The sequence below is a fragment of the Panonychus citri genome, unplaced genomic scaffold (assembly GCF_014898815.1).
Source record: "Panonychus citri isolate SS breed McGregor unplaced genomic scaffold, ASM1489881v1 Contig00053, whole genome shotgun sequence".
NCBI classification, from domain to species: Eukaryota; Metazoa; Arthropoda; class Arachnida; order Trombidiformes; family Tetranychidae; genus Panonychus; species Panonychus citri.
Window position 1 is genome coordinate 1 of NW_026515458.1, and position 72,089 is coordinate 72,089.

A 72,089-nucleotide genomic window follows, 5' to 3' on the forward strand; every position below is an offset into this window, starting at 1 on the left:
AATCTCATCTATTGGACAACAAATCAACAACCTCGCAAACCATATTAACCACCAACATCATCATCATCATCATCATCAAATCATATTAGTATTTCATCATCAGCTCTATTGGATAACCACATCATCAATTGGACCATTTTTTGCTTCCGGGGTCAATCAATTTAATTGTACAAAATCAAATACATTAATCATCAATATCCAATATCTCATGAAAACAAAATATACAGTTAATCACTTATATATAAAATGTATATAATTGAATTTATAATTACAATCAATTAACAAAAGATGCTTGATTATGTTCAGATATTTGATTATATTACTGATATATAATGATAATAATAAAAATATTTTACTTTGAAAACTAATTAGTTAATTTGTAAGGATCAAGTTAATCTCATGATAATAACAATTGATGAATCCATGAATTAATCAACTTGATTGTGTTACTGTTACTAAATCAGTGAGAAAATGGATTCTAAACAAAATTGATTAAATTAAAAATGAACATTTAATTGTCATGATAATGATAATAATATTGATGATGATGATGATTGAATATAATGATTTGTTGATTTCCTTGGTGACCGTAACTTTGGGATCTAAATTGTTGATGAAACAATAACAATAACAATCATTATTAACTATTGATTTTCATTAATTCATCTTGTTTTATTTTCCACCCTCGATTAAATCACTCGACTCCCCGATAAATATATTCCCACCTAAACTTAATTGTTGGAAACTTGATCATCCATCATTGGAATATAATTGCTGATCAATTTTCAACAGTTACAAATGATCAATTGCTCTGAGAAACAATTTAATATGTTTAAAGGTAAAAAAAGAGTCAACAACAATCAACTGATTGAGAAACAATTTGACTAAAAGATTAACACAATTAACTCATTTAGGATTATGTATTATATGAAATTTAAGTTAATTTGATTTGATTTGATTAGTTTTAATTCATCTCATGAGGGTAAGGGTAATGGGAATCCCTCAAGTTAATTAACTATTATCATCGTTGGTTAATTTTGATATTTATTTTTAATTGTGATCAATTTTTTTTTCATAGTGTTGTAGTTAATTGTCTGAATTTATAATTAACGTTTTGATTGTTGTTTGTTGATGATATTGAAAATAAAAGTAATTGGTTGTTTCCCTTTTTTGATTGTTATTAAGTCTGAGAGGAATAAATTTCCGGTTCTTTGATGAAAATATTGTAATCAACAATTTAATTTAGATTATGATTGTTAACAATTTACCCTTAATCATAATAACACAATTTGTCTCGTATATTTTTTGTTATTAACATAATTAAATCACAAACAAAAGTAATACACTAAAGTTAATCATTAACATCATTTAAACCATTGGATTGAAAAAAAAAACATTTCTGGAAACATGATTAAGCTAATTATTCAATTTATCGTGATTAAAAAGTGAGCATATAATTAAGTTAATTGTTGGTGGTGCAAGTTTAATGATGGTAAAGTTGATTGTGATTAGAATAGTAAAGTTTTAATCATTGTAATTGTTAATATAAGTCTAGTTTTTAATATTTGATTGTCCATTTCAAGTCCAACTTTTTGTTAATTGTCCTCTAATTGTGATAACTAAAGGGTTAACAAATTACTACTTTAACTATTGATTAATTGTGAGTCTATATAAAATGGATTAATCTTCAATAACCTCTTATAGTATCATCATTAATAATATGATTAAATTGCTTCGTTGTCGATACAATCAATGGTCAATTGATTATCGATCAACTAATCAACAATTTCCAATGACTTATCATGGTTAATTGGAGTAACTTTAATCATCCCAATCGGTTAAATGTAAATCTTTGTATATTATTATTTATCTTGTTGATTTGTTTCAATTTATTGTCGCATGTTAATTGTGAGTTAATCTTAATTTTGTCAACATTTTTCTCCATTTACAAATTGTGATTAAATTTCTGATTCCATTAAATTGTCAGGTCAAAATTGTTCACCATTAAGTTTACCCGTTTACGGTGAATGGCCAACGGGCTCTTGTTTGAATGTTGTTGGTCAACGATGTTTAATTGGGTGTCAACGGGGATTTGAATTGATTGGGTCATCGCATCGGACATGTTGCGATAACGGTACTTGGACTGGTGAAGATTCAATGTGCATAAGTAATTAAATTGTTTGATGTTAATTTGTTTCCTCATAGATTGATTATTTATCTGTTGTAAATTACTTTAGATCAACAAATTCAATGTCCACAGTTAATTGTCCCTAATGATGGTCGGCTAATCGGTAATTGTTTACCTTTCGCTGGGGGAACTTGTATAATCCAATGTTACGGCGATTCCTTCAATCGTTTGGTACAATCGGTTTGTCATATTAACGGTTCTTGGTCTGATCCTAATCCTCGGTGTACATTGACCACAACAACGACTTTAGCACCGCGTTGTCCACCCATTAGTGGCCTTTCAAATGGACAAATTGATAGTTCGTGTTCAGCTGGTTTTCCTGGTTCACTTTGTTCATTTTCATGCAATTCTGGGTACAAATTGGTTGGATTATCGACTCTTTCATGTTTACCTGGTGGCCTTTGGTCGGGTGAAATGCCCGTTTGTGCTCAAATAATGTGTCGCCCGTTAACCAGGTCACCAAATACCCTCTTAATGGGCAATTGTTCACCAGGAATTGTTGGTACAACTTGTACTTATCAGTGTTTACGTGGTTATAGCTTAGTCGGTGGTTCGGAGACACTTTTATGTACAGAAACGGGTGAATGGTCTGGCGCACCACCGACCTGTGAATCTGTTTCGTGTCCTTCATTAACTCGACCCTTAAATGGTCAATTGAATGGGTCTTGTAATCCAGGTAAGGCCATGGAATCGTGTAATTTAATCTGTGATACTTGTTATACTCCGACATCTAATCCAAGTTTAACTTGTCGGGAAACTGGCCAATGGTCTGATCCATTGCCAAATTGTATACCCATAACATGTCCACGATTACCTGGTCCAATAGTCGGATCTTATTCTGGACATTGTGATCCAGGTCTTTGTGGTCAAACATGTTTACTCAATTGTGGGCCCAATTATATTAATCCAATTACTGAATTACGTTGCACACCCAATGGGTGGGGAACGGCAAGTTTACCGACCTGTGAACGGAAAACTTGTCCACCAATTCAACCTTGGCCAATGGTTACACCGAAGGTGTTTGTAGTCCAGGTCTAGTGGGTTCTACGTGTACCTATCGGTGTAATTTTGGATTCGCACTTGTGGGTAAACCAAGTTTCGAGTGTCTACCCGAAACTAGTAATTGGGCTATCGGTGAATTGCCCATTTGTACATCGGTAGTTTGTCCACCAATTTATCCACCGTCAGGAGGTAAAACTAACGGTACTTGTTCGGGTGCCACTTTTGGTTCAACTTGTTCAATTTTCTGTTCACCGTCCCTCAATTTAGAGGGTGAACCTTTGTTAACCTGTACCGGTAATGGAACTTGGAATCACCCAGTTCCTCGGTGTGTGGAAGCACCACCGATATCGTGTCCACCCTTAGTCGCCCCTTCTAATGGTCAGTTGTCGGGCACCTGTTCACCTGGATATTCACAACGAACCTGTACAATTCTATGTTCTTCCGGAACTTTACCAAGTGGTCCAAGTGAATTGACATGTTTACCCAATGGAAATTGGGATAATCCGATTCCATCATGTTCTGGTCGTTCATGTCCACCAATTCTCCTCCTGAACATGGTTACACGCGCGGGGATTGTTCACCTGGTGTACCAGGTAAACTTTGCTCATTCGGTTGTGAAAAGGGTTACTCATTGTCCAGTGAATCTCAACTGGTGACCGAATGTTTCCCGATGGTACTTGGTCTAATGAAGTACCAACATGTATCCAGGTCACATGCGATCCTTATTACCACCCTCACCAAATGGTGGACTACAAGGTACATGTAACCCAGGTTATCCAGGGGAAAGATGTTCATTCACCTGCCCGGTGGGCTATCGACTAAGAGGTCTTTCGAGTTCCCTTTGTCAACTCAATGGTACCTGGTCATCGGTTCCACCCGTTTGTACCTTGGCCTCTTGTCCGTCACTAATTTCACCTCTTTGTGGTTACGCTTATGGTACTTGTTCACCAGGTACTTTGGGTGAAACCTGTAACTTTACCTGTAATCAGGGATGTGCCCTGGAGGGTTTTAATGTGTTGACCTGTGGGGAGGGCGGACGATGGTCTCATTTTCAGCCCATTTGTCGAGGTGAGTTGCCAAATTGTCGTTAAATTTAATAGATATTTAAATTGATTCAATTTCTTTTGAAATACAAATTAACTCTTCATCATTAATATTACCTTGACAACCAGAATATTTTTAATTCAGTTTGAGAAATAAACTAAATCTAATCTTTAAAAGTTTCTCCTCATCGATAATAATATAATTAAGAATAACAATTAAGGTTTTCGTTGAGTTTCTCTTTGAAAAAATAAAATCAATTCTTTCCATTGATTTAGTTAAATGTCAACAATTAAAAATTATTATTCTATTAACTATCAACATTTAAATCGAGAATCATTCAAAATGATTTAATGCTGACCATTTAAACTGATTGTGATTAACGATTAATTGTTGTCACTGTTTTTTGCTTCTTCTTTTAATCATTAAAATCAATTCAATGATAATGTGATATTGATTAAATTGTTATCATTTTGAATTTGAATTAACTTTCCTTTGGAATCAATTTAAATTATATCAATTTATTGATTAGTTCAATTGTAAGGGAAAAATCAATTGATTGTTATTTTTTTGTTTCCATTGTTAAGTTTAATTTGAATCTTTGTTTATATTATCATATCCATAGAGAACTGGATAGAACTTTTTAATTCAGTTAATAAGTCACAATTTGCGTGCAATTGTGACAATTTAAATGTATAGATTTGATTCTTACCGACGATAATTTATCTTAATCACAATTAAAAGTATAATTTATAAAACAAAAATCAACAAAGGAAATGATATTACATATAATAAAAATGTACATTGATAATGTGTGATTCATTAATTGTCCTAGTTAATTTAAAATAATCATTAGAGTTTAATTGTCTTTCATTTTTCTCAATTTAAATGACAATTAAAACATGAGACTCAAAGATTTGGACATTTTATATGAATGATTTAATTGTTTGATTTGAACTTTGGTTAATTTTTGTAACCAGAAATCGGCTCTGAACCAACATCTACACCAACAACGGTACCAGGAACTGATCCAGATCCCGACCCCGATCCTGACCCTGACCCTGACCCGGATCCTGATCCATATCCTGACCCTGATTATACTGACCCTTATCCAGATGTAACCACAATTAAACCTACAACCTCACCTAAGCCAACCATCAACCCAACCACTGGTCCATCGACCTTTTGTCAACCCTTACGTCCACCCCGAGGCGGTGTTCTTTACGGTAAATGTGCACCAGGTATTTCGGGTTCAACCTGTACCCTTGTTTGTTCAAGAGGTTACAGGTTAGTGGGTCAACTAGTGGTCACTTGTACAAACTCTGGCCAATGGTCAGGGCGATTAGGAATCTGTCAAAGTGAGTTAATTACAACTGACCCAATGAACGTTGTAAATTAAAAACACATTAAAGTAAATAATACAAGTTGCGAACAATTAATAAATCATAATTAACTCTTATCAAATTGATTTTCTTTCTTCTACTTTGTTAATTAGTCGCAACAACTCAACACTGTGCCTCAGGTCGTTGTTGCCGTCCGCCCACTATTCCGATCAATGGTCGGCTATTCCGTTGTAACAATTCAATCGGAGGTCAATGTCGGATAACTTGTTCCGTCGGGTATAAAGTTAACATAATTCAACCACTTAAATGTCAACTTAATGGTGATTGGAATTACAATCCAGATACAATTAAGTGTATCCAATCAACTAAAACAGTTATGTTTGTCTGGAGATGGTTTGGTTAATTGTTGACCAATTTACACCAAACAATTAATATCATCGTCTCATCAACAGCAATTCAATTCTTACCCAAGAGTGTTAATAATAACAACTTAAATCACAATTAAACAAAATGGAAACACCGTTAAAAAACAATAACCATAATCATTGAACAATTTAATGATAATCAATTTAATTTAATTGTCATGGATCATCAATGATGTGAAACTAAATAGTAATAGTTAACTGGTTTATCTATCAACAATTAAATCAACATTTATATATATTGTTAACTATTAACGTGACATTAATCATCATGATAATAATAATAATAATAATATTGATTAACTTAAATTAATTATAAGATGAAGTTAATTGTTCAACTTTCTCACTCTTTTTTATTTAATTAATTGTACAATGTTTCTTATAAAAGCAAATAAATTAATGGTAATACTTAATTACTAATTGTTGATTGATTGCGTGGTGAAAAATTGAAAGCAAACTTTAATTAAATTGTTACGATTGTTGTTTCCAAAGGTCTAAACTCATTTGGGATCAACTAATCAACTAAATTGTTACCATTTAACAGCAATTCAATTATCACGCAATAGTATCAATTCAATTCTTAATAACATATTAATCTAGTAACAAAGATTAACACATTAAACTGTTCATCTCATTAATTAATTAACTTGTATCATCAGACAATTAAATCAATTTGCTTTCTGTTGTTAATCAGTTGATTGTATGGAAAACATTATCAAAATGGAAATGGACAATTAACTGGATTAAAAAAATGTATAACACTTTCTGAATGATTAGAAAACAGATACAACACCAAATAGAATTGGAGTTAATTTAATTCTATTAGTTAATTGTTGTTCTAGGTTCGGTTAAATTTTCCGCGTAATTAATTTTCCGCCAAAATCCAATCAAAAGGGAAACATTTTTATCAGAAGATGAAAAAGAGATGATAAATTTTCCTCTTTCTTTATCATCATTTTCTCTTTCTTTATTAATATTTGTGAAAAACAATTAATTCTCAATGTTGCCAATTCGTTAATTGTGTTATCATGATAATTAGAAAATTAAATTCAATCTATTAATAATTGGAACCAAATTAATTCTCATTTTCTAACCTTTGGCCTGGTCTTTAAATCTTCATGTGAGTATATTGGAGTATCTGTTGTGTACAATATGATGATTTCTTTTGGGTTGAAGGCCTTTCCTTTTTTCTTAATTGTTGATTATTCTTTTTTTTTGTTAATTGTTGTTGTTTCTTATTCCAATTTAATTTAGTTGTGATTTCAAAGAGAATTCAATTGATATCGGAAATTTGGTTTTTCTATTCTCTTTACCTTCCAAGTAAATATAACTGTAATTTTCCATCATCTGTCATCCACTTTCTATTTTATCGCTTTCTACATGTTCTATTTTTTTCTCTTTCTTTTTTCTCTCTCTTTTTTATTCTATTTTACCTTCTCTCTCTCTCTCTTTCTTCTAGCATCATCATCTCATTATACACTATCATCTTTACTGTCATCATTCGTGTGTTTTACCTCTGTTAACACTATCACCACTTCTTCATCTTATTTGAAAGAGACAGAGAGACAGAGAGAGAAGGAGAGAGAGAGAGAGATTAAATCTCTTGTGACTTTGTATCATTCCAGAATTTCATCCTTGTTTCTTTCATTTAGATATTTCATCTGATTAACTCTGATTAACCTTTTCCATGTAACCCACTGGTTCTGTGTTCTGGATTGATTCAAGTTGATAATCTCTCTTTCTCTCTCTTTCTCTCTCTTGGTTCTTCTTCCAGAGTTTATCTATAGTCAACATTTTCTGTCACCTAAATTTCCCAAGATTTGAATTGATAACAATATCAACATATCGATCATCTTCATAATTAACCTTCATCTCTATTCATTTTGATTTTCAAAAGAATAGAAATTATTAACAATTCAAATTCATCTTATCCAATATTGACCATGGATTCTATTGAAACTCTACTTTTAGCTGAATGGTTTATTTTCATTCCCTTTTCTTCATTTTCTCTCTGTGATACAAATTTATTAATGAAATGATTCCCTTGTGTTCAAATGCGAACGTTCAAAACAAAACAAACCAAGAAAATAAGATAATTCAAACTAAATCGATAAATATATTTTTCTTTTTCTTTCAGAATTCTATCGGATCAATTCACCTTTTTATAAATATATGTGCTCTTCGATATTGGAAAACAATTAACATATCATATGGATCGAAAAAGGGATAACACTTCATCAATAATTACATCTCTCTCTCTCTCTCTCTCTCTCTTTCTCTCTCTCTTACTCAGTGAGAAATAAAGGAGAGAGAAAGAGATCCCATCATTTGGATACCATTTAATTATGAAGATGAATAATTATCTTCTCATTAAGGATCGCCTGACTAATATGGTTCCCTTTTTGTTGATGTTACCATACCATGCATAGGAACTGGAAACAGAAAAAGTGATGATAATAGTGCTGGTGAATTATCAAATTGACTTATATTTCTGTCATATCTATTTGCTGTTTATACTTGAACTCTCTCTTTTCTTTCTCTCTCATTTCCATTGAGGTGAGAATGGGAAAAGTGTATGGGAGAAAGAGAAAAACAATATAACGTTGCTCTATGATGAGAAACTCATTATGAGGTTATATTGGTTTCTATCATTGGTTTTTTTTCTGCAAAAAGGATGGATAGAGAATGAAGAATTGCCACAAAAGAATCATTACCTGAGAGAAGCGTTTGTTGTCATTTGATGGTTACCAGAGGAACCAAATAGAGGAACAATTATTATGGGAAAAGAACATATTACATATACACAACTATCATCATTTCATCATCATTATCATCATTGGAGGGAAGGCAAACATATAACACATACACACAATATACACTCACCAAAATGCAGCGAGAGTAAGGAAAAAATTGAAAATTGTCAGAGAGAAAGAGAGAGAGAGAGAAGGAAGAAAACCAAAGGAGGAGATGATAGAATGGGGGAGATGAAGAATGGGCGAAACCATTAAAAAAGGGAGCAACCAAGTTACCTGGACTGTCAAGCGAAAATAGAGAGACCGAGAGAGTGAGAATAATATTTATATCAACAAACCCTATGGTATTTATATAAATGTATCTGTGTATCTGTTAACTTGGACAGAGAAGAAGAAGAAGAAGAAATTAGGAGCAGAGAGAGAGAGAGATTAAATCTCTTGTGACTTTGTATCATTCCAGAATTTCATCCTTGTTTCTTTCATTTAGATATTTCATCTGATTAACTCTGATTAACCTTTTCCATGTAACCCACTGGTTCTGTGTTCTGGATTGATTCAAGTTGATAATCTCTCTTTCTCTCTCTTTCTCTCTCTTGGTTCTTCTTCCAGAGTTTATCTATAGTCAACATTTTCTGTCACCTAAATTTCCCAAGATTTGAATTGATAACAATATCAACATATCGATCATCTTCATAATTAACCTTCATCTCTATTCATTTTGATTTTCAAAAGAATAGAAATTATTAACAATTCAAATTCATCTTATCCAATATTGACCATGGATTCTATTGAAACTCTACTTTTAGCTGAATGGTTTATTTTCATTCCCTTTTCTTCATTTTCTCTCTGTGATACAAATTTATTAATGAAATGATTCCCTTGTGTTCAAATGCGAACGTTCAAAACAAAACAAACCAAGAAAATAAGATAATTCAAACTAAATCGATAAATATATTTTTCTTTTTCTTTCAGAATTCTATCGGATCAATTCACCTTTTTATAAATATATGTGCTCTTCGATATTGGAAAACAATTAACATATCATATGGATCGAAAAAGGGATAACACTTCATCAATAATTACATCTCTCTCTCTCTCTCTCTCTCTCTCTCTCTCTCTCTCTCTCTCTCTTACTCAGTGAGAAATAAAGGAGAGAGAAAGAGATCCCATCATTTGGATACCATTTAATTATGAAGATGAATAATTATCTTCTCATTAAGGATCGCCTGACTAATATGGTTCCCTTTTTGTTGATGTTACCATACCATGCATAGGAACTGGAAACAGAAAAAGTGATGATAATAGTGCTGGTGAATTATCAAATTGACTTATATTTCTGTCATATCTATTTGCTGTTTATACTTGAACTCTCTTTCTTTCTCTCATTTCCATTGAGGTGAGAATGGGAAAAGTGTATGGGAGAGAAAGAGAAAAAAACAATATAACGTTGCTCTATGATGAGAAACTCATTATGAGGTTATATTGGTTTCTATCATTGGTTTTTTTTCTGCAAAAAGGATGGATAGAGAATGAAGAATTGCCACAAAAGAATCATTACCTGAGAGAAGCGTTTGTTGTCATTTGATGGTTACCAGAGGAACCAAATAGAGGAACAATTATTATGGGAAAAGAACATATTACATATACACAACTATCATCATTTCATCATCATTATCATCATTGAGGAAGGCAAACATATAACACATACACAATATACACTCACCAAAATGCAGCGAGAGTAAGGAAAAATTGAAAATTGTCAGAGAGAGAGAGAGAGAGAGAGAAGGAAGAAACCAAAGGAGGAGATGATAGAATGGGGAGATGAAGAATGGGGAAACCATTAAAAAGGAGCAACCAAGTTACCTGGACTGTCAAGCGAAAATAGAGAGACCGAGAGAGTGAGAATAATATTTATATCAACAAACCCTATGGTATTTATATAAATGTATCTGTGTATCTGTTAACTTGGACAGAGAAGAAGAAGAAGAAGAAATTAGGAGCAAGAGAGAGAGAGAGAGAGAGGAGAGCTCATTTATCTTCCTCTGTAAAGATAAAAAAGAGTTTACTACCTTTCGACATTTACATTTGTCTTCTTAAAGTCAGTGGTTCACTTGATTTAGTCTCATTTAAATTGTCAACCTCATCGACTTTTACCTGTGTCTTCAATTGCTCAATATTTTTCTTCTTCTTCTTATTCCTTGGATTCTTATTTTATTCAATCTCTTCCTCTTCCGTTTATACTTTTCATTACCAAAGTAATACTTACCTTTGTGAAGAATAATTTATTCCCAATCAATCTTTGAGCATCTCAACAACATTCAATTGATATTAACTATTCATCTCTTTCGTCTCTTTCATCTAATCTTTATCTCTTATTCAGAATTTCATCAATACAACAATTAAGTCATTCTCCTAGTGGAAGACTAGTGATTTTGTTGTTTGTGATAAATCACTCAAACAAGAAATCGCTATCTTCCGAAGGTGGATGACAACTAACAACATCTTTCATCATTTACTAACCCAAAATCTCAAATTAATCAAGTTAATTGAATTCTCACAAAATTGGATCCTTTTAATTCATTTATTGAATCTAATTTCCTTTTCTCTTTGATAATCAACTGGTAAAAAGACAGGTAACCAATAACTTTCTTGTTAATCAACTTAATCGTATACTAAGACTTAATTGTTGAACCTCGTTCACCTTTAATCTTTTGCCCTTTAAAAGACTTGAGATGTTCAACTGATGTTCACTAAATTGTCCTGTTCAAATGATGATTAATATGAACGTCACTAAACTAATTTAATATTCTATTAGTTATTAACTATATCAAAAAAAAAGTTTTCTCTTCAATAGGAACAAATTTTCATCTTGGTTTGATGATCGATGAACAAACAGAATCTTTTCCTGGTACATTGAGGCAAATGTTCATGGTTTCAGGGAGGAAAACAATTGAAATGACACAACAATCAAAGAAAATCAAACAAAAAAGACTGAAAAAAGCCCCTCATGCTCATCCAAACAGCTAATTCGTTGGTTTTAATGCACTCATCTTATTCACCCTCGTTCTCTGAAGTAAATAAACAATGTTCTGGTTTAAATGTTTTCCGGAAGTTCTGTTATCAGGGAAGAAAAGAAAAGAAAATAAGGAATAAGTTTTCTAAGAGAAGATGAAAAGATTTCCCGTTCTATCAGGTTAATCTTCCTGTTTCGCTTTTTGTCACCAAAGAGCAAAACGTAAGATGATGGAGAGAGAGATGAAGAGGGAGAAAAGATGACAAAATTTTTGTCACTTGTAATTGATCATCTTTATCATTATCATCATTTTTGTTGACATTTAACTGTTGATCTTAATTTCAATCATGATCCTCATCATGTTTAAATGTTTATCGTGTTTACAATGAAATTTTTTATTCCATATAAACATCATAAATTGTTTCCATCGATTAATATTTATCTTATACTTTTCCATACGATTAACCTTTGCCTGACCCTTGACACTATGGTTTCAGCTGAAATTTTCGGTCTACATCCAGCGATGGCGGAGAAAAAGCCTGATGACTCTGAATCGTCAAGAAACGCCAACAAATCGTCAACTCCTACACCCGAAGATCTTTCATTTAGTCATCCCTTTATGGGTGAAAGTTCAGCGCGAGTTCCCGTTATACTTTACCCGCTCGCTCGGCGAGTTGGTTTTAGTACAATCATGTTAAGTGCTCTACTTTATGGCATCACCATCGTTCCCGCTTTACTTGCCGTCTCTGGTTACGATCCATTTGGAGGTAAGTCGATTGCTTTTAATTCTGTCATTTTCCAATCTATTGATTCGATGAATTATTCAAATTGTTACAATTTATCTTCGCATTTTCAGGCTCTGGTCTTATTCCTTTGGCTCTTCCTGTTTTGATTGGTGCTTTTGCTGGAAGACGAAGACGAAGATCACTTGAAAATCATATTCCATTGGAAAGACTTGACATTGATTTGGATAAAATTAGATTGTTAATCGCTTCATTGGAATCACCATTCGGTGTGACAATTAACAATCGTAACAATCTTTGTTCTAGATTTCGTCTTTGTCGACGAATCGAATCTTTCAGACAAAGTTTGGTTAAATTCTTACGATTGTTATTTAAAAGTCAAATGAAACATTTACCATCAATTAATAGTAATCACATGCAAGCCTTACCCAAATTTCCTAATTCTTAATGGTAATTATGTATTTCCTTGATTATTATTTATATTTAATTTATTCAATATATGAAATTGAGTCAGAAATATCAAAAATTTTCTGTTTTATCTAATAAAATTTTCTTCTAATTATTAAAAATATATGATCATTGATGGGTTTTTTTGCTTATATACAAAATATTACAAATGGATGAAGTTCAACAATCAAAAAGGTTGATCAAATTATTGCAGATTTGTCCAAATAAGGAAAAGCTTTAAAATGTCCAACTTTTTTCTTCTGAGAATCGTAATTAAAGGACATGAAACATTGTTCACAAAATAACCATGGATTGTCAGGTAATCTCTTATTATCAAATACAAGCCATTTGGGGACATTGATTCCACACATATAACACATTATAGCAGTTTTGTTGACCGTTTTAAATAATCTTGGATAATCGTCGATAAATGGACTATCAGTTTGAGGTGAAAATAAACGCATCTCTGAGAAGACTATCATATGTTCACAATTCCCTTGATGGACATAAACATAGGGTTGACCAAGTCGAATGGTAAGATCGATGAAACAAGTAGCCTCCATTTTAGCCGATCGAAGTTCACCAATTCTTCTATCTGAACTTTTCGCCCAATCTACAATCACTCTGACCACATTCGAAAAGAAAAGAACAGAATAAGAATGTGGTTCGTTAAAATTTTGAGTTTTTACAAAATATTCTGGCTCAGTTTAACTTACTGACTATAATCTATATTGGATGTTTTTCTAAAATCGTTGTAAAAACAATCATCTATGAAGAAAAAGCCAGAAGTGTAAATTTCGCCGCCACTTGGCTTGGATTTTTTCGGATCATCGCTACAATCTTCAACTGGATTAGCATCAACTGGACAAATGATCTCATCTCTGAGAGCTGATAAAAATTGACCACCAAGACATAGAAATTCTTGTTCGGCAATCGGATTAACATGTTTCCGATGTTCACCAACATGCAAGGAGAACTTCATTGGCTTAAATATTTGAACATTAAGAATAACCTCAAGATCTGTGATTTTTTGCTCATCAGGTGAACGTTTTTTCATCTCTAAACAGAAAAGAATAAAACAAAAACAAAATGATGATTAGATTTTAAGGTTAGTTACTTAATAGTTAACTTAATTACCTGAATTGTCCAAGAAGGTATAATTTCTATACTTTAATAGTTGAGAAGCATGACTATGATAGTTACGATCAGCTTTCATTTTCTCGATATGTTTAACTTGAGCTGCAACACTAACCAATTTAACTTGATCAGGGATCGCAAATTTATCACCATAAATACAATCTTTCCAACCTTCATCAGCAACATCAGTTAAACAATCAGGTGATAAATCTTCCTTTAATGAGTCAATCATCTCTTGGTCAACATCAAACATCTTGGTAAATTGTTCATCAAGTGTTTCTGGTGTTAAATTGCTTTCAAGACTTAAATCTTGAGTTTTCCAAAGATCAAGAAAAGATCGAACGTTTATCTTCCCATTATAAATCCAGGGACGTTCAACACCTTTAATGAGATCCATGTTAATTAAGAAAACAAAATAGTTAATTGTCCAAATTAAGAAAAAAAAACAAACCACGACAATTAGATTAACACAAACGAGAAAAGAAACAATTTAATAAATTGAATTTACTTTCAATAGAAAAGAAAACAAATCTCACATCGATTTATCGATTTGATTTTCGATTTCAACCATCGATGTATCGAGAAAATGACAACTGATTATTTCTTGTCATTCATTTGGAGGGAATCAAATTTAATTTGGATTAATTTAATTTTCTAGTTAATCATCTCTAATTATTTATTCAGAATTTAACCAATAATATTAATTGTAACAGCTTTTGTCTATTTGTGTTCGTGTTTCGTGCCTTTAACCTTCGATGACTTGATTCAATTTGTGGATCTCTTAATGAACATCTTGGTGATTGTTTACAATAATTTATTGTTTCTTTCTCTGTTGTGATTTTTTTTGTGTCACTTGAATTAATTTCATTTTTCTTAAATCCCTTTTTGAAACAGTTTATCATCGATATTTTAATGAATGCTGACGTTAACCCGATGTGCGGCTCAATCGGGCTGGAGATGGACAGATTTCTATGGAGTCTATGGTTGAATTGAGAGATTGGAAGGCAAAGAAAGAAAAAAATTCCACTAAAAGAACAAATAATCTGGGAAATCTTCTTAAAGGAAATGTTAATTTCAAGATTACCATGATAAAGGAAGAAGCGGATGTATAAAGATGGAAAAGAATATAAATAATACATGATAGTATTGATGAAACTTGAGTTAATCCAACATTTTGTTTTCCACTTCTTTTTTGCCATTTGGATAAAAGCAAAATGAAGGGAAAAGAAAATCGTGAAAAAATGGTTAACTTTGTTTTCTGATTGTTATCACAATGATTATTATTATTATTACTACTATAAAACTATTAATATTACTTCAAGTTGAAGATGATACCAAATGTTTGACCCAAACGTTAGTCTACACATGAATAACTGTTTCAACAGTCTCATGGTTAATCAAGATGATTACATGAGGTAAAACAACAACAATAACAGCAACATGTTATTATCTATTATAACATAATAGAGTAAGATTTAATTGTAATAATAGTAATAATAATAATATATCTTGATGATTGAGAATGAATTAAATTGATGATAATATAACAACTTCCAAATCAGGAATTGTTAACTTATCATATTCCGGTTTTGAAAAGTTACACTTTTTCAGTATTATCATCAATTTAATTTGATTCTTATAAATATATTCTGATTAACCCTAAACCATAACAACAATTTGATTAACAATTTAACATTAGGTGTGAATTAGGTATATGTGTGATAAAATGTAACAACCAAATTAACAAAGTTAATTGTTTACTAACACTTTTGTTTTCTTCTTACTCAGATTGTAATTAACTTTTTTTTTCCTTACCACCAACACAATTTCATTGATTTAGATGAAAAATTAAGGTAACAATTTAACAATCATCGTAAATTGTTAATTCTATTTGCTTCTTTACCAAGATAATTAATCAAATTCAGTGTGTAATACAAACTCTAATAAACACCAACCCAATCAATTTGTAATATTTGATTTAAACATTAAAATAAAAACTAAGTTTAATTGATTAACTTTGTTTCCCTCAATTAATTGTTTTGAATATGGATTATGATTGAAATTGAATGAACAATTTATTAATAGTTACAATTGAATGCACTTTTTTTTTAATTCAGTTTGTATATTATTCACAATCGGTTTCAATGTTTCAATCTTAATTAAGATTTGATTCTCATAAAAGGTAAATTTAAATCCAAGATAATCAAAGTTAATCACTTTAATCCATCAAATTGAATCTCATCGAGTTAATTTTTTTAAAATTAATCGTTTAAATAAAACAATTTAACCAATTAATTTGATTGCGAGCATAAAATAATTTTATTTCAATCAACTAATCATCATAATCATAATCATCATCAGTTTTTAATTGAATGTTGTTAAATTGTTTAAAAAAAAGGTGTGAGGTTGACAAAAAGTATCAACAACAATCAACAACAATTAACTAAATCATTTTATTAATAGAAACTAATGATTAGTTGATAATTAAATGAGTGATAAGTATGAGAATTGAATGAGTTAATTGAATGATAACAATTTAAAACTAAATCGTGAATGAATTTATATCAACATTGGGAATGAGATTGTTTTTAATTTGGTCAACAATTAACTATTCAAAATGTTAACTCTATCTATTGATTTAATTATGATTAATTCGTATCACGATTTGCTTTCTCACATTTAAATCAACATGATCACAATTAACTAATTGTTGTTGCATATTAACACTATTTACTTTAAGCAACAACAATAATTAGTGATTAAATTAGTAGATTAATTTGTTTTCACTTCTTTAATTTCTCAAAGAAAATGATTAACTTAATTGTTATATTAATAGTTAATCAAATCTCATAATAATACAAATCAATTTGATAATAATAATCAAAGTTAATTGTTGTGAATTAAAATTGATTCCCATGTGTAACTTTTTATTAATTTCCGAATCTTAATCATCTTTATGTTATTTTTAACTTAATCATGATTTTTGATTGTAATGATAAATGTAATGATCAGTTGATTGTTTAATCCAGCAAATCAATGAATTAATCAATTATTATTAACAATTCACGATCTTTTTTAAATAACAATTTAAATTTATCAGCATCAAATAGTTTGTGATTGTTTCATTATAAACAACAATCTAATTGGTGATCATAATTGATTTATAAATAATTAATGTGATCAAATCTTGTCCCAATAATTGATTGTCGTTCAATCCCTTCAAATGATTAACTTAATTGTTCACATAATAAAACATTGAAATCGTGAATAAAAAGACAGACAATTTACCGGAAATTAAATTGTTAACCAAAATCAAATCGTTGAAAGTGATTAGACTTCAACAATTTAAATCGTTTTTTATTATTAATAAACTGATAAGTTAATCAACTTTGACTTTTGCATATTAATCGTGATTAATTAACATGAACAATTTCTTAATACTAAATAACAATTGTAATGATCAGTAATCAGAAAACGACTAAAATTACAATTAACTTATCAATATTAATCAATCAGAACGTTGATAAAGTTTTAAAAAAAAGTTTGAGACACAATATGAAACGATTAACCGAATCAGTTATTAACAATTTAATCACAATCAATGATGTGAATATTGTTCATTATGATGAGTCTCACTTAATCACAATTAAGAATCAAAATTAGATGCAGACAGAAACAAAATGAGCAAAAAAAGTTCATTTTTTTCCCATTCTGATCAAGTGAAATCAGAAACTAACCTGTTGATTCAGTTCATGATAATTGATCATTGATTAACATGGAAAGATATAATTTCCTCTCATCATCCACTAGGTAAGGTCTTGAGACCCTTATAAGGTCATCATGATGGCCACACCTCGACTCTAATAGTAACAATCAGCAGCCATTTTGTTTTTCTAACTTGATCATGATTAGGGATTAGCTTGATTACGATAATGATGAAAAACGATCATGATGAGGATGAAAATTGTTGCTTCTGATGATTAGTTTAAACATTTTCCAGCCCCTTTTGACCGTAAATTAATTGCCGATAAATGAATCTACAATTTAACAATTTAATTGTGATCATTTAAATCATCCAACGTAAAAAAAATTCACCTTAACTTATAATCAACAATCAAACAATCATGGCAATGATTTATTTACTCTAAGCCTCTTTGTTTATCATCATAAAGATAAAAACAAAACAAACTAGACTATTAATAGTTAATTAGTTGATTGTAAATGATTAACAAATTGTTTCCATCTAAATTTTGATCGATTATCATTTTGAAATAATTGGTTCCCTCTCTGAGTCTTTCAATAGTAATAGTAGTTAGTTGATTGTCGACAGCAACAGCAAACAATTAGCGGAAAACTAAAGTCCATTAGATAATCATAATCATTTAAGACAAGCCGCGCCCGCGATCTAAAGATCGCGTTCAAATAAATTTAGTTAATTGATAATAAGAATAACTCTGCATTTAAATTACTGATATTTATTACCGAAAAAAGATGGTTAGCTCAAGATTGTCGAGTTCAGCTCAAACTGATGTAAGAAGCAAAGGAAACAAACATGGAGTTTATTGTAAAATTAAAATACTTAGAAATCAATCTCCTACGAAAAATTTAACTGCACGTTAATTTTTGAACGTTGTTCTGTTGAACGCAAGTTAAATATTAATCGCTGTTGTATTCCAAACAAAGATAGTCCATAATTGTTTCGAAAATAACATCATTTGTTTGACGGTCTATCTCTATACCATTTGAAACTCGGAAAACTAATTCAGTTGCCAATTCATTTAAATATTTTGTGATACTTGCAACAATCCAATAAGCATGGCCCTTATCAAAAACCATTAGGTCTTTAAGAATAATAGTTGGAGACATTCTAGGAATTTCACACTCATGAACATATAATATCGTACCATCTGTGATGAAAAACTTGTCCACAGTCAATAATCTCCACTGATAAATATAAAAATTGAGCTTACTCGAGCTCTGCGCAGGGAAAAAAATTAAAAATTCTTCGTTGAATAACGTCGGACTAATGTTTAAAAATGTTAAATTATATTGGCTTAATTATGTTAACGATTTGAGAGAAAAAAATTAATTTTCAACAAATAAATTGATAAAGTTGAAGATAATAAGATGAAAATTTTTGGAATGTTTTTACATCTTTTTCTGACTAATTAAATTACGCTGAATCTACCAATATACATATCATGAGTGACAGATGGATAGTTATCAAGTTATCACTAATTTTTATGTATTTATGCGGGAATGAGGTAAATCCACGTTAAAAGTTGATTAAAGTAAAATTATCTACTTTTATGGGATCGCAAGTATTTGAGTAGATTAAGAATGTTAAATAACGTCGGACTAATGTTTAAAAATGTTAAATTATATTGGCTTAATTATGTTAACGATTTGAGAGAAAAAAATTAATTTTCAACAAATAAATTGATAAAGTTGAAGATAATAAGATGAAAATTTTTGGAATGTTTTTACATCTTTTTCTGACTAATTAAATTACGCTGAATCTACCAATATACATATCATGAGTGACAGATGGATAGTTATCAAGTTATCACTAATTTTTATGTATTTATGCGGGAATGAGGTAAATCCACGTTAAAAGTTGATTAAAGTAAAATTATCTACTTTTATGGGATCGCAAGTATTTGAGTAGATTAAGAATGTTAAATAACGTCATGAAAATTGTGTGAGCATATGAAATCAATAATAAATTTTATTCATAGGGCGGTATTTTTTCAATGATTTCTAGATAAACTTCCAATGGAATCGAAATCCTCTGCTGATTTTTCTGTAAGGATTTATTAATTAATACCGATAACCATTTTAAAATGATCAGTTTGAACTTAAGCAATTGAGCTGGCAAAAAAGGATCAGTAATAACACATTTTGAGGCCAAAACAGATGAAAGCGTATCGCATGCATCCAATACTCTACTTTTCGAAATGCCATAAATTGATAAAAGTAGTGTAAAAAGTTCTATACACCTCGAATATAGAGAAGCTTCCAATCTGAATGATTCCTGTATTGACTGCGAGAAAAAAAACATTAGTATGATAATAGTTATTGAAGAGTTATGGTTCAGGATTACTTGAATATTACATTGTACTTTCAAAATGTCAAACATATATACTAAAAAATTTTGGATTCTGGATATATAGAATATTTTAAGCTATAATTTAATCATGAAAGGTATTCGAAGTTTATTCAATTTAAAGATACCCAATCCAAACTGAAGTACAACTAATCAGTGAGCACCTCTTTGTAAACAATATTTTTAGTTATATTATTAATAGTTTGTGAACGTGTTAAATTGTCGATTTTTATCTTAAGGTTTGTTTCTCCTGAAACTCTCGACATCGCAACGTACAATTGTCCATGTGAGAAAACTGGGGAAGGTAAATAGATACCAACTTTTGATAGTGTCTGTCCTTGTGCTTTATTAATAGTAACTGCGAAAGCTAATTTGATAGGAAATTGTTTTCTCTTAAATGAAAATGGCAATCTTGTATCTGATGGGATAAGATTTATTTTTGGCAAAAAAACAATATTTCCTGTATTAGCTCCTGTTAAAATCCTCAACTTCAAACTACGTTCAAACATTTCTATCACACTCAATCGTGTTCCATTTGTCAATCCATTGTCGAGATTTAGATTTCGTAACAGCATCACTATGGCACCTTTTTTAAGTTCAAGTTTATGTGGTGGTAAACCCGAAATTTGCAAGTTATCCAAAAATTCAGTTGGATAGTTGAAATTCGAATTATCATCACTATCTTCAATTGTGTTCAAGCTCAAATAGGTTTTTGACTCTCCACTCAACATACCAAGAATACGGTGATTGATATCATCACAATGGATATTCTTTGGACAAAGGATTGAACGTGATGAAAATCTATCAGGATTGCTAAGAAGCTCATTGACATCAGACCCAAAGACTTCTTGAACTATATCTGATGTCTGTGGAAGTACAATGCTTGGCGGTAATAAAACAACACCATATTGATTCGGATATGTTCCATCACCAATACTCAAAATTAAATCTCTAAAAGCTTGAGAGCTTTCAGCAGCTCTCATATTGTTTGTCAACTTCATAACTTTGAAATGTTGCCACAGAATCGATTTTTTTATGCAATTATTTATTGTTTCAGCCTTACCACCATTAACAACAACTGGCAATATTTGTCTGAAATCACCTCCAAATACGAATGTTTTACCACCAAAAGGCAATTGTATTCCAGTTATGTCTCTCAGCAAACTATCAACCACACTCAAAGCTCTTCCAGGAATCATCGAAGCTTCATCCCATATGAACAACTTCGCTTTTCTGAGAAGATCAGCCTCTTTTGACTGAACTGCAATTTTCGACACTGAAGTTTCAGTAAAATTTAGTGGTAATCCAAATCTCGAATGTGAAGTTCTACCACCTTTAAGTAAGGTTGCTGCCATTCCAGTCCAGGCAACAGGAATCACAGTTTCGTTAAGTCCAATCATCCAATCTATCAAGCAATTATAAATGAAAGTTTTGCCTGTGCCACCGGCACCATCTATGAAAATAATTCTATCGCAAGTGTGGACATCGAAAACAACAGATTTAATGTAATCAATGATAAGCCTTTGTTCAGAATTAGCCATAGATGAAATCCTCTCGGAATTTATTATTGCTATACGTCTTTCTGGCTCAGTGAATTGGGGATAAATAACTCTTTCAGATTCAACAGGAGGCAACCCAAAATCATTTAGGTTTTTTTGATGAACGTCTAATAAATTCTGTATAGCAATCAGAGTTTTGTTTCGTGCAATATTTTCCGAGAAATTTCTACGAAAATCCTCGGAAAGAACAGTGTAAAATTTCTCGAATAATGCATTAGCATTACTTGGACAGGAAAATACCAAAATATAAGTGAAAGTTTCTCTCAATTGAGGAGCAAATGCGAAATGAGACATTTCATTCAAACAACGATACCATTCAGAATCATCATCAACTAAACCTCTTGCTCTCGCAGCTTCCATGAATGTTGGATAAGTATTACCTTCAAAAGTACGTAAATCCTCAAATGATTTAGCTGATGCGACTCTCAATAAAAGTAGCCGTAATGCGTAGCGTTCTTGCTGTCTTGGGGATACGAACTGTAATCGACCAATTGTTTTACAATTTCTCTGTCTTTTTTTCCACATTTTGGTAGGTCTATCGAAAGAATAGAAAATAGGCATTTCGTAGTAGAAAGTCTGCGTGTCTTCTTGACTATTTGCTTCAAACCATGCAGTTAATTTGGTTTTCTTAACAGCATATGAAGCAGCTACATCAAGAGCATTATCTTCTGAAAATGTAACAAAGTTTTGGTGTGGCAAATGTACTGGAAGATCCTCAACAGCATGAGAATTGTAATGGAGGGGCAGTGCAAATAACCTGTATGCTGCTTCGGTTGAACCAACGTACCGGGACTTAAGGAAATTTGCTATCTCATCGTAGTCCACTCGGTCACCATTTTGCGTTACCTGAAAGTTTGATTGATCATATCCTTTGAAAAGATATTTGTGTAAATATTTAGTGGCCTGTACAGTGCAACAAATTTCAACATTTATGTGACAACGAAAATATTTCAATAGAAAAACATTATAAGGGACTACAAAAGAATTGTTTGCTTCAATAGTTCCATTCCTCAATAACACTGAGCGCCCATTATTTCTTCTCCGATAGAGAGGAAAACCTGAATCATCAGTATTTGTCGACTCTTGAAATGACTTTGGAAAGTTTTTGAGACATTTATTGTCCTTCATACATGGGCTATTCATATTGAATTGACCACACGGGCCATGAATCATGTGACTGCTGACTAATGAATACAGTAAAGGGTCTTGATTTGCACATGGAATTTCTGCACAAACCACTTTATCAATAATATCAGGTTGCCGCGGAGTGTAGTCATGATGTACCTTCAAAAGCATATGGACATGTGGTAATCCTCGCTTTTGGAATTCAATGACATGAATCAGTGATACTACAGGACCAAAAATTTTTTTTTTCATGATCAAATTCTTAAGTTCTTCTACTTTTCCTGCAAAGACTCGTACAACTATATCTGGCCTATCTTCTGGTTTCTCATTTGCCGCCATAGATAATGATATTTCCGGCCATTTTGGGTTGCACGTCATTGTTATGAAATAGTCAGGTTTACCAAAGTGCCTAACTATTGCCATTGCGTCTTGATACCTGTGCAACATATTTCTAGGACTACCTGAGAAAGAGGATGGCAAAATTTTCATGACACCTGCCCTGATACCTTCTGTCTCAGCTCGAGAGTTAATCACATCACAAAGTCCAGCGTACGTTTCAACACGTAGTTTATCTTGGTTTCTTCTTATCCAGTCTAATCTTGAACTTTCATGGCGACAATAATAATCAACGATAACTTGTTGTGTTAATTTTCCAGAATGTACAACAGCGTTGAACCAATCTGATCTCTCAAAAAGTCTGGAGCAGTTGAATTCCCTTACTGTAACTTTATTTCGTATAGATGTAGCTCTACTTGGATTATGTAAAATACAACTCTGCCAACCAGATTCCCCATGTGGCCATAGTAAAGGATAAGCCATTGGATCTAAGTGAGGACTCAAATACGGAACATGATTACAACCGTTCGTAGATTTAGGATAAACTCGCAGGCTTCTATTATTTGGAGGTGTTCCATCAGTTGTCTCAAAAACTGCAGCAATATCAAAAGAGGAAGGAATGTTTTCTGTGCGTAGATCACCATATTCTCGGTTGAAGAATTCGAATCCAAAGTCATCAAGGTTTTTACCTTGCATTCTTGCAAAATTTATCCTCACTTCATTCAAGTGACGATATCTTAGGGCATAAGGGTTATGATTCGCTAAATAACTGTGAATTGTTTCTAGTATAAGTGGTTGTAGTGTTGAATTTGCTGGATGTTGCATTCTGATAGCGTTTGCCTGTTCAGTGTCTAAGAAAAACAATTGACCACCCATATTTGTGCACTGAAGAGCGCTAATAAGATGATAAGTTTCTCCTGAAATTTTGAATAAGTAATTACTTCTTCCGATTGGTTTTTCAATAGTCGCACCAAAAGTAATGAAAGAAAATGTTGCATTGTATCTTCTCAAATTTAATCTGAAGGTTCTTGATTCTTTATGAATACCATTTAAAAGTTGTTCCAGAATAATAGGAAATTTCGTTTTTTGAACTGGAACTTTACCACTCTGACAACACTGCGTGAGATTTCCTTTGCACTCAAAATCGAAAAGCTTAGCAGAACAATATTGACAAATCCTAATTGTAGATCCGAGATTAGATTTCAAATCATCATTCAAATTACTACAGAAAGCAATCGTTGCTACAACACGAATGAGTGGAATTTGTGTGCATTGAACCTCGTAATAATTTCGATTGACTCGTCGTGAATTCTGTTGAGAAAAAGGTGTTCTTCTTTGTGAGCCTTTTTTCGGCCTTCCTGGCAGTCGTTTAGGCTTAATCATCGAGAAGATCAATGAACATGTTCAATATGATGAAAAGAGAATGTTAAATAACGTCGGATTAATGTTTAAAAATGTTAAATTATATTGGCTTAATTATGTTAACGATTTGAGAGAAAAAAATTAATTTTCAACAAATAAATTGATAAAGTTGAAGATAATAAGATGAAAATTTTTGGAATGTTTTTACATCTTTTTCTGACTAATTAAATTACGCTGAATCTACCAATATACATATCATGAGTGACAGATGGATAGTTATCAAGTTATCACTAATTTTTATGTATTTATGCGGGAATGAGGTAAATCCACGTTAAAAGTTGATTAAAGTAAAATTATCTACTTTTATGGGATCGCAAGTATTTGAGTAGATTAAGAATGTTAAATAACGTCGGACTAATGTTTAAAAATGTTAAATTATATTGGCTTAATTATGTTAACGATTTGAGAGAAAAAAATTAATTTTCAACAAATAAATTGATAAAGTTGAAGATAATAAGATGAAAATTTTTGGAATGTTTTTACATCTTTTTCTGACTAATTAAATTACGCTGAATCTACCAATATACATATCATGAGTGACAGATGGATAGTTATCAAGTTATCACTAATTTTTATGTATTTATGCGGGAATGAGGTAAATCCACGTTAAATGTTGATTAAAGTAAAATTATCTACTTTTATGGGATCGCAAGTATTTGAGTAGATTAAGAATGTTAAATAACGTCGGACTAATGTTTAAAAATGTTAAATTATATTGGCTTAATTATGTTAACGATTTGAGAGAAAAAAATTAATTTTCAACAAATAAATTGATAAAGTTGAAGATAAATGTTAATCAAGAATTGTACTATTTATTGAGTTAAGGATACCAGAGAATTACAGATAATGTCTGGTCACATAATCGAGCAGTATAAGAAACACAAAGTTGTGCGTTTCTTTGTCAATGGATATATTGTTCGCATTTCTTGTCTCATAGCATTCTTGTAAATATAAACCTATCAAACGTATATTCCAAAAACTCTGGCCTTTTTCATAAAAAACTAACCCGCGAGAAATGGCCTCCACAGAAAAAAAAGGCTCACGAATTTCATGAACAAATAGGATGCATCCGCCAATATGTGAGCCAATGCTAGTCAAATATTCTTCATCATTGGCTAAAAGTTGCCATTTTTCGATGTATATTATGATCTTTTCTGAATTCTGTTGAAGGATGAAAAAAGAATTTATGAGTGCAATAGCAAAAATATTGATGGAAAATCTAACTTGGATGAAAAAAGTAAAGTATGATTTCTGAATCTTATATATGTTACAATTCAAAATTAAATGGGGTTTTGCTCTTTCATTTTAGTACTACTTAGTCTACTTTTTGTTATCTGCCTGATGGTAACATCTTTGATCTGTATCAACAGTTTTCCTCTCAGCAAACTGTTTGGTTATTGTAGTTAACATATACGAAGATCACATCGAAGACAAAGGTGAATATCTGGGCATCAAGTACGATTTCAGAAAGTTTTGAGTCCGTATAATACAAATCGTAAGCTTGAAGAAGGTTCAAAACTTTTTTCATGTTCCAAAATCCAATGTTGTCCTCAAAAAACACGACATTTTCACTGTACATATTACACGTAATGTAAGTATTAACAGGTCTACAGATTGAATTTGAATATTTTACAGCCAAAATACCGTAATAATCTACTCCTAGGTAATCTAGAATTTCGCTTTCACTACAAATCAGTCTCCACATTTTGTAGAATATTTTTATCAACGAATATTCCTATTAAGAGTAATTTCTATTTTACTATCAAGTGTATCGGTTTAAAAGTATTGTAGGTAGGATTTATGATATGCTTAATCATTTGTCTGTTGACAAACGCAAATAAATTCAATTTTTACTCGTTTCTAGTCATCAAAACATTGAAGCATATCCATTGGCAAGTTCACTCAATAATTCAGATCCTGAGACAAATGATACAATGTTTTATTTTTAATGAACATTTTAACTTGTATCGAATGCCGATGAATTTGCATTGTAAATACATACGGTTTTTGCTGTTTCTAAGATGATTGATATAAAGCTTTTCTTTTCATATAGATCAACTCATAGCCATCTAAATGGTGATCACAGATAATCTTAATAAGATCAGACAACATGGACTTGAGCAAAAAATTTCGTTGCAGTGGAAAACTCGTAGAACTGATATTAGCTTGCATGAAACATAAGTAAACATAAATTGAACTTGCGATCAATACAGATAAAAATACCGACCATGGGCTGCTCTCTTATGACGATAAAAATTTTACATAAATATAAAAGAACTGAGGCTAAGATGTTGAACTCTGCTCGAACCTCTTTCCCTCTTTCTCTCTATCTTTCTTTCTCTCTTTGTCTCTTCTTCTCTTTCTATCTTTCACTCTTCGCTTGTTCTGGGCGTTCTGTTGGGCAGAAAAGATCTAAGTTGCACTTGCGCCCGATATCAACCGACCAAAGGCTACTCTCATAATCTGATGAATAGTTTTTATCTTTTTCTCGTGTCCTTTTTCGCTTTTTCTGATTGATTCATTTTCATTTTTAACTCTCTTTCTCACTTCCACTCTCTTTCTCTCTTCCACTCTCTTCCTCTCTTCCACTCTCTTTCTTTCTTCCACTCTTTTTCTCTCTTCCGCTTTCTTTTTCTTTTTTTCAACCTCTTTCACCTTCTCTCTTTCTTTTCATCACTTCACTCTTTCACTCTCTTTCTTCCACCTCTTCTCTCTTCCACCTCTTCTCTTTCCACTCTCTCTCTTCCACTCTTTCTCTCTCTTCCACCTCTTCTTCCACCTTCTCATTCTCTCTTCCACTCTTTTCTCTTCCACCTTCTCATTCTCTCTCTTTCAGCCTTTGACTCTTTCTCTCTTTGTTTGTCTTATTCCTCTCAGAGAAAAAAGAGCGAGTAGCATCTTCATCACATTTATGACCAACATCATAAGCAAAAGACTAAGAAACGCGAATGAAAATATCGAATTAAAAAAACTTTTCGTAAGTTCTAGTGGAAAAAGTTCTAAGTTGCACTTGTGGCCGATATTAACCGACTAAGAAGCTACCCTCTAATTCTAATAAATATTTTTTTTCAAAAGAAAAAGTACTGACGGTACTACTTCGACCACTACTTGCTCTCTTTCTCTTTTTCTCACTCTTTCATTCTCTTTTGACTTTGACTCTTACTTTCTCTCTCTCACTTTCTCTCTCCCACTTTCTCTCTGTAGCCTCTCTCGCTTTGTTTTCATGATATTCTTCTGAGAAGAAAAAGAAAGTATCATCTTCATCTCAATGACGATCAGCATCGTCATCAAAAGTTGATGAAACTTGCATAGAGAAATCAAATGAGAGGAACATATCTTTTCTTATACAGTATCTCTATCAACTTTCGCTTTGAGAACGGGTAAATATAATTTTTAACTTGATATGAATGTGCTAACTTAAGAAATAATGCAAAGCATTTTGGAAAATCAAGATTTTTGCCACTAAGAGTAAAGGATTAGCAATCTATTTCGATTTTGCTTCATTGTTTTAGAAGAAAGTTCAGAGTTAAATTTGAGTTCGTTATAAGCCGAACAAAGGTTAATTTCTTATTCCAATGGAAATTTTGATAAAAAAAGTATTCAGGCTACGACGTTTACCTCTACTTGATAGTCTCTCTTTCTTTCACTTTCAAACAAAAATTTATTCAAAGCAAGAACATCACATATCATAAAATAAGATGTTTGTATAATTGACTTACAATTGTTATAGTGACATAATGTTGAAGCTTAATCCGAAAGAAATTAGTTTGGCAAGTAGATTGGTCAAAACTTTTATATCTACTGGACTTTGATCAAGTTGTCTTATTAAAATCAGCTATTTGTTTGAACAGTTTGATGAAGTGGGTGAGATTTAATCAGATTTGACTTAACCGAAGTCGAATGTTACAAATGACCAACAAATTACACATAAACAAATCGAGACAAAACTTTTGATAAAGTGATCGACCCAAAGAGAAGCAATTAGTTTATATAACACAAAAGTATACGTGTATTTTAAATTAAAATCCTTATGATTATTTGATTTTGTCGAATTGTAATTATTGATCATAATTACTTAAAGAGAATTAGTATCTGGTTAAAGTGAGGCAAGGATAAAGATGATGAAAAAAGAAACTTAAGTTTATGTCAAGGATAATTTGAATAGATTCTAGACCTTTCTTAAATTGTGTCCAAAATGTAACTCTTTGTCTCTTTGTCTCTTTTCTTCACTCTCTTTTCACTCTTTCACCTTCTCTCTTTCTTTTCATCACTTCACTCTTTCACTCTCTTTCTTTCTTCCACCTCTTCTTCTTCCACTCTCTTCTCTTTTCCACTCTCTCTTCTTTCTTCCACTCTCTTCTCTTTTCCACTCTCTTTCTTCCACCTCTTCTCTTCCACCTTCTCATTTTCTCTTCCACTCTTCTCTCTTCCACTCCTTTATCTCTTCCACTCTCTTCTCTCTTCCACCTTCTCATCTCTCTCTTCAGCCTTTGACTCTCTCTCTTTGTTTGTCTTATTCTCTCAGAGAAAAAAGAGCAGTAGCATCTTCATCACATTTATGACCAACATCATAAGCAAAAGACTAAGAAACGCGAATGAAAATATCGAATTAAAAAAACTTTTCGTAAGTTCTAGTGGAAAAAGTTCTAAGTTGCACTTGTGGCCGATATTAACCGACTAAGAAGCTACCCTCTAATTCTAATAAATATTTTTTTTCAAAAGAAAAAGTACTGACGGTACTACTTCGACCACTACTTGCTCTCTTTCTCTTTTTCTCACTCTTTCATTCTCTTTTGACTTTGACTCTTTCTCTCTCTCTTTCTCTCTTTCTCTCTTCCACTCTTTCTCTCTTCCTCTCTCTTTCTCTCTGTAGCCTCTCGCTTTGTTTTCATGATATTCTTCTGAGAAAAAGAAAGTATCATCTTCATCTCAATGACGATCAGCATCGTCATCAAAAGTTGATGAAACTTGCATAGAGAAATCAAATGAGAGGAAATTATCTTTTCTTATACAGTATCTCTATCAACTTTCGCTTTGAGAACGGGTAAATATAATTTTTAACTTGATATGAATGTGCTAACTTAAGAAATAATGCAAAGCATTTTGGAAAATCAAGATTTTTGCCACTAAGAGTAAAGGATTAGCAATCTATTTCGATTTTGCTTCATTGTTTTAGAAGAAAGTTCAGAGTTAAATTTGAGTTCGTTATAAGCCGAACAAAGGTTAATTTCTTATTCCAATGGAAATTTTGATAAAAAAAGTATTCAGGCTACGACGTTTACCTCTACTTGGATAGTCTCTCTCTCTTTCTTTCACTTTCAAACAAAAAATTTATTCAAAGCAAGAACATCACATATCATAAAATAAGATGTTTGTATAATTGACTTACAATTGTTATAGTGGACATAATGTTGAAGCTTAATCCGAAAGAAATTAGTTTGGCAAGTAGATTGGTCAAAACTTTTATATCTACTGGACTTTGATCAAGTTGTCTTATTAAAATCAGCTATTTGTTTGAACAGTTTGATGAAGTGGGTGAGATTTAATCAGATTTGACTTAACCGAAGTCGAATGTTACAAATGACCAACAAATTACACATAAACAAATCGAGACAAAACTTTTGATAAAGTGATCAACCCAAAGAGAAGCAATTAGTTTATATAACACAAAAGTATACGTGTATTTTAAATTAAAATCCTTATGATTATTTGATTTTGTCGAATTGTAATTATTGATCATAATTACTTAAAGAGAATTAGTATCTGGTTAAAGTGAGGCAAGGATAAAGATGATGAAAAAAGAAACTTAAGTTTATGTCAAGGATAGTTTGAATAGATTCTAGACCTTTCTTAAATTGTGTCCAAAATGTAACTCTTTGTCTCTTTGTCTCTTTTTCTCTTTCACTCTCTTTTTCACTCTTTCACCTTCTCTCTCTTTCCTTTTCATCACTTCACTCTTTCACTCTCTTTCTTTTCCACTCTCTTCTTCTTCCACTCTTCTTCTTCCACTCTTCTCTTCCACCTCTTCTCTTCCACCTCTTCTTTTCCACTCTCTTCTCTTCCACCTCTTACTCTCTTCCACTCTCTCTCTTCCACCTTCTCATCTCTCTCTTCAGCCTTTGACTCTTTCTCTTTGTTTGTCTTATTCCTCCTCAGAGAAAAAGAGCGAGTAGCATCTTCATCACATTTATGACCAACATCATAAGCAAAAGACTAAGAAACGCGAATGAAAATATCGAATTAAAAAAACTTTTCGTAAGTTCTAGTGGAAAAAGTTCTAAGTTGCACTTGTGGCCGATATTAACCGACTAAGAAGCTACCCTCTAATTCTAATAAATATTTTTTTTCAAAAGAAAAAGTACTGACGGTACTACTTCGACCACTACTTGCTCTCTTTCTCTTTTTCTCACTCTTTCATTCTCTTTTGACTTTGACTCTTACTTTCTCTCTCTCACTTTCTCTCTGTAGCCTCTCTCGCTTTGTTTTCATGATATTCTTCTGAGAAGAAAAAGAAAGTATCATCTTCATCTCAATGACGATCAGCATCGTCATCAAAGTTGATGAAACTTGCATAGAAATCAAATGAGAGGAAATTATCTTTCATACAGTATCTCTATCAACTTTCGCTTTGAGAACGGGTAAATATAATTTTAACTTGATATGAATGTGCTAACTTAAGAAATAATGCAAAGCATTTTGGAAAATCAAGATTTTTGCCACTAAGAGTAAAGGATTAGCAATCTATTTCGATTTTGCTTCATTGTTTTAGAAGAAAGTTCAGAGTTAAATTTGAGTTCGTTATAAGCCGAACAAAGGTTAATTTCTTATTCCAATGGAAATTTTGATAAAAAAAGTATTCAGGCTACGACGTTTACCTCTACTTGGATAGTCTCTCTCTTTCACTTTCAAACAAAAAATTTATTCAAAGCAAGAACATCACATATCATAAAATAAGATGTTTGTATAATTGACTTACAATTGTTATAGTGGACATAATGTTGAAGCTTAATCCGAAAGAAATTAGTTTGGCAAGTAGATTGGTCAAAACTTTTATATCTACTGGACTTTGATCAAGTTGTCTTATTAAAATCAGCTATTTGTTTGAACAGTTTGATGAAGTGGGTGAGATTTAATCAGATTTGACTTAACCGAAGTCGAATGTTACAAATGACCAACAAATTACACATAAACAAATCGAGACAAAACTTTTGATAAAGTGATCGACCCAAAGAGAAGCAATTAGTTTATATAACACAAAAGTATACGTGTATTTTAAATTAAAATCCTTATGATTATTTGATTTTGTCGAATTGTAATTATTGATCATAATTACTTAAAGAGAATTAGTATCTGGTTAAAGTGAGGCAAGGATAAAGATGATGAAAAAAGAAACTTAAGTTTATGTCAAGGATAATTTGAATAGATTCTAGACCTTTCTTAAATTGTGTCCAAAATGTAACTCTTTGTCTCTTTGTCTCTTTTTCTCTTTCACTCTCTTTTTCACTCTTTCACCTTCTCTCTCTTTCTTTTTCATCACTTCACTCTTTCACTCTCTTTCTCTTTTCCACTCTCTTTCTTTCTTCCACTCTCTTTCTTTCTTCCACTCTCTTTCTCTCTTCCACTCTCTTTCTCTCTTCCACCTTCTCATTTTCTCTCTTCCACTCTCTTTCTCTCTTCAACCTTCTCATTCTCTCTCTCTCTCTTTCAGCCTTTGACTCTTTCTCTCTTTGTTTGTCTTATTCCTCTCAGAGAAAAAAGAGCGAGTAGCATCTTCATCACATTTATGACCAACATCATAAGCAAAAGACTAAGAAACGCGAATGAGAATGTCGAATTACAAAACTTACGTTAGTTTTAGGGAAAAATGTTTTAAGTTGAACTTGTCTCTTTTTCTCTCTTCCTCTTTCTCTTTCACTCTCTTCTCTTTTCCACTCTCTTTCTTCCTCTCTTTCTTTCTTCCTCTTTTCTCTCTTCACTTTCTTTCTCTTTTTCCAACCTCTTTCACCTTCTCTCTCTTTCTTTTCATCACTTCACTCTTTCCTCTCTTTCTTCCTCTCTTTCTCACTTCCACTCTCTTTCTCTTCCACTCTCTTTCTCTTCCTCTCTTACTCTCTTCCTCTCTTTCTCTTTCCTCTCTTTCTTTCTTTCACTCTCGCTCTCTTTTCCTCTCTCTTTCTCTCTCTCTCTTTCTCTCTCTTTCTCTCTTCCTCTCTTTCTCTCTTCCACCTTCTCATTTTCTCTCTTTCAGCCTTTGACTCTTTCTCTTTGTTTGTCTTATTCCTCTCAGAGAAAAAAGAGCGAGTAGCATCTTCATCACATTGATGACCAACATCATAAGCAAAAGACTAAGAAACGCGAATATGAATGTCGAATTACAAAACTTACGTTAGTTTTAGGGAAAAAAGTTTTAAGTTGAACTTGTCTCTTTTTCTCTCTTCCACTCTCTTTCTCTTTTCCACTCTCTTTCTCTTTTCCACTCTCTTTCTTTCTTCCACTCTCTTTCTTTCTTCCACTCTCTTTCTCTCTTCCACTCTCTTTCTCTCTTCCACCTTCTCATTTTCTCTCTTCCACTCTCTTTCTCTCTTCCACCTTCTCATTCTCTCTCTCTCTCTTTCAGCCTTTGACTCTTTCTCTCTTTGTTTGTCTTATTCCTCTCAGAGAAAAAAGAGCGAGTAGCATCTTCATCATATTGATGACCAACATCATAAGCAAAAGACTAAGAAACGCGAATGAGAATGTCGAATTACAAAACTTACGTTAGTTTTAGGGAAAAAAGTTTTAAGTTGAACTTGTCTCTTTTTCTCTCTTCCACTCTCTTTCTCTTTTCCACTCTCTTTCTCTTTTCCACTCTCTTTCTTTCTTCCACTCTCTTTCTTTCTTCCACTCTTTTTCTCTCTTCCACTTTCTTTCTCTTTTTTCCAACCTCTTTCACCTTCTCTCTCTTTCTTTTTCATCACTTCACTCTTTCACTCTCTTTCTTTCTTCCACTCTCTTTCTCACTTCCACTCTCTTTCTCTCTTCCACTCTCTTTCTCTCTTCCACTCTCTTACTCTCTTCCACTCTCTTTCTCTTTTCCACTCTCTTTCTTTCTTCCACTCTCGCTCTCTTTTCCTCTCTCTTTCTCTCTTCCACTCTCTTTCTCTCTTCCACTCTCTTTCTCTCTTCCACTCTCTTTCTCTCTTCCACCTTCTCATTTTCTCTCTTCCACTCTCTTTCTCTCTTCCACCTTCTCATTCTCTCTCTCTTTCAGCCTTTGACTCTTTCTCTCTTTGTTTGTCTTATTCCTCTCAGAGAAAAAAGAGCGAGTAGCATCTTCATCACATTTATGACCAACATCATAAGCAAAAGACTAAGAAACGCGAATGAAAATATCGAATTAAAAAAACTTTTCGTAAGTTCTAGTGGAAAAAGTTCTAAGTTGCACTTGTGGCCGATATTAACCGACTAAGAAGCTACCCTCTAATTCTAATAAATATTTTTTTTCAAAAGAAAAAGTACTGACGGTACTACTTCGACCACTACTTGCTCTCTTTCTCTTTTCTCACTCTTTCATTCTCTTTTGACTTTGACTCTTTCTCTCTCTCTTTCAGCCTTTGACTCTTTCTCTCTCTCTTTCAGCCTTTGACTCTCTCTCTTTGTTTGTCTTATTCCTCTCAGAGAAAAAAGAGCGAGTAGCATCTTCATCACATTTATGACCAACATCATAAGCAAAAGACTAAGAAACGCGAATGAGAATATCAAATTAAAAAGTTTTTCGTTAGTTTTATGGAAAAGTTTTAAGTTGAACTTGTCTCTTTTCTCTTTCACTCTCTTTCACTTTCAAACAAAAATTTATTCAAAGCAAGAACATCACATATCATAAAATAAGATGTTTGTATAATTGACTTACAATTGTTATAGTGACATAATGTTGAAGCTTAATCCGAAAGAAATTAGTTTGGCAAGTAGATTGGTCAAACTTTATATCTACTGGACTTTGATCAAGTTGTCTTATTAAAATCAGCTATTTGTTTGAACAGTTTGATGAAGTGGGTGATTTAATCAGATTTGACTTAACCGAAGTCGAATTTACAAATGACCAACAAATTACATAAACAAATCGAGACAAAACTTTTGATAAAGTGATCGACCCAAAGAAACAATTAGTTTATATAACACAAAAGTATACGTGTATTTTAAATTAAAATCCTTATGATTATTTGATTTTGTCAATTGTAATTATTGATCATAATTACTTAAAGAGAATTAGTATCTGGTTAAAGTGAGGCAAGGATAAAGATGATGAAAAAGTAACTTAAGTTTATGTCAAGGATAATTTGAATAGATTCTAGACCTTTCTTAAATTGTGTCAAAATGTAACTCTTTGTCACTTTGTCTCTTTTCTCACTCTTTCATTCTCTTTTGACTTTGACTCTTTCTCTTTGTTTGTCTTATTCCTCTCAGAAAAAGAGCGAGTAGCATCTTCATCACATTTATGACCAACATCATAAGCAAAGACTAAGAAACGCGAATGAAAATATCGAATTAAAAACTTTTCGTAAGTTCTAGTGGAAAAGTTCTAAGTTGCACTTGGCCGATATTAACCGACCAAGAAGCTACCCTCTAATTCTAATAAATATTTTTTCAAAAGAAAAGTACTGACGGTACGACTTCGACTACTACTTGCTCTCTTTCTCTTTTCACTCTTTCATTCTCTTTTGACTTTGACTCTTTCTCTCTTGTTTGTCTTATTCCTCTCAGAAAAAGAGCGAGTAGCATCTTCATCACATTGATGACCAACATCATAAGCAAAGACTAAAAACGCGAATGAAAATATCGAATTAAAAACTTTTCGTAAGTTCTAGTGGAAAAGTTCTAAGTTGCACTTGGCCGATATTAACCGACTAGAAGCTACCCTCTAATTCTAATAAATATTTTTTCAAAAGAAAAGTACTGACGGTACTACTGACCACTACTTGCTCTCTTTCTCTTTCCTCTCTTTCTCTCTCTCTTTCTCTCTTCACCTTCTCTCTCTTTCTTTTCATCACTTCACTCTTTCACTCTCTTTCTTTCTTCCTCTCTTTCTCACTTCCTCTCTTTCTCTCTTCCTCTCTTTCTCTTCACTCTCTTTCTTCCACTCTCTTTCTCTTTCCACTCTCTTTCTTCTTCCACTCTCTTTCTCTCTCTTTCTCTCTTCCTCTCTTTCTCTCTTCACTCTCTTTCTCTCTTCCTCTCTTTCTCTTCCACCTTCTCATTTTCTCTCTTCCACTCTCTCTCTTCCACCTTCTCATTCTCTCTCTCTCTTTCAGCCTTTGACTCTTTCTCTCTTTGTTTGTCTTATTCCTCTCAGAAAAAGAGCGAGTAGCATCTTCATCATTTATGACCAACATCATAAGCAAAGACTAAGAAACGCGAATGAAAATATCGAATTAAAAAAACTTTTCGTAAGTTCTAGTGGAAAAAGTTCTAAGTTGCACTTGTGGCCGATATTAACCGACTAAGAAGCTACCCTCTAATTCTAATAAATATTTTTTTTCAAAAGAAAAAGTACTGACGGTACGACTTCGACTACTACTTGCTCTCTTTCTCTTTTTCTCACTCTTTCATTCTCTTTTGACTTTGACTCTTACTTTCTCTCTCTCACTTTCTCTCTCTCACTTTCTCTCTGTAGCCTCTCTCGCTTTGTTTTCATGATATTCTTCTGAGAAGAAAAAGAAAGGATCATCTTCATCTCAATGACGATCAGCATCGTCATCAAAAGTTGATGAAACTTGCATAGAGAAATCAAATGAGAGGAAATTATCTTTTCTTATACAGTATCTCTATCAACTTTCGCTTTGAGAACGGGTAAATATAATTTTTAACTTGATATGAATGTAATAACTTAAGAAATAATGCAAAGCATTTTGGAAAATCAAGATTTTTGCCACTAAGAGTAAAGGATTAGCAATCTATTTCGATTTTGCTTCATTGTTTTAGAAGAAAGTTCAGAGTTAAATTTGAGTTCGTTATAAGCCGAACAAAGTTAATTTCTTATTCAATGAAATTTTGATAAAAAGTATTCAGGCTACGACGTTTACCTCTACTTGGATAGTCTCTCTCTTTCTTTCACTTTCAAACAAAAATTTATTCAAAGCAAGAACATCACATATCATAAAATAAGATGTTTGTATAATTGACTTACAATTGTTATAGTGGACATAATGTTGAAGCTTAATCCGAAAAATTAGTTTGGCAAGTAGATTGGTCAAAACTTTTATATCTACTGGACTTTGATCAAGTTGTCTTATTAAAATCAGCTATTTGTTTGAACAGTTTGATGAAGTGGGTGATTTAATCAGATTTGACTTAACCGAAGTCAGATGTTACAAATGACCAACAAATTACACATAAACAAATCGAGACAAAACTTTTGATAAAGTGATCGACCCAAAAGAATTAGTTTATATAACACAAAAGTATACGTGTATTTTAAATTAAAATCCTTATGATTATTTGATTTTGTCGAATTGTAATTATTGATCATAATTACTTAAAGAGAATTAGTATCTGGTTAAAGTGAGGCAAGGATAAAGATGATGAAAAAAGAAACTTAAGTTTATGTCAAGGATAATTTGAATAGATTCTAGACCTTTCTTAAATTGTGTCCAAAATGTAACTCTTTGTCACTTTGTCTCTTTTTCTCTTTCACTCTCTTTTTCACTCTTTCACCTTATCTCTCTTTCTTTTTCATCACTTCACTCTTTCACTCTCTTTCTCTTTTCCACTCTTTTTCTCTTTTCCACTCTCTTTCTCTTTTCCACTCTCTTTCTTTCTTCCTCTCGCTCTCTTTTCCTCTCTCTTTCTCTCTTCCACTCTCTTTCTCTCTTCCACTCCCTTTATCTCTTCCACTCTCTTTCTCTCTTCCACCTTCTCATTTTCTCTCTCTTTCAGCCTTTGACTCTTTCTCTCTTTGTTTGTCTTATTCCTCTCAGAGAAAAAAGAGCGAGTAGCATCTTCATCACATTGATGACCAACATCATAAGCAAAAGACTAAGAAACGCGAATATGAATGTCGAATTACAAAACTTACGTTAGTTTTAGGGAAAAAAGTTTTAAGTTGAACTTGTCTCTTTTTCTCTCTTCCACTCTCTTTCTCTTTTCCACTCTCTTTCTCTTTTCCACTCTCTTTCTTTCTTCCACTCTCTTTCTCTCTTCCACTCTCTTTCTCTCTTCCACCTTCTCATTTTCTCTCTTCCACTCTCTTTCTCTTCCTCTCTTTCTCTCTCTCTTTCTTTTCATCACTTCACTCTTGAACTCTCTTTCTCTTTCCTCTCTTTCTCTCTTTTTGTCTTATTCCTCTCAGAGAAAAAAGAGCGAGTAGCATCTTCATCACATTTATGACCAACATCATAAGCAAAAGACTAAGAAACGCGAATGAAAATATCGAATTAAAAAAACTTTTCGTAAGTTATAGTGGAAAAAGTTCTAAGTTGCACTTGTGGCCGATATTAACCGACTAAGAGGCTACCCTCTAATTCTAATAAATATTTTTTTTCAAAAGAAAAGTACTGACAGTACGACTTCGACCACTACTTGCTCTCTTTCTCTTTTTCTCACTCTTTCATTCTCTTTTGACTTTGACTCTTACTTTCTCTCTCTCACTTTCTCTCTGTAGCCTCTCTCGCTTTGTTTTCATGATATTCTTCTGAGAAGAAAAAGAAAGTATCATCTTCATCTCAATGACGATCAGCATCGTCATCAAAGTTGATGAAACTTGCATAGAAATCAAATGAGAAATTATCTTTCTTATACAGTATCTCTATCAACTTTCGCTTTGAGAACGGGTAAATATAATTTTAACTTGATATGAATGTAATAACAGAAATAATGCAAAGCATTTTGAAAATCAAGATTTTGCCACTAAGAGTAAAGGATTAGCAATCTATTTCGATTTTGCTTCATTGTTTTAGAAGAAAGTTCAAGTTAAATTTGAGTTCGTTATAAGCCGAACAAAGGTTAATTTCTTATTCAATGGAAATTTTGATAAAAAGTATTCAGGCTACGACGTTTACCTCTACTTGGATAGTCTCTCTCTCTCTTTCACTTTCAAACAAAAATTTATTCAAAGCAAGAACATCACATATCATAAAATAAGATGTTTGTATAATTGACTTACAATTGTTATAGTGGACATAATGTTGAAGCTTAATCCGAAAGAAATTAGTTTGGCAAGTAGATTGGTCAAAACTTTTATATCTACTGGACTTTGATCAAGTTGTCTTATTAAAATCAGCTATTTGTTTGAACAGTTTGATGAAGTGGGTGAGATTTAATCAGATTTGACTTAACCGAAGTCAGATGTTACAAATGACCAACAAATTACATAAACAAATCGAGACAAAACTTTTGATAAAGTGATCGACCCAAAGAAAGCAATTAGTTTATATAACACAAAAGTATACGTGTATTTTAAATTAAAATCCTTATGATTATTTGATTTTGTCAATTGTAATTATTGATCATAATTACTTAAGAAATTAGTATCTGGTTAAAGTGAGGCAAGGATAAAGATGATGAAAAAAACTTAAGTTTATGTCAAGGATAATTTGAATAGATTCTAGACCTTTCTTAAATTGTGTCCAAAATGTAACTCTTTGTCACTTTGTCTCTTTTCTCTTTCTCTCTTTTCACTCTTTCACCTTATCTCTTTCTTTTCATCACTCACTCTTTCACTCTCTTTCTTTTCCACTCTTTTCTCTTTCCTCTCTTTCTCTTTTCCACTCTCTTTCTTTCTTCCTCTCGCTCTCTTTTCCTCTCTCTTTCTCTCTTCCTCTCTTTCTCTTTCCTCTCTTTCTCTCTTCACTCTCTTCTCTCTTCCACCTTCTCATTTTCTCTCTCTTTCAGCCTTTGACTCTTTCTCTCTTTGTTTGTCTTATTCCTCTCAGAGAAAAAAGAGCGAGTAGCATCTTCATCACATTGATGACCAACATCATAAGCAAAAGACTAAGAAACGCGAATGAGAATGTCGGATTACAAAACTTACGTTAGTTTTAGGGAAAAAAGTTTTAAGTTGAACTTGTCTCTTTTTCTCTCTTCCACTCTCTTTCTCTTAACTCTTTGTCTCTTTGTCTCTTTTTCTCTTTCACTCTCTTTTTCACTCTTTCACCTTATCTCTCTTTCTTTTTCATCACTTCACTCTTTCACTCTCTTTCTCTTTTCCACTTTCTTTCTCGCTTCCACTCTCTTTCTCTTTTTCACTCTCTTTCTTTCTTCCACTCTCGCTCTCTCTTCCACTCTCTTTCTCTCTTCTACCTTCTCATTTTCTCTCTTCCACTCTCTTTCTCTCTTCTACTCCCTTTATCTCTTCCACTCTCTTTCTCTCTTCCACTCTCTTTCTCTCTTCCACCTTCTCATTTTCTCTCTCTTTCAGCCTTTGACTCTTTCTCTCTTTGTTTGTCTTATTCCTCTCAGAGAAAAAAGAGCGAGTAGCATCTTCATCACATTTATGACCAACATCATAAGCAAAAGACTAAGAAACGCGAATGAAAATATCGAATTAAAAAAACTTTTCGTAAGTTCTAGTGGAAAAAGTTCTAAGTTGCACTTGTGGCCGATATTAACCGACTAAGAGGCTACCCTCTAATTCTAATAAATATTTTTTTTCAAAAGAAAAAGTACTGACGGTACGACTTCGACCACTACTTGCTCTCTTTCTCTTTTTCTCACTCTTTCATTCTCTTTTGACTTTGACTCTTACTTTCTCTCTCCCACTTTCTCTCTGTAGCCTCTCTCGCTTTGTTTTCATGATATTCTTCTGAGAAGAAAAAGAAAGTATCATCTTCATCTCAATGACGATCAGCATCGTCATCAAAAGTTGATGAAACTTGCATAGAGAAATCAAATGAGAAATTATCTTTCTTATACAGTATCTCTATCAACTTTCCTTTGAGAACAGGTAAATATAATTTTAACTTGATATGAATGTAATAACTCAAGAAATAATGCAAAGCATTTTGGAAAATCAAGATTTTGCCACTAAGTAAAGGATTAGCAATCTATTTCGATTTTGCTTCATTGTTTTAGAAGAAAGTTCAGAGTTAAATTTGAGTTCGTTATAAGCCGAACAAAGTTAATTTCTTATTCAATTGAAATTTTGATAAAAAGTATTCAGGCTACGACGTTTACTCTACTTGGATAGTCTCTCTCTTTCTTTCACTTTCAAACAAAAATTTATTCAAAGCAAGAACATCACATATCATAAAATAAGATGTTTGTATAATTGACTTACAATTGTTATAGTGGACATAATGTTGAAGCTTAATCCGAAAAATTAGTTTGGCAAGTAGATTGGTCAAAACTTTTATATCTACTGGACTTTGATCAAGTTGTCTTATTAAAATCAGCTATTTGTTTGAACAGTTTGATGAAGTGGGTGAGATTTAATCAGATTTGACTTAACCGAAGTCGATGTTACAAATGACCAACAAATTACACATAAACAAATCGAGACAAAACTTTTGATAAAGTGATCGACCCAAGAGAAGCAATTAGTTTATATAACACAAAAGTATACGTGTATTTTAAATTAAAATCCTTATGATTATTTGATTTTGTCAATTGTAATTATTGATCATAATTACTTAAGAAATTAGTATCTGGTTAAAGTGAGGCAAGGATAAAGATGATGAAAAAACTTAAGTTTATGTCAAGGATAATTTGAATAGATTCTAGACCTTTCTTAAATTGTGTCCAAAATGTAACTCTTTGTCTCTTTGTCTCTTTTTCTCTTTCACTCTCTTTTCACTCTTTCACCTTATCTCTCTTTCTTTTTCATCACTTCACTCTTGAACTCTCTTTCTCTTTTCCACTCTCTTTCTTTCTTCCACTCTCGCTCTCTTTTCTACTTTCTTTCTCGCTTCCACTCTCTAACTCTCTTCCACTCTCTTTCTCTCTTCTACCTTCTCATTTTCTCTCTTCCACTCTCTTTCTCTCTTTCACCTTCTCATTTTCTCTCTCTTTCAGCCTTTGACTCTTTCTCTCTTTGTTTGTCTTATTCCTCTCAGAGAAAAAAGAGCGAGTAGCATCTTCATCACATTTATGACCAACATCATAAGCAAAAGACTAAGAAACGCGAATGAAAATATCGAATTAAAAAAACTTTTCGTAAGTTCTAGTGGAAAAAGTTCTAAGTTGCACTTGTGGCCGATATTAACCGACTAAGAGGCTACCCTCTAATTCTAATAAATATTTTTTTTCAAAAGAAAAAGTACTGACGGTACGACTTCGACCACTACTTGCTCTCTTTCTCTTTTTCTCACTCTTTCATTCTCTTTTGACTTTGACTCTTACTTTCTCTCTCCCACTTTCTCTCTGTAGCCTCTCTCGCTTTGTTTTCATGATATTCTTCTGAGAAGAAAAAGAAAGTATCATCTTCATCTCAATGACGATCAGCATCGTCATCAAAAGTTGATGAAACTTGCATAGAGAAATCAAATGAGAGGAAATTATCTTTTCTTATACAGTATCTCTATCAACTTTCGCTTTGAGAACGGGTAAATATAATTTTTAACTTGATATGAATGTAATAACTCAAGAAATAATGCAAAGCATTTTGGAAAATCAAGATTTTTGCCACTAAGAGTAAAGGATTAGCAATCTATTTCGATTTTGCTTCATTGTTTTAGAAGAAAGTTCAGAGTTAAATTTGAGTTCGTTATAAGCCGAACAAAGGTTAATTTCTTATTCCAATTGAAATTTTGATAAAAAAAGTATTCAGGCTACGACGTTTACTCTACTTGGATAGTCTCTCTCTCTTTCTTTCACTTTCAAACAAAAAATTTATTCAAAGCAAGAACATCACATATCATAAAATAAGATGTTTGTATAATTGACTTACAATTGTTATAGTGGACATAATGTTGAAGCTTAATCCGAAAGAAATTAGTTTGGCAAGTAGATTGGTCAAAACTTTTATATCTACTGGACTTTGATCAAGTTGTCTTATTAAAATCAGCTATTTGTTTGAACAGTTTGATGAAGTGGGTGAGATTTAATCAGATTTGACTTAACCGAAGTCGAATGTTACAAATGACCAACAAATTACACATAAACAAATCGAGACAAAACTTTTGATAAAGTGATCGACCAAAGAAACAATTAGTTTATATAACACAAAAGTATACGTGTATTTTAAATTAAAATCCTTATGATTATTTGATTTTGTCAATTGTAATTATTGATCATAATTACTTAAAGAGAATTAGTATCTGGTTAAAGTGAGGCAAGGATAAAGATGATGAAAGAAACTTAAGTTTATGTCAAGGATAATTTGAATAGATTCTAGACCTTTCTTAAATTGTGTCAAAATGTAACTCTTTGTCTCTTTGTCTCTTTTCTCTTTCCTCTCTTTCACTTTCACCTTATCTCTTTCTTTTCATCACTTCACTCTTGAACTCTCTTTCTCTTTTCCTCTTTTCTCTTTCCTCTCTTTCTCTTTCCTCTCTTTCTTTCTTCCTCTCTTTCTTTCTTCCTCTCTTTCTTTCTTCCTCTTTCTCTCTTCCTCTCTTCCTCTCTTTCTTCCTCTCTTTCTCTTTCCACTCTCTTTCTCTCTCTCTCTTTCAGCCTTTGACTCTTTCTCTCTTTGTTTGTCTTATTCCTCTCAGAGAAAAAAGAGCGAGTAGCATCTTCATCACATTTATGACCAACATCATAAGCAAAAGACTAAGAAACGCGAATGAAAATATCGAATTAAAAAAACTTTTCGTAAGTTCTAGTGGAAAAAGTTCTAAGTTGCACTTGTGGCCGATATTAACCGACTAAGAAGCTACCCTCTAATTCTAATAAATATTTTTTCAAAAGAAAAGTACTGACGGTACTACTGACCACTACTTGCTCTCTTTCTCTTTCACTCTCTTTCTTTCGTCCACTCTTTCTCTTTTCCACTCTCTTCTTCCACTCTCTTCTCTCTTCCACTCTCTTCCTCTCTTCCACTCTTTCTCTTTTCCACTCTCTTTCTCTCTTCACTCTCTTTCTTCCACCTCTTCTCTTCCACTCTCTTACTCTCTTCCACTCTTTCTCTCTCTCCTTCAGCCTTTGACTCGTTCTCTCTTTGTTTGTCTTATTCCTCTCAGAGAAAAAAGAGCGAGTAGCATCTTCATCACATTTATGACCAACATCATAAGCAAAAGACTAAGAAACGCGAATGAGAATATCGAATTAAAAAGTTTTTCGTTAGTTTTATGGAAAAGTTTTAAGTTGAACTTGCGGCCGGTTTTAACTGACCAAAGGCTCCTCTCTGATTCTCATAAATAGTAAATAGATATATATATTCATGCTTTGATTCATTTTTTCATTTCATATTTTTCTCTTTTTCTAATTTCAACGTTTTACTTTATTTTTTGCTCTCAATTTTTCTTCCTTTTACCCTTCCTCTCTCTTTCTGTCTCTTCTTTACGTTTTCTCTCTCTTTTGACTTTCACTCTTTCACTTTCTCTCACTAACTTTCTCTTGTATTTTCCTCTTGCACTTCCTCTCTGTATCTTTTCTCGCACAGTTTTCATGTGATTCTCTAGAGATGAAAGAGAGAGTACCACCTTGCGATAAATGTGATGATAAATTACTCAAGAAATGACTTGAAGCATCTCTGAAAAATTGTATTAAATGTTCAATCAACTTTTTTATCAAAAGCAAATACAATTAATGTGACTCAGTAGAACCCAAATACAAATTTATTGGTTACTTAGACAATTGTGATCAGATGCGAAACTCAAACAATCTGATGAGGGCAGATTAAATATAGTTAATCAATGGTTTTGTCATTAATAATTATCGTCTCTTAAAACTTTTAAGCTTAATAATCCATTTGTAAGTCTTAATAGCTATTCGTTTTCGTCTTCTTTCCTCAAGTGCCTGTGTCCTTTTCTCAGAATTCATGACTTTCAAGTCCCAGTTATTTGAAACTTCCTCATCATATGCTTTACATTTGTGAAGAAAAAGGCTTTCAACGTCATTTCCAGTATATTTACAGTACTGACAAAAGAACTAAATTTGGGAAGAAATATATTTAATTCATTAAACGGTTATGAAATGATAATGAAGATTGACTATTAACTTACGCGATTATGTGTTTTCATGACTGAGATATTGAGATTATCTATTCGATAGAAACTCGTACTTAAACTTATCGAAATGAGACTTAACCAAAGTCGAATGTTACAAATGACCAACAAATTACACATAAACAAATCGAGACAAAACTTTTGATAAAGTGATCGACCCAAAGAGAAGCAATTAGTTTATATAACACAAAAGTATACGTGTATTTTAAATTAAAATCCTTATGATTATTTGATTTTGTCGAATTGTAATTATTGATCATAATTACTTAAAGAGAATTAGTATCTGGTTAAAGTGAGGCAAGGGTAAAGATGATGAAAAAAGTAACTTAAGTTTATGTCAAGGATAATTTGAATAGATTCTAGACCTTTCTTAAATTGTTCTTTTCCACTCTCTTTCTCTTTTCCATTCTCTTTCTCTCTTCCACTATCTTTCCCTCTTCCACTCTCCTTCTTTCTTCCACTCTCTTTCTTTCTTCCACTCTCTTTCTTTCTTCCACTCTCTTTCTTTCTTCCACTCTCTTTCTTTCTTCCACTCTCTTTCTTTCTTCCACTCTCTTTCTTTCTTCCACTCTCTTTCTTTCTTCCACTCTCTTTCTCTCTTCCATTCTCTTTCTCACTCTCACTCTCTTTCTCTCTTTCACCTTCTCATTTTCTTTCTCTTTCAGCCTTTGTCTTATTCCTCTCAGAGAAAAAAGAGAGAGTAGCATCTTCATCTCATTTATAACCAACATCATAAGCAAAAGACTAAGAAACGCGAATAAGAATATCGAATTAAAAAAACTTTTCGTTAGTTCTAGGGAAAAGTTCTAAGTTGAACTTGCGGCCGATATTAACCGACCAAAGGCTACTCTCTTATTCCGATTGAATTTTGATTAAATGGGAGGGAACTGAAACAAAGATGTTTACCTCTACATGAAATGTTGTTTTTCACATTTCTTTCGTATTTTCTCTTTTCATCATTCTATCATCTCGATGATTTTCATTCTCTTTCACCCTTTCAATCTCTCTTTCTCTCTTCATTATTTTACATCTTATTTTCCAGAGAAAGTATCATTTGCATCTTAATGATTGTCAACATAAACATGAAAAGTTGTTGAAATATAAAAGTTCATCAATATAAATGAGTTTATTTCAAAAAAGTTCAGCATATTATTTATTTTTATAATTTACTGAATCAACTTCTAAGCATAATATTAAATTTGAGATTTCGATCTGAATGTCGCATTGTAGTCGTGAATTAGAAATAAGAATTTTTCAAATCAAGAGCAACATTGAGCTCGTTGAATAAAACGACAAATTCAGACCATTTTTCTTTAGCTTGTTTATGATAATATATTTCTCCGTGGCTTCTGTTTTCCTCAGATGATAAAGATGATAGCTTAAGTTTGTATGTGCAATACATTTTCAAACTGAAATATAGTAATAATTTTTTTTCGTTTCTATTTTTAACAATGCGAGGACATGGTTTATTCATTAGCAACATATACTTTTGAAATTTGTGTCTGCCAGTTTCATTATGCTCTGAAGGATATCATTCGCCTAATTGAGAAAAAATGAGAATAAATTAGACTTTCAACGTCAATATACAATAACGAAACAGAGATCTTCGAACGCATTGGATATCAAGTACAGATTAAAATACTTTGAGTTGATAGTCACAATCAACTTGAATTAAGATTGAAACCTGTTCAAATCAAAGAACATCACATATCATAAAATAAGATGTTTGTATAATTGACTTACAATTGTTATAGTGAACATAATGTTAATCCGAAAGAAATTAGTTTGGCAAGTAGATTGGTCAAAACTTTTATATCTACTGGACTTTGATCTGTTGTTTAAAATCAGCTATTTGTTTGAACAGTTTGATGAAGTGGTGAGATTTAATCAGATTTGACTTAACCGAAGTCGAATGTTACAAATGACCAACAAATTACACATAAACAAATCGAGACAAAACTTTTGATAAAGTGATCGACCCAAAGAGAAGCAATTAGTTTATATAACACAAAAGTATACGTGTATTTTAAATTAAAATCCTTATGATTATTTGATTTTGTCGAATTGTAATTATTGATCATAATTACTTAAAGAGAATTAGTATCTGGTTAAAGTGAGGCAAGGATAAAGATGATGAAAAAAGAAACTTAAGTTTATGTCAAGGATAATTTGAATAGATTCTAGACCTTTCTTAAATTGTGTCCAAAATGTAACTCTTTGTCTCTTTGTCTCTTTCTCTTTCACGCTCTTTTCACTCTTTCACCTTATCTCTTTCTTTTCATCACTTCACTCTTGAACCTCTCTTTCCACTTTCTTTCCCGCTCCACCCTCTTTTCCACTCTTTCTATTTCTTGACCTCTCTCTTCTCTTCCACCCTTCTCTTTCCACTCTTACTCTTTCCACTCCTTCTTCCACCTCTTCTCTTTCCACTCTCTTCTCTTTCCACTCTCTCTTCTTCCACCTCACTCTTCCTTTCACTCTGCTCTCTTCCACCTCTTCTTTCCACTCTCTTCTTTCTTCCACCTCTCTCTCTCTCTTCCACCTTCTCATTTCCCTTTCAGCCTTTGACTCGTTTCTCTTTGTTTGTCTTATTCCTCCAGAGAAAAAAGAGAGAGTAGCATCTTCATCACATTTATGACCAACATCGTAAGCAAAAGACTAAGAAACGCGAATGAAAATATCGAATTAAAAAAACTTTTCGTAAGTTCTAGTGGAAAAGTTCTAAGTTGCACTTGGCCGATATTAACCGACTAAGAGGCTACCCTCTAATTCTAATAAATATTTTTTTTCAAAAGAAAAAGCACTGACGGTACGACTTCGACCACTACTTGCTCTCTTTCTCTTTTTCTCACTCTTTCACCTTCTCTCTCTTTCTTTTTCATCATTTCACTCGTTCACCCTGTCACTCTCTTTTTCTCTTGTTCTCACTTCCACTCTCTTTCTATCTTCCACTCTCTTTCTATCTTTCACTTTCTTTTTCTCTTCTACTTTCTCTCTCTTCCACTCTGTTTCTCTCTTCCACTCTCTTTATCACTCTTTCTCTTTTTCTCTTCCTCTCTCACTTTTTTTTCTCTTTTGAAATTTAAAGAGCCATAAAGATAAACTCTAGATATGCTGAACTTATTTGTTAGTTATAGAGAAGGAAAGTTCGATGTTCAGTTCGAGTTCGATATGAATCGTACAAAGGCTACTCTTTTATTTAGTAAAGCTTCTGATCAAATGGAAAAAGTCACAGGCTACGATGTTGACGTCAACGTTAGTGGCCATACTCTTTTTCTCATTTTCTCTGTCTTTTTTGGTCTTTGTTTGCATCCATAAAGAAAATCTGAAGCCAATAATTTCGACTGCAACAGAAATAATAAAATTTATTGTGAATTTTGTCACCTTCTCAATTCAACTCAACTAAAACTTTTTATTAGAAATTTGCATATAAATAGATTACATATTGACATTATTTCAGGAGGTTTCTAAAAGAACCCTACAGAGTAATACTCTGATATTATATCTGTAACGAAGCTGAAAACTTCATAATCACATTGAAGTGGATCATTATGGTAATGAATAGAGTGAAATATAAGGAATTCTAAATACTCACGCACATTTTCAATGTTCCAATAGCCAAAACTGCTAGAATAAAACATGACTTTATGCAGATTAGCAGCGACAGTTAATCTTGGTTCAGATGATAAATAAATGTGCGGATAAATATTATTTTCATCCACTCCTATGGATCCTAAAAATTCAGCATTATTACTTATTTTTTCCCAACATTCTGAGTAAAAACAAACTTCAGTCAATTCCTGAAACGATAAATATAATTATAGACAATAATTAAAGACGAAAATTTGTTTGTTCTTTTTCAGCGTTGCTGAATCTTTTTCATCTCATTCTCTAATTTCTCTTTTTTCTTCCACTCTCGCTCTCTCTTTCACTCTCTTTCTCTCTTCAACTCTCTTTCTCTTTTCCACTCTCTTTTCCACTCTTCTCTCTTCCACCTCTTCCTTTCCACCTCTTCTCTCTCAACTCCTTCTCTTCTACCCTCTTCTCTTCCACCTTCCTTTCCACCTCTTCTTCCTTCCACCTCTCTTCCACCTCTTCCACCTCTTCCACCTCTTTCTCTTCAACTTCTTTCTTTCTACTTCTTCTCTTTCCACTCTTCCTTTTCCACTCTCTTTCTTTCTTCCACTCTCTTTCTCTCTTCTACCTTCTCATTTTCTATCTTCCACTCTCTTTCTCTCTCTTCCAGCCTTTGACTCTTTCTCTCTTTGTTTGTCTTATTCCTCTCAGAGAAAAAAGAGCGAGTAGCATCTTCATCTCAATGATGATCAGCATCGTCATCAAAAGTTGATAAAACTTGCATAGAGAAATCAAATGAGAGGAAATTATCTTTTCTTATACAGTATCTCTATCAACTTTCGCTTTGAGAACGGGTAAATATAATTTTTAACTTGATATGTAATAACTTGAGAAATAATACAAAGCATTTTGGAAAATCAAGATTTTTGCCACTAAGAGTAAAGGATTAGCAATCTATTTCGATTTTGCTTCATTGTTTTAGAAGAAAGTTCAGAGTTAAATTTGAGTTCGTTATAAGCCGAACAAAGGTTGATTTCTTATTCCAATGGAAATTTTGAACAAATGAAAAAGTACTCATGCTACGAACTTTACCTCTACTTTGTTAGCCTCCCTCTCTCTTTCTTTCACTTTCAAACAAAAAATTTATTCAAAGCAAGAACATACAATATACAGTAACGAAACAGAGATCTTCGAACGCATTGGATATCAAGTACAGATTAAAATACTTTGAGTTGATAGTCACAATCAACTTGAATTAAGATTGAAACCTGTTCAAATCAAAGAACATCACATATCATAAAATAAGATGTTTGTATAATTGACTTACAATTGTTATAGTGGACATAATGTTGAAGCTTAATCCGAAAGAAATTAGTTTGGCAAGTAGATTGGTCAAAACTTTTATATCTACTGGACTTTGATCAAGTTGTCTTATTAAAATCAGCTATTTGTTTGAACAGTTTGATGAAGTGGGAGATTTAATCAGATTTGACTTAACCAGTCGAATGTTACAAATGACCAACAAATTACACATAAACAAATCGAGACAAAACTTTGATAAAGTGATCGACCCAAAGAGAAGCAATTAGTTTATATAACACAAAAGTATACGTATTTTAAATTAAAACCTTATGATTATTTGATTTTGTCGAATTGTAATTATTGATCATAATTACTTAAAGAGAATTAGTATCTAGTTAAAGTGAGGCAAGGATAAAGATGATGAAAAAGAACTTAAGTTTATGTCAAGGATAATTTGAATAGATTCTAGACCTTTCTTAAATTGTGTCCAAAATGTAACTCTTTGTCACTTTGTCTCTTTTCTCTTTCCTCTCTTTTCACTCTTCACCTTTCCTCTTCTTTTCATCACTTCACTCTTTCACTCTCTTTCTCTTTTCCACTCTTTTTCTCTTTTCCACTCTCTTTCTCTTTTCCACTCTCTTTCTCTCTTCCACTCTCTTCCACTCTCTTTCTTTCTTCCACTCTCTTTCTTTCTTCCACTCTCTTTTCCAGTCTTTCTCTTTTTCTCTCTCTCTCTTCCACCTTCTCATTTTTTCTCTCTTTCTTTTAGCCTTTGGCTCTTTCTTTCCTTATTCCTCTCAGTGAAAAAAGAGAGAGTAGCATCTTCATCTCATTTATGACCAACATCATAAGCAAAAGACTAAAAAACGCGAATAACAGTATGGAATTGAAAAGTTTTTCGTTAGTTCTAGGGAAAAGTTCCAAGTTGAACTTACAGCCGATATTAACCGACCAAAGGCTACTCTTTAATTCTGATAAATAGTTTCATTGATTCATTTTTTTATTTCATTATTTTCTATTTTTTAATTTCAACCTTTTACTCTCTTCTTTTGTTCTCAATTTCTCTTTCTCTCTTTCTCTTACTCTTTATCTTTTTCTTTCTTACTTTTACTCTTTTCCACTCTTTCTCTCACTCACTTCACTTTATTGCACTTCCTTCTTGTATCTTCCTTCGCGCTGTTTTCATAGTATTTTGCAGAAAAGAAAAATTCATTTTCATCTTAATGATGATCAGCATCGTCATCACAAATTGATGAAACTTGCATAGAGAAATCAAATTAGAGGAAATTATCTTTTTTTATACAGTAGCTTTATCAATCTCCAGCTTTTGCGTCCAGAATGTAACTCTTTGTCTCTTTTTCTCTTACACTCTCTTGCACTCGTTTTTCACTCTTTCACCTTCTCTCTCTTTCTTTTTCATCATTTCACTCTTCCTTCCACTCTCTTTCTCTCTTCTACTCTCTTTCTTTCTTCCACTCAGTTCCACTCTCTTCCACTCTCTTTATTTTTCTCTTTATCACTTTTTTCTCCTTTTTTTCTCTAACTGAGTCTATGGTGTTGACCGCTATTCTAATAGTCATCATTTCTTTTTCTTTTTTTCTATTTTTCCCTCTTTTTTCTTTCTGTCTTTCTCTCTCATTCTCTTTTGCGCTCAATGGAAACAATTAATCAGTTTCCGAAAGCATAAAGAGAATTAGATTTAATCTAAAGAAGAAGTTACAGATGCAGGAGTTCGACTGTTGTTATATGCATTTATATTTCCATCTCTTTCTGCTTATCTTGAGCCTACTGAGTTAATCTGATATGAACTGTTCAAGATAAATTAACATCAAAAGCTCATAGAAAATTCAATAAACTACTGTAATGCAAATATCAAATTCTCGGTAACAATTTGGAATCAAAATTAATAAGCGTGGAAATGATTATCGATACTATATATTCAAATTAATCATGAATCTATTTTGTATGTATTATATTAAATGTTTTCATGAAAGCCTAGTGAATAATACTCTGATATGATGTTTGTAACGAAACTGAAAACTACATAATCACATTCCGTTGGATTGTTCTGGTAATAGATCGAATGTTTGATTATATATTCCAAGTATTTGAGGACGTTAACAAAGTTCCAATATCCAAAGCTACGTGAATAAAACATAACCATATAAATATCAGCTGCAATGGTTAATCTAGGTTCTTCCGCATAAGAATGAGAATAGATATTATATTCATCAACTCCGATCAATTCAAGAAATTCAGAATTTTTGATAATCTTTTCCCAGCATTCGATGACAAAGAAAACTTCATTTAATTCCTAAAACGAAAGTAAGCAAATCAATCATAAATCAGATACCTTCTTTTTCTTTATCTCTCTCTCTTTCGATCAATTCTTCTCTCTTCGAATTCATGTAAATCATAAATGTTGTTGATTCGATGACCTTTGGTAATTTGAGGAACTTACAATAGTTATCGTTGACATTTTTATAGCAAAATTCCAAAGATAAATACAATCGTAAGTAAGTTAGAATCCGCTAAACTAATGCGAAGATAATGCGACTGTTAGAGGAAATTATTTCAAAATGACAAAATAGGCGTCGAATAATACAAATGAAATTAGTTTGGCAAGTAGATTGGTCAAAACTTTTATATCTACTGGACTTTGATCAAGTTGTCTTATTAAAATCAGCTATTTGTTTGAACAGTTTGATGAAGTGGGTGAGATTTAATCAGATTTGACTTAACCGAAGTCGAATGTTACAAATGACCAACAAATTACACATAAACAAATCGAGACAAAACTTTTGATAAAGTGATCGACCCAAAGAGAAGCAATTAGTTTATATAACACAAAAGTATACGTGTATTTTAAATTAAAATCCTTATGATTATTTGATTTTGTCGAATTGTAATTATTGATCATAATTACTTAAAGAGAATTAGTATCTAGTTAAAGTGAGGCAAGGATAAAGATGATGAAAAAAGAAACTTAAGTTTATGTCAAGGATAATTTGAATAGATTCTAGACCTTTCTTAAATTGTGTCCAAAATGTAACTCTTTGTCACTTTGTCTCTTTTTCTCTTTCACTCTCTTTTTCACTCTTTCACCTTCCCTCTCTTTCTTTTTCATCACTTCACTCTTTCACTCTCTTTCTCTTTTCCACTCTTTTTCTTTTTCCATCTCTTCTTTCCACTCTTTCTCTCTCTCTCTCTTCCACTCTCTTCCCTCTTTCTTCCACTCTCTTCTTTCTTCCACCTCTTTTCCAGTCTTTCTTTCTCTCTTCCACCTTCCTCATTTTTCTCTTCTTTAGCCTTGGCTCTTTCTCCCCTTATTCCTCTCAGTGAAAGAGAGAGTAGCATCTTCATCTCATTTATGACCAACATCATAAGCAAAAGACTGAGAAACGCGAATGAGAATATCGAATTAAAAAACTTACGTTAGTTTTAGGGAAAAAAGTTTTGCGTTGAACTTGTCTCTTTTTCTCTCTTCCACTCTCTTTCTCTTTTCCACTCTCTTTCTCTCTTTCACTCTCTTTCTTCCACTCTCGCTCTCTCTTCCACTCTCTCTCTCTCGGCTACTCTCTTTTTCACTCTTTCACCTTCTCTCTCGCTCTTTCTTTCTCATCACTTCACTCTTCCACTCTCTTTCTCTCTTCCACTCTTTTTCTCTTTCTCTCTTTTTCTCTTAATTTTTTTCCTCTTTTCTTTCTTTTACTCTCTTTTTTTTCTCTCTCTCTCTCGTTTTCTCTTTTCTGCTTTTTATCTTCCACTCTCTTTATCACTCTTTCTCTTTTTCTCTTTCTCTTTATCTTCCACCTTCTCATTTTTTCTCCTTCTCTCTCTCTTTCAGCCTTTGACTCTTTCTCTCTTTGTTTTTTCGTTCTTTTCTTAGAGAAACAGAAAGAAGTTAGCATTTCTAAGCAGCTCTTTCACTCTTTTTCTCTCTTTCACTCTCTTTCTCTTTTTTCTACTCTGTTTCTTTCACTCGAACTCTTCCTTTCACTCTCGCTCTCTCTTCCACTCTCGTTCTCTTGTCCACTCTTTTTCTCTCTTCCACTCTCTTTCTCTCTTCAACTCAATTTCTTTCTCGCTCTCTTTTCCACTCTCTTTTCCAGTCTTTCTCTTTTTTCTTTCTCGTTCTCTTCCACCTTCTCATTTTTTCTCTCTTTCTTTTAGCCTTTGGCTCTTTCTCCCTTTGTTTGTCTTATTCCTCTCAGAGAAAAAAGAGAGAGTAGCATCTTCATCACATTTATGACCAACTTCATAAGCAAAAGACTAAGAAACGCGAATAGCAGTATGGAATTGAAAAGTTTTTCGTTAGTTCTAGGGAAAAGTTCCAAGTTGAACTTACAGCCGATATTAACCGACCAAAGGCTACTCTTTAATTCTGATAAATAGTTTCATTGATTCATTTTTTTATTTCATTATTTTCTATTTTTTAATTTCAACCTTTTACTTTCTTCTTTTGTTCTCAATTTCTCTTTCTCTCTTTCTCTTACTCTTTATCTCTTTCTTTCTTCCTTTTACTCTTTTTCACTCTTTCTCTCACTCACTTTGCTTTATTGCACTTTCTTCTTGTATCTTCCCTCGCGCTGTTTTCATAGTATTTTGCAGAAAAGAAAAATTCATTTTCATCTTAATGATGATCAGCATCGTCATCACAAATTGATGAAACTTGCATAGAGAAATCAAATTAGAGGAAATTATCTTTTCTTATACAGTAGTTTCGCCTATCTTCAGCTTATTGCGTCCAGAATGTAACCTCTTAATGTAGTCTCGTTTTCTCTCACACTCTCTTTCTCTTTTCCACTCTCTATCTTCCACTCTCTTTATCACTCTTCCTCAAAAGAAATAACACAAAGCATTTTGAAAATGAAGATTTTCTTGCTAAAAGTCAAGGCTTTGCAATTGATTTCGATTGTTTTAATTGTTTCAGAAGAAAGTTCAGAGTTAAATTCGAGTTCGTTATAAGCCAAACAAAGGTTAATTTCTTGTTCCAATGGAAATTTTGAACAAATGAAAAAAGTACTCAGGCTACGAACTTAACCTCTACTTTGGTAGCCTCGCACTCTTTCTCTCTTGTCTCTCTTTGTCTCTTTTTTCTCTTAATCTCTTTCTCTCTTTTTTTCTTGTCTCTCTTTTACTCTTTTTCACTTGTCTCTTTTTTTCTCTTTTTTCTTTCTCTCTCTCACTTTCTCTCCCTCACTTTTTCTCTATCACTCTCTTTCTCTCTTCCACTTTTTTTCTCTTTCTCTCTTTTTCTTTTTATTTCTTTCCTCTTTTTCTTTCTTTTTCTTTTACTCTCTTTTTTCTCTCTCTCTTGCTCTCTCTCTCGTTTCTCTTTCTCTTTCTCTTCCACCTTCTCATTTTCTCTCTCTCTCTTTCAGCTTTTGACTCTTTCTCTCTTTGTTTTTTCGTTCTTTTCTTAGAGAAACAGAAAGAAAGTAGCATCTTCATCTCATTGATGATCAGCATAATCAAAAGACTACGGAACTTGAATAAGAATATCAAATAAAAAAAATTTTCATAGTTCTAGAGAAAAAGTTCGAAGTCAGACTTGTGGTCGATATAAACCGATTAAAGGTTACTTTCTTATTCCGATAAAAGTTCTGATGAAAAGAAAAAGTACTGAGGCTGTGTTGACTATGTTGACCTTTACACGAAAGTCTTCCTCGCTGCTTCTGATTTTGTTTCTTCTTTTTTCTTCATGTAGATTTTTTTATCTTTTTCATCATGTTTGTTTTAGAGAAACAAAGTTAGAGGTTCATATCGAAATCGATATGAACAAACTAAAGGCTACTTTCTCATTCGGATAAAAATTTGTTTCATATTTTTAAGCATGCGCGATGAAAAAAACCTTATCGCGCGTGCGTACATAGCAAACTTTGAATCTGAATTTCTCATGAATGGGTGCTCAGATTTCGTTCTGACTAATTTTCCGTTTTGTAGGATTTTTAGCTGAATTTTTTGATACCTTAACCTTCCATAGACTCCTCTTAGCCTGAGCATAATCTTAACTGAAAAATCCACCTTATCTTATTCATATTTATGATAAAAAAAACTACAATTTAATTAGAAACTAAAAGTGTAAATGAAATTAGGATAATCAATAAGACAAAATCATCCTAGTTAATTAATTAATTACAATTATACAGCACAATCAGGGTACCAGGTCTATTTGATTATAATTAATTTAATAATTGTCATTAAAAACAATGATTAAGCGTTAAAATTGTAATTGATTATTCATTGAATTGATGATAAATTGCCCATCCAGAAAGTGAATCAACTTTTACAACAATTAACAAACTGCTCACCAATTTACTGGCAAAAATATCCCATACAATTAATCATCAAGTTAATCATTGAGCTTAATCAATGATGATGATAGTTAATAAGATCAGAATCAGAGTGATGATAATAGGATGAAGATGAAATTGATTCTTAATTGTTGATAGCTTGACGAAAAAACTTTCATCTTATTTAAGTGTCAGATTGTTAATGATTAAGGATGATAAAGATGAGAGAGGGTCATTTGACTCATCATCTTATCTTCATCCTCATCTTGATGATGGTTCTCTCTCTCTCTCTCTCTCTCTCTCTCTCTCTCTCTCTCTCTCTCTCTCTCTCTCTCCATCATTAATGTCAACAGATTAATGACCTAAGCCCTTGATCGGACTTGATCCATATGATATAACTTTTAATTAGATAATTGTTACTAAACATAATCACGATTACGCCACTAATTGACTCATCATGATATCCAAATAGAGATAAATTTAATTATTAGTTATTGATGAGAACTAATAAAGTTACGCAATTAACTGCTATTGATTGAATTTCGAGAAGTAGTTAAATTTAATGTTAATCATTGGATGTCAATTAATTAGTCCTTCTTATTAATCATTTCAAACTTTTTCCATTTCGAAACTTGAGTAAAAGGGAGTTGATGAATCGAATAAAGTTTCAAGTGATTCGTTTGATCGCTTGATTTTAGTCCAAAACGATTGAAATTCGACCTCGACAAAACTTTGCTTTCGATCGGTTGTCAGTTGATGGTCAATATCCTATTGGAATATCTTATCATTTCAAATCGACAATTTTTCCCAATAATAATTTGATTGACTGATTTTCGCCAAATCTCAAATGAACATCTAGATTTCTGGGTAATCTGTTAAAAAGTAATATTTTCCACCATTAGTTGATTGAATTTAATTGAATTGATTTGATTTTTATCCTTGATTTTACAAAAGATAATAATTAACAACAACTTGATTAGTCCAACTCTGAGTATCATCAAGAATTGAGTACAAAAAACATTAACCTTTATTTTTCATCCTTTCCTTTTTTATCTTCATCATTTTTTATTTGCTCATCCTCATCCTCATCATCTACATCCTCATTCAGATGATGACAAATCTACCTGTTGAAACTCAAACAAGTTAATCCAAGGCCAAAGATCCTATTGACTCGTCGAGTCCTCGAAGGTTGTTGCCATGAGAAGATGAAGATAATGATGATAAACCCACCACAGAACGAGATGATTACTTTCATTGGCACACCCAATTATCATCTTCATCTTTCTTATCATCATCAGTTTCATTATCATCAAACAATAATCAGAATCAAGATTACCTTTGATTTTTGGATAAACTTTTTGATTGTGAAAATAAAAGTTAATAAACTTTCATTGATGATTAAATAACCCGTTCAACTAACCAGTTTAACAACCTAGGCAATTTAACAATCAATGTTCAACAATTAGTTGATTGTCTTCATCGCATTTAACAGTTTCAATCCTGGATTAACATGTAATAAGCAATCGGCTTGTAATGTATCAACAGTAATCAAAGATAAATTGTTAGAATGAATCAAATTAATCTTGCCCCCTTTTAATTTTTCACAATTTAACTTTTAACTGATCAGATTGTATAATACTTGGATTGATAAATAACAAGTTGATTAACTTTGTTTATAATATTAAAATTGATTATCAATCATTTGAGTTTACCAAAAATTTGATAATCAGTTTTTAATTGTGATTCCAAATTAAATCATTCATTGATAATCAAGGTTTGTCCAGTAATTACTTAACTGTAATGACCAGTTAACCTGAATCAAACTGGTTTCAACAATTTAACAAAAATATTACTGACCAACATTTAAATTGTTCATGTAATTATTTAACCAATTTTAATTTCCAACAATTTAGTAATCAAACAGTTGATCATTAAACAACACATAAAAGCAACACATAATCTACTTCCCTTTGACAATTAATAACGGTTACTATTAATAACAATTTACACAACAATCAATCTAATTTCCGCTTATAATAATATCCTAATGATTTCCATGATTTAAATTGTAAATATTGTTACGATTCTTATACCGATCAACCTTATTCTTAAAAAACTGTCTACCGTTGTGAAATAAACACCAACTTTGACTCAAAGTGACCTTTAACCGAAACGGTCTTAGTTAATGGCCCAAGGGACATTATCATCATGCGGCAAACCGGCATCATCACGACGAGAGTGACAGAAACTATTGATCTCTTTGGTCCGAAGCTTATTGAATTCTGGAGTTCAAATAATAAGATATTAGTTGGGGGAAGGCTTTTAATTAGTATTAATATTTAAATCTTGTTACAGAAGCAAATTTGCTTTAATTGTGCCTCTAAACTTTACCATTGATGTTTGAAGTCCAAGGCCACAATAAGGGACTATTAGCTATTATTAATACAGCAAATAATTAGGTATTTTCTTTAATTTAACTCTACATCTTTGTATATTTCTTCTATTAGGGTGATTCACTCAAAGGTACGGACGTTTGAATTTAAATGATTTTTTGAAAACTCATCTGATTCTAATTATATTGTACAATTTGTGTTCACAAGAATCTAGTTTGATAATGTAGGGTGAAATTCTCGATCTAAATTCACTAGTTTTCGAAAATTCGAACTTAACATAAAAAATCGAGAAAAATCACTTTTTCTGAGTTTGGAAGGGCCTAGAAAATCAATTAATCAGTTGATTTTTTTTCTGAAAGCTTAATTATAATCACCTAAGTCTTTTTAATAGATTAAGGTAATTAGAAATTTTACAATTGATAGAATAAAGATTTAGTGGACAATCGAAGCGAAAAAGTCCAAAAAGTTTGCCGAGCAAATCAAAGGGGGGAGTATTACTTTTTTTGGAAATTTGTTATTTTTGAAAATTGACTTTTTTCGACTTTTTTACAATAATTAATTAATTGTTCGATTTATTAATATTTTTTTAATTAAAATAAAATTCTTACTATCTTCTCGCTAGTTTAAGATAGATATTAAAAAAATCGTACCACTAATTAAATCAAAAATCAAAAATGAAGTTCCGTAACTTTGAGTGAATCAATCTAATAGATAAACAATTCTAGGAAACGAAAAGTCCCAGCCTATAACCAAGAAGGATCTAAGAGACGGAGAACGCCACCTCAGGTCAATTCAACAAATCAGGTTTGGCTACATCTCATTCCTCCAAACATTTATATCATTCAATCATTATAACTCTTTCTTAACATTTTCTTATAGGGACCATCGAAAATGATCCCCGACTACGTCGAGAATCCAAGCCGTCGGCTAAAATTACTAGAAAATTTGGGATATGTGAAGATTTCAACAAAATTCGTTTTAGAAAAGGTATTTAAAAAAACCGCCGAAATACTAGATACACCCACCTCTTTTTAGAATCTCTAGTGTTTACATTGTGTTCTTGTTATAGCTCTACTAAAGTTCTATTATATTTCTAACTTAACAAATTCTATTTTATTTTATTTTACTAGATAAATATGACCTTTTTCATTTTAGGTCAAAACACCACAGTCAGTAGCAGAGTTTTCGATAACATTTCTAGATTGATTGTTGGTGTCCATGACCGCAAACCGGGATGCCATATTGTTGCTGCTTTTCAAGAGCTCAGTGTATCCCGCATCCAACATCTCAAAAGAGGAAAAGTGTTTTTACGTGATAATGCGATTCAGGATGTGCCTGGCTTTATTAAAAAAGTTTGGATGACCGAACTCATGACAATTTACGATGAAGACCATTTCGAGAAAGTATGGCAATTCGATACCGATCGCTGTGACATCCAATACACCATTGGAGTCAGTAAAAATGGTCACCGTTTGGGTGTTGTTAACGTTCATAAGCCATCCCATAATACAGTGGCCTTGGATCGAACATTTTTCGCCAATCTGTGTTCGGTCTTAGAAAGGGGTTATTTCGGTGGATTGGACAATACCCATTGTCATTAAGATCCAGTCGATAGTATGATTTTGGTGGGCGATTTCAACTTACGCAACATTTTCAATAAATGTGTTGAGGAGACAACTGAGAAAGAAAGACGTTTGTTGGCCATTTTACTAACATTCAGTTTGTTTCCTCATTCGGATCTTCCAACCAGAAATGGTCTCTGCATTGATTATATTTGTCATTCCAACAATATGGAATGTAAGAAACCTTTCGAAATAAAATCGAATGGATCTGATCACAAACCTGTTGCTGGACTTTTTCTGGAAATATAAGAAAATATCCACAATACGGGACTATTAGGTGATTTGTAGAGTAAATAATTAACATAATCAATTATCTGTTACTAGCAAACAATTAAACATAATCAGGTAAAAACTTTAATCGCTATTTATACCGAATTCAATAACCTATGGCCAATTGATTGAGATTATTTAAACTTAAAGTTAATTTGTATAGTTAATTTCATAGAGTTTGGCTAACTATTGGTTAACATTGAACAATCAAACATTTAATTGTAATTTGCCTGAAAACCTTGAGGAAAAAATTAAATTAAACAAACAATTAGCCGAAAACAATGAGAAAAAATTTGATTAAAGTCAACATGTTATTATTACAATTACAATTAGCTAATCATTAATGAGATAAATGATAACCGTTATATTACAATTGACTGTCAGCAATCAAATAAGAGTTTGTATTTAGTTAATCAACCAGAAAATTGATCAAAAACTTAAACAATTTAAACTGAACATGAAGAAAAACTTTAAATTTTTCCTTCTAATTCACAATTTATTCCGGTTTTTTTTTGGTTCCTTTTTGATTATTTATATTTAATCAGTTAACCAACAATCAAGTAAAAAATATTAATTGTTGTGATAATAATGAGGTGAAACTGTTGACTGAATTATTATATTAAATAAAAATATCACGTATTAATAGTTGATATTATATCACGATTGTGAACGTGTTGGGTTCATGTTGCAATTTAAAGTTGTATCAACTTTAAGATAACAATTTAGTAATTGTTATGTTAATTGTTAATTGTTAAGAATCTGGTAACTTCTTCATTTGTATTCACATAATTATCTAATCATCAATTAACTTGATCCCTTTCTAATCAACTTGAGTTGTGAGTTTCTTGGTTGACATAAATAAAAGTTTTTCCTTTTGTTTTTTTTTTCTGGTTAATTTTTTCAGTTAATTTCCTCTCACTGATTCTCTTGGTGATTAAATGATTTTCTAATCAATTAATTGCACTCCGTTATTTATCAATGATTAATTAACACACCAGTTTTTGGGGCTAAAAACAATCAATTGATTGTTATTATGAGACGGATTGAAGAAAAGGTGTCATTATTATTATTAAATGTTCATCTGATTGTTGTTCTGATTAACTTTAATATCAATCAGATCGTATTGTTAAAATGTGATTAAGATGATTGTTTCACTGTCTATTATTTGGATATTGTTTAGTTGTTTTCACGTTGATTAGATTAAGTTAATTAGTGAATGTGTGTGCGTGTCCAATGTTTATATCAGTTGATTATAAGTAAATGTAATTTTCCAATACATATCATTGTCTTTCCCACTGCAATTAACTCAATTGTTGGCTATTTACAAATATTACGATTATAAAATTTACTGTCGTCATCAATTTCGTCATCGTAATTAATCATTAATCATTGATTAAAGATGGAGAGAGAAAGAGAAAAATTAAATCAACAATTAACGTATACAGAACGATGAACTTGAAACAAGAATTAATAAATCATAGAAATAGATTAAATTAGTAAGAATACAATCAAATGACTGGTGAGTTATTAAAATTTATCTTAGTAACAATTTAATTAATTGGTATAGTTGATTTTCCAATGTAAATCAGCCATTGACAGTCAGATTTTGACACAATTGAGACACAATTTATTTTTTTCAATCAGCAACAATTAAACCTTGAGAATCACAGGATTGAAGTTTGAGAGACTGGGAAAAAACAGATTAACTGTATTAATGAATAATAGTAATAAAGATAATCAACTAATCATCATGATAGTAATGAGATAATAATAATGAGAAAATACAGATAATGTTATTAAATGGAGCCACTAGAAGACGTAATAATTATTACAATTACAAGGGATACAATCAATTCCATTGTTATTCAGTCAACAATGGCGATAATCATGATACATAATCAATGGAATCTTTCATCAGTTCCACCAGACGATTAACCAATGAATAACCATGAAATGGACAAAGGTCAATTCCTTCAGAAAAGAGAGAAAGAGTGAAGAATAAGAAGAAAACAAAAAAAAATCATAAGAATACAAATATAACTGTTACTGAGTTGGTTCAGCTTCAGTTCATTTATCTCGATATCATGTTAGCTTTTTCTTTCTCTCAGATTTGTTCAGATAATAACATATTAATATGTGTCCTTGTCCGTTCCTTACCCTGTTCATCTCTCAGTCTATGGATCATTGACATTCACTTTCCATTTTCTCATTGACACCAACACACAGTCAACGAAATGAAAAACAAGACAAGAAAAAAAGAGTAACAATTTTTACCTTTCAGATTCCATGAAATGAACTTTCAAGGGCCATAATTGTCGTCGAACGATCTCTTGGGATAGAGAAAAAAAAGTACACACTCCTAATTGTAAACGAATTAAGTGTTGATAATAATAATTCTCATCTTAATTCTGGTAAAATCTGGTTGAGTTAACATACAAATGATAATCTTGTCATCTTCCTTTTTTTTCATCATCATCATATGTTGATTGTCTTTTCCCTTGTTGCTTAATTTGCTTTTACTTTTTCTCCATTATTGGTTCCTTTTCATCAATATCACCATTTTGTGTGTCTTTCCATCATCAACATGTGAAAGTATTACAATTAATATAATCATAACCATCACAATTTGATGCTGTTACATGAATGCCCTTCTTCACGACGATCATCATGATAGTTGAACTTGTCAAAATTTCAACGTTAACTGATATAACTTGAAATGTGATTTACTTTCTAAATGATGATTATGATCACATTATATTCCATTCATTGGGTTAATATGATAGGTGTTGATATAAAGCTATAAAAGAAAGAGAAAGAGAGAGAGAGAGAGAGAGAGAGAGAGAGAGAGAAAATAAAATCACGTTACAAATCTGATATCAGGTAAATGGAAACAAGAAAAAGCTTCTTGAATTTACTATACATCTAATGGTAAGATATTGACTGTTGATTTAAAGGTTAATCCTGAAAGAGAAGAGAGAGAGAGAGAGAGACCAGATTAAAGAAATGAAATATTGTTACTGTAATTGTCCAATTTACTTTATAGACAAAAAAAGGTAATTAAAAGGTAAACAATTACTTACTTTATGATGAAAATAACAATTATGATCAAGTTAACTTGTCATATGTTTGAAGTAAAACAAAAGTGATTCACTTGATTCTTAAATATATTAAGTTCACGTCTATTAATTGGATCAACAATTGTGAAACGTGATTAAGTTATTACTTTATAATATGATTACAAGTTGATTATAACCAAAAAAGGAAGAAAAATGAAACAATTAAAATCTTTTCCAAACTAAGGTAATTAAAGATTTTTGGAAAAAAAGAATAAGAAAAGTCTTGGAATTAGCTACTAGGTGTCTCTATTGTTCCATAACATATGATTTTCTTTTCGTTTTTTTTTTCTTTGTTAATTTGTTTTTCTGATTAAATTGTGGGTTTAATTGTGATTCCTTTCCATCTTTCAATTTAAATTATTTCGATTTACCTTCTCTTGTTTAGGTTGTGTTTTTACCTTTCTACCATGAGGTAAATTTACTCGAATTCAATGGTCTTGAGGATTTGACGTTCGATGAAAATTGGTAACATTAACATTTCTGGTTTGTTTTGATTTGGAAAAACCCTAAACATCAAATCAATTAATCTAATGTCAGACCCTGATGATTATCAAGGTGACCCTTACTGTTCACCCATTGACCAATTTGGTTCTACTGATGATGTAAAATTTGAACCAGAAATGGACGTACCCAAATTCATGGAGAAACCTTTCATCATTAAATTGGATCTTAATTGTTTATAATTGTAAACATTGTTAACCAAATACCATTAGTACATGTACATGTGTATTTGTGTCTGTTTAATTGGCCTTTGTTTAATATATTTACTTGATTATGATTCGTATATTTAGTTAGCAAGTATAATATGCTTACTAATTATGTTTTATTTTGACAGTTTAAATTGAACACATTAAAATTGTCTCCCATAAATGATAACAATAATTAACCACCTCTGTATTGAGCAACATGAAACTTGTGATATCTTTTTGACAAACAAGAGACAAGCCAACAAATCAATTGTTTTAATCATCAACAGTCACAATTATTAGTCATGAGAAAAAGTTTCATTTCAACTAAATGAATTGATTAAAAAAGAAAAACAATTCGATTATATTCAATATAATTCTAATTTAATCTTAACGGAAGTTTTTTCTCAAATGAAATTATTACGATCAAATGGGAAAGCGAAATGAATAGTAAACAAACAATTCTAATGAAAACAACAACAAATTAACCTTCAGATTTGATTAATAATTAAGAAAGAGAACAATTAATTTAACAAAGCTAATAGTTAATCAAATGATACGATGATGAAAATTGATCCAGAAAATTACAATCTTCGTAATTATCAAAATCGAAAGAAAAAAACTTTTTTGTTATCGAATTAAAAAGTTTAAAAGGAAACCAATAACGAAAGAGAGACAATTAATAATCAATTAAATTTGATTATCGAGTCAAATGAAGCTGTAACAATCAAGTTAATGTCAAAATATAGTTTCAAGTGAAAACTATCAAGGTTAATTCTGGTTTCTTCCCAATATAATAATGTTAAAGTGACTTTTTGATTATCGTTTTTATTTCCACTTCGAAGGTTGAATAATATTGTTTCATCGTTTCATGAAAATAGCTGAAGCCTTGGTGAAAACCGGTTAATATGACGGATCAACAGAATCAACAGTAAACAAGTTAACAAACAGCAACAATCAACAACGAAATGATAATCATAATAAACAGCAATCAAGAGAGAGAGAGAGAGATAATCAACCATCGTTTCAAGATGATAATAATTCAGATTAACCAGAAAGAAAGAGAAAAAGAAAGAGGAAGAAGATGAAAAAATTGTCGAAAACTGAAATTGAGAAAACTTTCAATTCTTGAAAAAAACTTTTAGAAAACAACAAAGTTTAATTGTAGTTAATTAACTGAACATTAATCATCAATTATGCTTAATTTTGACTATCATTTAGTATTTTGTTTTCCAGGTCCGGATTCAATTGCCCTACAAACAATTTAAACGAATCAAATTAAATTGATATTTATTTACAATTAGTTAATCATTTCTCTTTAACTTGAAAGTTTAAAACAATCAACCCAAATGATTAAAACCGGATAAACTCAATTTATGATTATATTATTGTTGCGGGCTAATTGTTTAACATTGAAACAAAGTGTCACTTTTAATTTGGTTAAATTATCTGATGGTAACAATTAACAAATTACGAAACAAAATCAAGGTGAATCATTATTTAAAACCAAATAATCATCTGATTAATTCACCATTTCAATTGTCATTGGATTTTATTTTCCAATCGAAATCAAATCAAATGATTAACTGATAATTAAGCTTTAATAGTAAATCATTGCTCTTTAATTGTGATTTTTTTGTTGTTAATTCTCGTGATCAGATGATGATTTAAATCAACCAAACCCTTTGATAATCAATATAAATAATCAATTATCTTGTTTACTAATTATTTCACTTCAATTGAATTAGATTGTAATCAAAGTTGATTATATTATAATATGTGTGTGTGTGTGCAGTGATAATTAACTGATTAGCTAATTATTTGAGAGGATTGGCTGATTAATTTACTGATTACTATAATAATAGAAGTTGTAAAACGGAAAATTGAATAAACTGAGTTAACGGCGATTCTTAATTATTGACTGATGATGGTCACTGATTAAGTAAATATCAGGTCATCGAAAGGGAAAATTAGAAATCTAATTGCTAATCAGATTTAACAATAGATACGAAAAGGTAAATTAATTGTGTTGTACTTGATTGAAATCTATTAGATCATTTAAATTGTACAACCTTGTTTACCAGGTAGCTTTTTTTTTCATTTAATTTGATTGCTCAGAATGTGTTATTATGATTAGTGTGCTGATGTTAATTGTAGTGAACACAATCAAGGCTCTTCATCACAATCCAAACCCAATTAAGCTTAAACCCAAAAAAAAAGTAAAAGTTGTTATCAAAAAAAAAACTAGAATCTCAAAGTCATTTGAAACTTGATAATTGCTTGAACAATTTAAATTGTTCACCTTCATTTTTAATCACTATCATCAAAATGATCGGCATCATTGTTGTTATTATTAACAATTAAAGGTAATTATCACATTGTTAAGGGTGATAATCAATATATTGATTCTCATCCAATACAATATTCAATAATCACGTTGATTTGGTTAAAATTGATTTGTCTCCATTTAAAAACCAAATCAAATTAAAATCAATGTGATTTAATTGTTACATATTCACATTGGAATTGAATATGAAAATTGTATAATTGGACGATGGATAATTAATCATTTTTCTTGATAACAGTAAAACTGTCAATCGTTTTAGATAAATGTAATTAGATTAATAATAAAAGGTTTGGTAATGTGTTAGTGTTAAAGAAGCAATTAACTTGATTAATAATGATCAAACAGCCAGCAAACAATTGACAGTTATAAGTTTAATCAGGTAATCAAGTTGTAATTATCATTAATAATTAAAACACTGAAAAGTTAATCAAAAAAAAAACAAACAAACAAGTGAGACACAATAAGACAATCAAGTTAATCAACAATCAATATTATCAACATCAAGAGATTCAAATAATATTTATAAAAAAAAATAGAGACAAAAACCAAGACACAATCAACTAATTACATTTTCAATTGTTTTCAACAATCAAAAGTTATTCAAGTTTATTGGATTCAAGTTTAAATACCAATGAACTTTCAATAAACTCATAGAGAGACAGAGAATTGATTATATTATTTGATTGTTGATGGAAAATAATATAATATTATCATTCAAGTAAATCAGTGAACATTTAAAAGAAGAAGAAAATAAATCTAAATTAATCATAAGAATAAAAATAAAGAAAAATCTATTACATGATAAACATGATCATGATTTAATTTCAAGTTCAAAGGCCTGAGAAAACCTTGGAATTGACTTTCAATAAACACCAGAGATCAACATGATTCATGTGATTTGTAGCAACTCTTTCTGATTACTTTTACCTTTATTTACCTGACAATCAGTAGATAAAACTGAAACAATTTACTAATCATAATAATAGTTAAATGCTAATAAACCAGATAAATTAAACAGAAATGGGAAACAACCTTTTTTTTTACACCGATAACAGGGGAAACAAATTGAATCAACACCATGGATGGAAACGGTTTCATGTTAATAACAATAACGATAATAAGTAAACAGAAAGACTAATAAACATCAACAGTTGATGATAATAATTTGTTGATTGTTTACAATTTTCAACAATCAATATATTGTAATGATAAATCCTTGAGGATCACAAGATGATGTTTGTCAATGTTTTCTCATTAATTTTACATTCGATTAAATATTTTTCCATCTCAGTTACTTAGTAACCTTTTATCAATTACTTTTTTTCCTCTCTCACTCTCTATTCACTTGGTGCTTGTGATCATGATAATAATTACTCTGATTGATTGATTATAATAATTAAGTGTAGTTCGCGATTCCAACCAGTTATGGTGAGAGTAAGAAATTCAATCAGAGCAACAGGACACTTTGGAAACATTTCGGATCGGTGATGGTAATTGGGTTATTATTGATCATGATTAGACCAACGAGCTGATTCATTGTGATTTGTTGATTTCCTTAAAATGTCAATTGTTGATAGAGAAAAGTAGTAAAAAGTGTGGGTGGTTGGGTGATTTTCAGAGCATTTATATATCATGGAAAGTGAAATATCTGCGAAACTAATTGTCTAACCTATTTAAGGATCTAAAAGTCTGTTGATTTACATCAGTTAATTTAGATGAAAAAAAAAACATCGAACTGATTTTCGTTGAACTTTTCTCTCTCTCTCTCTATCCCTCTGTCTCTGAATCTTTGATGATAAAGAGAAGAGGAAGAGAGAAAAGTCTTCATGTTTGGCTTCAATTTCATGAAACTGGCAACAGTAAAATTCTGACAAACACCAAGAACAAAAACAGTAAACATGCTGATTCAAGTGAACACGAGAAAACAAAACTGTCAAACTTTTCTATCCCTCATCATGTTATCCTCTCAGATTTTATCTCATCACACTCATCAACATTTCTCTTCTCATCCTCCTCTGTAAAAGTATCACAATTTAATAAACTTTCTGCTCTTATACCGATCACATTGCCACTATTCTTGTTTTTGTGAACGATATTTCCTAATACCAGAATTTTCCTCTCTCTCTCTCTCTCTCTTTTTCCATCTTTGTTTATCATCATCTCGTTCTTCTCGCTCTCAATTATCTTTCCTTTTTGTTTACTCCCCCATTTAAATCTCTCACATAATAATAACAGAAAAACTTGTAATCTCAAGGTAGTTTCAAATCACGTGACTTGTCACATGAAAATTATATTTACCTGGTGATGAAGAAAGAGATAAAATATTGTTACTGGTGAGATTACGGCTTTGTGGATGAATAAGAAGATGAAGAAAATGAATTGCATAAAGAGAAGAGGCCAGTGGACATTATTAATGTGTAACTTCATTCTGCTTCTTTCAGATGATGAATAAATATCTTGTTTTCATGAAGTTCACCTGAATGAACTTGAACAGAATCTCTAGATAAATCAAATCAGGTTTTTTTCTTCATTTAATTTTACACTTTGGTTGAGGGAATTTGATGAAGATGAGGATGAAGATGAGGACCTGTCTTTCATATATTATCTTATATTCACTCGTTTTGCATTTCCACAATTATCAGGAATAAATTTCATCAGATTGATTCTCTTTCTCTTTCTTCATCTTCTTTCTTCTGGTTCTCTACTTGAAATTAACATCATTTCTTTTTTTTTTCCTACGAAGTGGATCCACCTTTTGACAGAAAATTTCAGGAATAGGGAACATACATTTCCAGGGCGTGGATGATAGATGCTAAATAGATACCTTTAAAGTAGTTATAAACAGAAAGAGAGAAATTAAGTTCAATAGTAATCATAATAATAATCATCGAGTATAAGAAATAATGATAATTACTGAAAAGAAAAATGACCAATTTCAATAAGAAGATTATTTTGGAATAGCCTCTAGTTTCTTTCATTAGTTCTACTGGTTATCCTTGTATCATTTGCCATCAATTTACCTCAAGGCGAAAATGGTGAAAGGTCAAGTGGACAAGTTTGGAGGTCGATTATCGATGCGAATGCTTTTTTGTTTAATTAACCATTATCATTGAACTTCATCATCAATTGATTAAGTAACTGTTTTGTTGTTTTACTTTGCAAGTCCTTCGGTTGAGATTTTTTGTGAACGTTTTTCAATAATCATCATTTCAATGGCCATTTCCCTTGGACTGTTGAGAAAAAGAGATAAAAAAAAGTTTAAAAATCAAGAGAATAGAAAAAAAACATGATTGATACAAATTCAGGATAAAATATCCCGATAGTCCTTCATCAAGACAAGGGTATCGTTCAGTTCAATGCAAAGGGAAAACTCAACTGAACCCAGGATAAGGAAACAAGAGAAATGAGATTAGAGAGAGAGAGAGAAACAAAAATTGGCAATCTGATCAAAGAGATAGAGAGAGAGAGAGAGAGAGAGAGAGAGAGAGAGAGAGAGGAACATGTATCTATCTCACTATTCTGTTACTCTCTTACAAGGCACCAACCTTGCAAAGTGAATGTACATGTAAGAGAGAAGCAAAAAGTATCAACTCGATATTTGGGTTTTGAGAAAAAAAAGAAGAGAAAAGATGAAAAGAAAAAGACCAAAGAGAGAACATGGTAACAGATGAAGCATCACCATGAAATGTAGGCAATTAACTTAATCTTAAAACCGTAGGGGTAAAACACTCACTCACTTAGAGAGAGATAGAGAGACACTCACAGTGGTTAAAACGTTTGTCAATTCAATGATCATGATAGTTGATAGAGTAACATGGAGATTTGCCAGATCCTCTCTTTTATCTGGCTTCTTTATTCACTTTCTTTTCTTACCTTTTTGATGTTTTTTCTCTCTCTCTCTCTCTCTCTCTCTCACACACACACAGATCTCACTTCTCTTCTTAACATGATTGCAATATATGCATAAAATTCATCTTGCATATGTGAAGATGATGATACCATTGATCCCAAATGATTCTACTGAGTGAATATTATTACATGACTTGACAGAACATGAGTGGAACCTCAGACATCTCTTTGTAAATACTACGTTTTCCAATTTTCACTTTATCTTCACGATCGCCATTGTGTTGATATCGTTGTTTTTTCCATCTCATCTTATTCGTCTTTTCATTTTCTTCCTTCTTCCTTCTCCTGTTCGTTTACGTTGTGAGTTACCTTCATTTCTCTCACTCCACTCACTCTCTTCCTTTTCGTCTTCCTTCCTTCATCTCCAATCCAAGGTTTCCAATTGGTTCAAACATGATACCGTTGAGTAACCTTCATATATGATCATTTGCGAAACATGATTAGGAAAAAAAAAGAGAAACAACAAATTAGTGAGTAAGATACAGTTAACTACTTACTCAGATAATGGAAGAGAACATAGAAAAGATCAAAACAGAGACAACGAGAGTGAGACAGACAAAGAGAAAGACAAACAACAAACAGTCTAATTGCAATTAAATAAAATGAATAAAAAAAAATGATAATCGATCAATTGTCAAAAAGAAATCAAAGTGACAATGTATTGAAAAAAAAGCGAAACCTTGACGTGAGGTAAACACATTCAAAAGGTTAACTTAAGGTTGTTGATGATTTTACTTTCTAATTGTTTACAATTTATCAGTCACATTAATCTAAACAAATTAAATCAACAGAATAATTGTTACAACTAAATTGTAAATTAGAGATAAGAAAGAGAAAAATTAAAATATCAATTAAAAAGAGCAATTAAAAAGCAACAATTAACATAAAGAACCTTGGACAAGACGAAACCGGAATAAAATGATTCCATTAATTAGAAAAGCGCCAATTTCAAATTAACAATTAATCTCTTAATTATGATTAACTTTAAATGCGAATGGAACGAAAAAATTAACAATTATCTTTAGCAATTGTTTAATTATTACGTTAAGTTAAATAATTGATGTAACAATTTAAATATAAAGTGTAAGATTAATTAACCTTGAATTTTATTTTTAATGTTTATTATGTTTACAAATTGGATTTGGATTTAATTTGATTTAATTTGATTGATTTAAATTGTTCCCTATTGATTAGTTTAAATGAGTAAATATATTGACATACAATTGTCTTAATTGTTGTTTAAATACACACAATAAAAAGGTCAAAAGTTTTCAGATAGATTGGTCTAAATAATTGTAACAATTAAGTAATCGGATTTTCATATTAACTGATTAAAATGAAAATGTCAAAAAGTTAATCAAGTATTAGTTTTATTTAATTTGATTATCTTGCACTTAGTCAATTAAGAAATTAAATTTATCCTCAAGAGTCGGATAATTACATGATAATTGAACATTGTAATTGTTATTAATTGTTATAAGATAAGGTAAATAACTACAATTAAATTTACGTCAATGAATATTAATAATTATCTCGTTACAAGTTTATAATGAAAACATGTGACTTTTGATTAACTTTTTGATTAATTTAGTTTGCTAACCAATGAATCAACGAATTGTATATATTAATTAGTCAATAGACAATTAAAGATATTACCAAAACAATTAAAAAAAAAGTCCACCAATTTTGATTAACCAATCAAGGTTAAGATATTGATTAATCAATCAAATCCCAAGTTAATTGTAAACAAATAAACAACCAACAAAACTAATAATAGCTGATCAACAATCAACAACAACAATTTAAATAATTGCAAGTTCATCTCAACGTAAATTCAATTTTGTTGATTGTTAGGCC

At 31.6% G+C, this 72,089-nt stretch overlaps 5 protein-coding genes, 3 long non-coding RNA genes and 1 pseudogene across 24 annotated transcripts in view; 6 read left to right on the plus strand and 3 right to left on the minus strand.

Annotated features, from left to right (window-relative positions):
* Nucleotides 1-1,426: 1,426 nt before the first annotated feature.
* On the plus strand, nucleotides 1,427-6,719 carry LOC128385856 (P-selectin-like; annotated as a pseudogene).
* Nucleotides 6,720-6,957: 238 nt separating this feature from the next.
* On the plus strand, nucleotides 6,958-8,474 carry LOC128385850 (uncharacterized). 2 transcript variants are annotated; one of them, XR_008324840.1, is made up of 3 exons: nucleotides 6,958-7,116; nucleotides 7,251-7,316; nucleotides 8,134-8,474. It is a non-coding gene; the product is annotated as an uncharacterized LOC128385850 (long non-coding RNA). The 2 variants fall into 2 exon arrangements; XR_008324839.1 differs by lacking the exon at nucleotides 7,251-7,316.
* A 118-nt stretch (nucleotides 8,475-8,592) lies between these two features.
* On the plus strand, nucleotides 8,593-13,074 carry LOC128385854 (uncharacterized). Of its 8 annotated transcripts, none has more exons than XM_053344780.1 (3): nucleotides 8,593-9,060; nucleotides 11,589-12,529; nucleotides 12,619-13,074. In XM_053344780.1, exons 2-3 carry the CDS (start codon nucleotides 12,130-12,132, stop codon nucleotides 12,951-12,953), a joined length of 735 nt encoding a protein of 244 aa, XP_053200755.1. In that variant the 5' UTR covers nucleotides 8,593-9,060; nucleotides 11,589-12,129; the 3' UTR covers nucleotides 12,954-13,074. The 8 variants fall into 8 exon arrangements, with proteins under 8 accessions (XP_053200755.1, XP_053200760.1, XP_053200754.1 ...); XM_053344785.1 differs by having other exon boundaries at nucleotides 11,604-12,529; XM_053344779.1 differs by lacking the exon at nucleotides 8,593-9,060 and adding an exon at nucleotides 10,592-10,680.
* Nucleotides 13,025-14,578, minus strand: LOC128385853 (snRNA-activating protein complex subunit 3-like). The gene is made up of 3 exons (XM_053344778.1): nucleotides 14,090-14,578; nucleotides 13,669-14,011; nucleotides 13,025-13,576 (listed from the first exon to the last, which is right to left on the minus strand). Exons 1-3 carry the CDS (start codon nucleotides 14,484-14,486, stop codon nucleotides 13,153-13,155), a joined length of 1,164 nt encoding a protein of 387 aa, XP_053200753.1. The 5' UTR covers nucleotides 14,487-14,578; the 3' UTR covers nucleotides 13,025-13,152.
* A 96-nt stretch (nucleotides 14,579-14,674) lies between these two features.
* Nucleotides 14,675-15,167, plus strand: LOC128385855 (uncharacterized). Its single transcript, XR_008324841.1, has 2 exons — nucleotides 14,675-14,885; nucleotides 14,984-15,167. It is a non-coding gene; the product is annotated as an uncharacterized LOC128385855 (long non-coding RNA).
* A 5,177-nt stretch (nucleotides 15,168-20,344) lies between these two features.
* LOC128385852 (uncharacterized) lies at nucleotides 20,345-24,091 on the minus strand. Its single transcript, XM_053344777.1, has one exon. It carries the CDS (start codon nucleotides 24,089-24,091, stop codon nucleotides 20,345-20,347), a length of 3,747 nt encoding a protein of 1,248 aa, XP_053200752.1.
* A 34,906-nt stretch (nucleotides 24,092-58,997) lies between these two features.
* Nucleotides 58,998-60,262, plus strand: LOC128385847 (uncharacterized). The gene is made up of 3 exons (XM_053344776.1): nucleotides 58,998-59,086; nucleotides 59,162-59,269; nucleotides 59,413-60,262. Exons 2-3 carry the CDS (start codon nucleotides 59,174-59,176, stop codon nucleotides 59,881-59,883), a joined length of 567 nt encoding a protein of 188 aa, XP_053200751.1. The 5' UTR covers nucleotides 58,998-59,086; nucleotides 59,162-59,173; the 3' UTR covers nucleotides 59,884-60,262.
* A 1,379-nt stretch (nucleotides 60,263-61,641) lies between these two features.
* Nucleotides 61,642-72,089, minus strand: part of LOC128385848 (uncharacterized) — a 16,734-nt gene continuing 6,286 nt past the window's right edge. For 2 of the 9 annotated variants that reach the window (XR_008324832.1, XR_008324829.1), the window contains exons 4-8: nucleotides 70,087-70,643; nucleotides 69,238-69,553; nucleotides 68,622-69,147; nucleotides 62,449-62,971; nucleotides 61,642-62,145 (exon numbers count right to left, since the gene is read on the minus strand). This is a non-coding gene — a long non-coding RNA (uncharacterized LOC128385848). Of the gene's footprint in view, nucleotides 62,146-62,448; nucleotides 62,972-68,621; nucleotides 69,148-69,237; nucleotides 69,554-70,060; nucleotides 70,644-70,729; nucleotides 71,043-72,089 lie in introns of those variants that run through there. The other 7 variants (XR_008324837.1, XR_008324836.1, XR_008324830.1 and 4 more) reach the window with 7 other exon arrangements.
* The window catches only part of LOC128385846 (uncharacterized), a 2,039-nt gene continuing 1,335 nt past the window's right edge, over nucleotides 71,386-72,089 (plus strand). The window contains exon 1 of the mRNA XM_053344775.1: nucleotides 71,386-72,089. This exon is cut by the window's right edge and continues 1,335 nt beyond it. The gene's annotated coding sequence lies outside the window, so the exon portion shown is untranslated.

Bases quoted from the DNA above. Each gene is read 5' to 3' on its own strand.
- LOC128385854 (XM_053344780.1), top strand. From the start codon at position 12,130: ATGTTTATCGTGTTTACAATGAAATTTTTTATTCCATATAAACATCAT. The intron at 12,530-12,618 runs GTAAGTCGATTG...TCGCATTTTCAG, and splicing joins TGGTTACGATCCATTTGGAG to GCTCTGGTCTTATTCCTTTG.
- LOC128385853 (XM_053344778.1), bottom strand. From the start codon at position 14,486: ATGGATCTCATTAAAGGTGTTGAACGTCCCTGGATTTATAATGGGAAG. The intron at 14,012-14,089 runs GTAATTAAGTTA...TTTTCTGTTTAG, and splicing joins TACCTTCTTGGACAATTCAG to AGATGAAAAAACGTTCACCT. The intron at 13,577-13,668 runs GTAAGTTAAACT...GAATGTGGTCAG, and splicing joins TCCAATATAGATTATAGTCA to AGTGATTGTAGATTGGGCGA.
- LOC128385852 (XM_053344777.1), bottom strand. From the start codon at position 24,091: ATGGGTGGTCAATTGTTTTTCTTAGACACTGAACAGGCAAACGCTATC.
- LOC128385847 (XM_053344776.1), top strand. From the start codon at position 59,174: ATGATCCCCGACTACGTCGAGAATCCAAGCCGTCGGCTAAAATTACTA. The intron at 59,270-59,412 runs GTATTTAAAAAA...TTATTTTACTAG, and splicing joins CAAAATTCGTTTTAGAAAAG to ATAAATATGACCTTTTTCAT.